Genomic DNA, 72,089 nt, shown 5'->3' on the forward strand with positions numbered 1-72,089 from the left:
TAACAAGAAGGAGAAGATTAGGATCATCAAGAAAAGGCAAAAGTTGTTTTTTATACGTAGATAAAAGTAAGAACTTTTAGAAATACTATTAATCTGAGAAGAAAGAAACATACTAGAATCAAAGATAAAGCCTAGACTACGAAACTTGTAAGAAACATCAATAGCTTTAGAATCAGGTAAGATAATAGGAGGAATAGTAATAGAGTGTTTAAAATTATTAAAACAAACAAATAAGTATATATATTTATATATATTTGTTCAACCTTAGATGACAAAAATTTAGCTCAAATCTGACTTTTTTTTATAAGTTTTTAATGATTTTTTTTCAAATTTTAACTTCATGGTCTTGGTCTCGTTTTTGTATCAAATTTCTTGTCTTGTTCTTGGATGTCTTGAGACATGCTCTTTGAAAGTCTCATCTTGGTTTTGTCTTGAGCTCTCAATGTCTTTGTCTTGTTCTGTTTCTATAAAACACTGTAGTCAGAGCCCTACTTAACACTTTAACCTCTTTTAGGCTAGACGCGTTTCGTTCTTTATGGGACTCATCAGTAGCTCAAGTTAAAAAATATGTATATACCAAAATATCTTATGTAGGTAAACATATATAGAATAATATATTCTCTTTCAGTCTTTCTATATGTATATATACAAATGTATATATCTATCTATATACGTTTCTATTATATATGCTTGTGTATCATTATTATATGTATTTTACATGGATAAATACATGGTATTATATGTGTATTTTATTCTACACACTTGTTTACATATAATTAGAATAAATGACGATGCGTATTTCAATCTTATGTAACATATATACATGGTCGCATGTATAGAATTGATGCACATATAAACACGTTAGATTAGACGCTGCAGACGTTCGTCGCCAAAAGGTTCCGTCACCAAGGTAATGCAATGCTCTTTTTTTCGTTCATTTTTCAAATTGCAAAATTTGAATGTTTTTTCCTGTACTTTTTTTTTACCTGTCCCATTTCGTTTTAAAAAAAGAACTTCAAAATGAGCAATCCGCCTGAACACGAACAGCCTGAAGCAGTAGAATTTGTGCCTAAAGAAGATTTGATATCAGTTTTGGCATCCTTGGGAATAAGCAGAAATGCGTCAATGAGGGTAATCAATTTTTTAAATTAATCACTTGTTATAGGTTATACCAAGCCTAATAATAATAAATATAATATATTTGTTTCAAAATTCAAATCAAATGAGTCCAAAATATCAGCTAATGAAATGAACTTTTTCGAAATCCTGACCTTGGATGAAAATTAGATAAATTTTTTTATGAATTTAGTGTCCGTCAAGAGATTGACACAACAACTTTTTAAGTAGTTTCCAATTTTTTATCATTATCTTATTAATAAAATTGTTGAATTGTGTGGGCATTTAATTTCACATAACACAGATCAAATATGAAGAAATATTGGTATCGATTGGAAATACTTTTGAAACTGAGTTTTGGTATCAATATTGACAATGCAATTTTTTGGTATTCTTAACAGCCCTGGCTTTGATTTGTTAATAAAATGAAACCTAGTTTCCTCATGTAATATTTATACATTATTAAAGCTATAATTTAACTATTTTCACTTAATTTTAATGACTAGTTTACATTATTTCAGGCGTTGTATCATACAGGCAACTACAGCGCTGATATGGCTGCAGCATGGGTTTTTGAAAATCAGGACAGAAATATCAACACACCTTTCAGTGTCTAGATTTTTTTTTAATTTGGCTTTGAAATACACCTGACTCATAATTTTGCTTTCTTATTTTTTAGATTAATGATCCTGAAAGTTTAAGTTCGGAAGAGAGCAGTGAGTTATCTGATGTTCCTTCTTATAAAATGGTTTTCGTGGTGAATCAAGATTTGAAAATGAGCATAGGCAAGACAGCTGGTCAAGTTGGTCATGCTGCTGTAGGGCTCTACAGAGAACTCATCGAGAACCAACAAAACTTTGGAGAAAGTTTATTGTTTTGGTCGCAGTATGGGTAGGTATATATATACAATTTTATTACTTATGTTGAAGAAATTAAAATTAAATTCTTAACAACTTAGTGGTCTTAATGTGATTTTTTATACATGATCTCACAAATTTGTCTACAGGCTATCTTATTTTAAAAATCTTCTTACTCATCATTTGTACTTGATTATAACTATTACTTCAATTTAAATGCTTTCTTTTAACGATGCTTCTAAATTTCAAGACGTATGTAATTAACCTTGACTTTGAAATCTTTTTTTGATCCTTCTATTGCTATAAAACTGCTTTTTGACCCCTCCTTTAATGAATTGTTTCATGTTCTCTAACGCTTAATTTTCTAACACTGACTGAGTTTCAAAATTAGATGGTGCTTAATTTGTTGTTTTTTATTGCGATTCTTTTTTGAAAATTTTTTAAGGTATTCATTTTGCCACTCACCAACGTATGCTGTATCTATGTTTCTCTCCTTTTGAAAGCACAATGATAATTTTTTACCACTACAAAACATTAGTAACAACACCACCAAATCTATTCATAATTTAAGCCATATCATCATTCATTGTTTTAATTTTCAGAGAGACTAAAATTGTTCTGAAAGGTTTAAATGCCGATCATTTGAAAGAATTAGCTAGCAAAGCAAAAACACTGGACCTTCCAATATTTGAAGTTTACGATGCTGGCATGACAGAAGTTTGTTAATGTTTTTATGAACTTAATGGTAAAAAAAGCGTGTCACTAAAAATGTGGAGACTGATGATTTGGTCGTCACTACATCCGGCTTGTCGCGTATTCTCAATCGGTAACAAATCAAAAGAAAAAATTAATATTAAATTTTTATTACAGGTACGGTCAGGTTCTTTCACGGTTTTGGCAATAATGGGAAAAACAGAAGCAGTAAACGTGGTCACCGGCTCTTTAACGCTATTATAGTTCAAAACAATGTCATTTTTCTTGTTACGTTTTAACTGCAATGCATCTTAAGTCGAACACTATTTCAAGAAGCATACATGCATACACGGATTAGTACACAAGCGTCATTTCTGTAACAGTCACATGTATATTTTTAATTTTATGACGATATACATGTTATAAATAATTGTAAAACAATAAATTTATTATCAAACTTTGTGTAAAACAAATATAAATAATTCTTGCCCTCTCGTTCATTCTCCGTTTTGTATAAAACACACTGAAAATATATATTATAAAAAAATATTAAAAAGTCAAAGGGTGGTGTTATCGTTTTTCAGGATACGGTGGAAGCAACAAATAAATTTAAGATGCTCTGGTATCAAATCGCCATGGCATTTTCATCACTTTCAAAATAGTTTGATTCTTTGTCTAACGCTGTTCTCTGCGTGAGTGAAATTCAAAATTTGACGTTTGAATACAGATTGTAAGTTTTTAACTAAAAAAGTAAATTAAATTTTTTTAGTTTTGTGGAACATTTCCATCGACTGAAATGTTTTACTACAAAAAATTAAAACCGGTAATTGTTAACAGGAAGAACTGAAAAAGAGTTTAGAAAATGAATTATGGGTAGAAGTCCCAAACCCGATATGACCATCTATGTCACACTAATTTTGCCCTTTTCTAGCCAAGATTTAAGTTTCAAAAAATTGACTCCCTAGAAACTCAAAATGTGTTTTTGTTCACACTCTATATACTATTTCAGTATACAATTTTTACGAAGCATAATGAAAATATTTTATAAAATAAAAAATGTAATTATACAGCTATGGAGTTATTCTTCAATTTCCTATCCAAGCAATTGTTGTCGTTTAAGAATTTGGAAAGATTTTTGGACACATACGGCCACAAATTGTGAGTAAATCCTAAGTTATCTTCCTGCACACGAAATTGAACGAATAAATTCATATAAGGTTTAATGTCTGATTAAAATGAGCACAATCAAATCTCAGATCATTACTTTTTTTGCAATAAAGTTTTGTTTTGAGTTAAGACCTGATATGAGCTCTGTGTGTGTGGAAACAAATTTTAAAGAAAACCAGTTAGTTTTGAGCATTTTTTTTGTTATTATGCAACTCTGACATACGCAGAACCGCTTACATATAATCCCTGTATTTAAACCTTCGTGTCACAAAGACTACTATCTACACCACACGACGTACATACACATAATGTATGCATGCGCAAGCACCGCAACATACGCGCATGGCGTATGATGGTTTTTGAGTTTTCGACCGACAGTATTCGAACTAGGCCATCGCGTAATTGCATGAGACACGGTACTTCTACTGACCTAGCTAACTCGCCGACCGCATTAGCGTTTGATTTGAATTTTAAAAGCAAGAAATTTTAATTGATGTACTACATGTACTCAAACGGTTATAAAGGTTATTGAAAAGAATGAAAAATATATGTAAATATTTGAATAACGCTCTAGAGGCATATTAATTTCATTCCTAAAATATATTTTACACAAGCTAAAGCAAGTCTAGAGGTTGAACAAAGTCGATTCATTTTGCAGAAAAATTTCATGTAATAATATTTGAAAAAACTAAAGATTTGCATTCACAATTGTCGTAAGTTGTTTTTATATTCTTTTCACAAAAATTAGTTGCGTGAGGTGCATTAAATTGGTTTTGATTGGTTGCTTTAGTTCTACAGAACTTTCTCAAAATAAATTATTAAATTCCAATAAAATATAATAACAAACTGAAATCCAAGGAAAATTAAGTATTTCGCTTGCTGTATATCTTTTATCGACATCTCTTTGAAATGTACATTCTAAGAGGCTCTGCCAATTTAAATGGATGAAAAGTTATTGTTAAAAAAGAATCGAAAGTAGCATGACAAACATCACATATTTTAATGAAGTAACGAAAAACATAAACAAGGTTGTAGAAAACTTCATGTCGTCACGAACTATCTTTTTTAAATCTTAGTTCACCCTGTTTACCGTCAAATTGTCTTTGATTTTTTATTTAATCCCGAACTAAGTAATTTATTCAACATTTTGTAAACGGGCTGAACCATTTAGCTCAACAAACAATGAATGCGATCCAATACATATTGCTGGGAGCTGATAAATTTTGATTTGAGATAATCTTTTGCTTAAAACTCTTGCTGCAGCTGCACTACACATTCTTACCATTATTCACGTTTGTTGTGCTGACAACAATCATTACAATCGATTCTCGTTTTTGTTTTTATGCCATGCATGTTGCACCACTCTGTGCCGGACAGAAAATAAATTTCTACTCAACTCCTCCAGCTTATTTTGCAGTCCTTATATTCATTTTTGTAAATTACGGTTTGATTCAATGCTTTCTGTACGTTTTCTCAGGATGTTGGATGAAAAATATCCGACTCTGACCCATCAAAAAATTCCGACTCCTGGTAAAAATTTTCGACTAGAGAACAAAATTTTTATTTCATTTTTTGCATTATAATTTTACTTAAATGTCACTATTAAATGAAAAATATTAAAAAAAACACTTAAAATCAATCAATCAAATTGTTTTACTTAGTAAAATAACTATACTTAACGTCTTAAAAAGTACTGATAGAAAATTATGTGACTTTGTTGTTATAGCATTTATTTTCAGTGTCAAAGATGAATACATATCGCTACACATATTTATCTTTTTATAAATATGATTCTAAAAAATATCTTTTCGTAAATTCTTAGTCCTTTTCGGAGTCAAATGAAAAATGTCTGACTCCAGCAAAAGTATCTGACTGACAATCTGCGTCTTCCGTCAAAGTGTTAACTCCACTTCTCAAAATGAAAAGTACTCTCCAAATGTTTTTTTTACTCGCTAGTTGTTTTGTATATTACTGACCGATTTGGTGTTAGAATATCAATGTCCTATAGAAATAATTGATGACAAACACATGCTGCTTTCTAAGATTTGGGTCTATTAAAAGGTGTCCTGCAATATCTGTTTTGTTATATCTGATTTTCGCTGACGCGACATCGTCATATTTATGTGACTGGCCTGATATTAGGCGTGGCTCAGGTACATCACTAAACTACGCAAGCAGCGCAGAATACGGCACATGGTCCTACAATAATAAACAATCACATTTACCTGCATTTACCTTACTTTATAAAACGTTACCCATAAAGATTACTGTTGTGGTTTTAAACGATTAAGCGGTAAAAAATGAAAAAAAGTTCTTACAAAGGAGACTCACACTCGAGATTTACACTTAGTGTTTTGTAAAAACATTTATCAAACACTGTACATTTGATATTACGGAAAGATTTTAAATAACATTAATAATTGTAAACATTATTGTTTAACTGAAAATTTTTTCTAAAATATTTTTTCACTATCTGTTCAGATTTTTCATTCGATCTATAATAATATTAGTTAAAATAGCATTGACAAAAAGCCTCTAACTATTTGAACCAACTTATTGATCATAATTCAAAATTGTGTTACTTTGCTATGAACGTTTATGTAGATTAAATAATTATAATAATAAAACTCTTAAAACATGAATTGAAAGAAAAAATATATAATAACTATGGCTTCCGGAGATACGTGCGACCAATTTTCCGATGGTGTGGCAATTTCATTTTTCATTATTCTTTCAAAAATGTCATTGAAGTCATTACTTGAACTAAATACAAATAAAAATTAGCTTGTAACGAAACAGTAATAAATTTGTAAAGAAAGAGCCATATTCAAGAAATTTTATCCATTGTACTTTATTTTAATTAAAGAGGCGATCAGTTGTATACATTTCATTTAAATTTAGAGCTTTCATGTCTTGCTTGATTGTTTGCGACCAGGACTTCTTTGGACGGCCTTTGGGACGTGTGCCAGGTGCTTCAACATCTGCAAGAAAAGTTATGGCACTGTTTCCACATCGTTTGACATGACCAAACCACCGCAGACGGTGTTGCCGGCATTCGTCCTTTATATCATCTAAACCAGCACGACGCATGATTTTGGTTGATTTGATGTGGTCCTTCAGACTAATTTGTTGCATCCATCGGAGCATTTTCATATCGGTTCGGTGAAGTTGTTGTTCCAGTTTGGTTGTCATTGGCCATGTTTCTGAACCATATAACAATACCGTATCACAGATTTATAAAGTCTTGATCGTTGTGGTAGTGGGATGTCACGCCGCGTCAAAATAGAAGCAAGGAGATGCCATTTATTCCAGCATATATTAGATTCCAAATGTCACCAGTGCGTATCGGCTTTGTGATTTCTTCCATCAAAGTTATAAATAACAGTAGACTGAGAATCGAGTCTTGGTGATCTCCAACGCCGATGTCAAATGTATTCGTATACATTTCCATCACAAAGTGAACAAGGTATTCTGGAATGAGTTGTCGACGTAGACTCCACCTGATTGCTTCCCGGGGAACTCACATTATCATTCACACAACAAGTTTTTATTTATCGATCACCTCACTAATTCACTAAGCCATCATCTAGTCTATTAATTTGCCTTTTTATGCCATTACTTCATTTTATTGTCCATTTATTTTATTTTCTTTTATTTATTTTTTGTATTATTATTTATTATATTTTATTTTACTTTTCATGTTTAAACATTTTTCTTTCTCCGTTGATTTATTTATTTAATTATTCGTTTAATTTTATAATACTGCCTTGCATGCTGTAACAGTTTTTACGTCTGTCAGATCCTGATTTTTAAAGAATAATAAAAAAAAATTACATAAAAGATTCGCAGTTGGCCGTTGTAGGATGATAAACAGACAAATTTTTCCAATAAGAAAAGCTGAAAAAAAAACTCCGTTATCATAACATAAGATTTGACAGGTTGACATAGTTGAATTGCTTGATTAGGGTCGAAAATATTGATTACAATGTTGTCGAGAATGTAGGAAATTAAGAGATATGGCGGTTGGGGTATCTTCGGCGTCTCATCAGTGATTACGGAAAGTAATTGGTTGATAAGCGGGCAACCTATGAAGTTTGATTCATAGATATGGAAAGTCGACTTTTTATATTATGGTTTTATTTTTAATGCTTTTGCAATGACTTTTTGTTATTATTTTTCTTAAAATTATTTCTTATATATATATATATATATATATTACAGTTATGAAAAAATCAATAAAAAGAAACATCACGTTTGGATAATAAATTTACCAAGAAAATGGTGCCATGCCAAACAGAAGTATATAAAACATAACTCCAAGAGACCAGATGTCAACTTTGCAGTCATATCTGTTTGAATTGGAAAAGCACTTCATTTCGAAAACATATTGAAAACATTATTTCATTGCAAACCGAATATTAAAATTCTGTAAAATAGGTTGATTGACAAAAAATTGACTAATTCTCTATGTATCTGATAGAAAATATATCACGATAAAAGTATGGGAACATTTTTCCAATGTTAACATTATTTTTCAGGTGATAACGACCAACAAATTTTAGCTCAAAACAAAAATTAGAAAAGATTGGTAGAAATTTGTGTTTGGTGTGAAAAGTGTATATGTATAACATATAATTATAATACAAAGCTGTAATATACTAAAATTAGGGCGGTCTTAATCTGTCTGAAAACACGCCTATCTATACATATATGTTAGAGCTTCAAGAAACAAAAAGGGAAGATTTTAATAAAGACGTAGGCAAAAAATTAAAGAATTTGAAAATTGAAGCTGGACGGCAAGAGGTGATAAACAATAATGGGTTTTTCACAATAAAGCTAATTAAACATCCTTATAAAAGAGCAGCATTTAGCAGATTACATCAATATTTTCTGGTTTTCTAACATCAAAACTTTTTGAACAACATACTATAGAGTTGTGACATTGGGATGGTAACTAATATTGTTAATAGAAGACAAACATTATAAGCCAAGAATAAATTTTAAAAGATTCAATACAATGTACAGGCGTATGCCGATAAAAGATCGAGAATAGGCGGCGCGATGGTGTAATGGCTAAGATGCCTGGCATTGTTGATGGCATTGTTGTGTCCGGGTTCGAATGCAAAACAATTCTTCGCCTATTACATGCAAAAGTGTGTGATGCGTTGATTCACGTGCATTTATGCACCGTTTGTTTGTTGTAAGAATAATAATGTGCCTCAGCCGCTTGCCATGGCACTGTATAAAATTACATTACTATCATTATTAAGAAACATAAGCATATATATAAAATGAAATGAAAAATTATTTCGTGATTATTAGATTATATTTGACAATCAAGAAATTTTTAAAAAAACTTTTTTTATGTAAAACCATGTTTGTCATAAGATGATATATATAAATAACTGCGTTATCGCTACATTACAATTTGAAAACGTATTCGCAATTAAAATGAAAGTAAATGACATTACGGCCCACCCATGTTGCGAAAGCATCTCAGGAGCAATAAAATGTGGTGTACCACAGATTACAGTCAGCCTATCAGAAAATTCACAAGCCAACCCAAAGTCACATATTTTCAATTTACTTCCGGAGGAATCTTCGTGGATCTAAATGTTACAAACGATGGCATTATTATTACCTTCATACTAGAAAATGTTTTTCATAAAATAAAATAACATTTCGTTTGATAACTAACCAGAACATTTTCAAATTTGATATCTCTATGAATAATTTTATTAGAATGTATGTAATGGAGACCAGTTGCAATGTTGTGAAGCATCCCACTGATATCTTGTTCATTGTAATATTCTGTATTAACTAAAAACTCTCCCAAATTTCCAACCTGTTATAAAAAATTAAACATTATTTAAGAACGAATAACATTTATTTAATAGCTAGATGATTGTGAACTTTTTATCACTTAAAATTTACTTGATGTCAAGTAAATTTTAAGCGATAAAAAGTTCTGACAAATGTGTTATAAATGTGTTCTGACATCGGCGTTGGAGTTTCCCAATGATCGATTCTCAGTCCACTGTTATTTATAACTGTGATGGAAAAAAAATCACAAAGCCAATACGCACTGGTAACATTTTTTTTTATCCTTTTGACACTTTTAACAGCCACGTCTGAGCAGAATGCAGGACAGATGTTTGAAGATTGGAACACCAGACTCGCCGATCATGGATTCAAAGTCAATATCAGCAAAACCAAAGCAATGAACACTGGTGAACCCATTCAATCCACAGCTACTGGACGATGGCTCTGTTCAGTTTGTTGTTCAGTGGTGTCACAAACGTTGTTCCAAAATAATTGGTAATTTTTCTAAAGTGTCCAATTTTGTTTGTCCTGCTTGCATCAATCCACAACAACAAATTCGAAGCCATTAAGGTAGAGAAAGTCACATCGTTTCAATATCTAGGGGATGTTCTGGATTGTACTGGAACAGCTGAAGCTGCTGTTCGAGCACGCATACGTGCAGCCTGGAATAAATGGCATCTTCTTGCCTCTATATAGATACGGTGTGACATCCCACTACCACTACGAAAAAGACTTTATAAATCTGTGATACGTCCGGTGTTGTTATATGGTGCAGAAACATGGCCAATGACAACCAAACTGGAACAACAACTTCAACGAACCGACATGAAAATGCTTCGATGAATGCAACGAATTAGTCTGAAGGACCACATCAAATCTACCGAAATCCTGCGTCGTCCTGGTTTAGATGATATAAAGGACGAATGCCGGCAACACCGTCTGTAGTAATGTTCTCTTTTCATAACCGGACTGTTTAAATACATCCTCATTCGAAGTATGAGAGGTCTAACTAATTCTCATAATTATTCTAAAAACCATATCTCAGCAGCGTAAATCTTTTTCCATTTCTTTAGAAATTGTCCAGGACTCAGAGTCGTAAGTTAGCACATGAAAATTGTAACCCCCAAACATTTTTTATTTTGTTAATATTATGATTTTACTGTTGGTGAGGATGTTTTTCATTTTAGAATAAGCATCCTTCTTTTGATATCCACATCACATTTACAACCTGAGGTAATCAGACTTCCGAGATAATTGAAGCTTTTGATTTGTTTCACCTGTTTACCATTAAGGGTTATGGAGCAGATCGGGGCGGTTTTGCTTTTACTGATAACCATGCACTCTGTTTTGTTGATGTTAATTCGCAAGCCTTTCTTTTCACTTTCAAAAACCAGTTTGGAAACAATTGTTTGCAGTTTTTCCATTGAATCTGCTATAAGAGCTGTATCACCAACACATTGTTAATATTCACACTTTCAATGGATATTCCAAGTAGATCTCTCTTTTTCATGAGGATCTCACAATAGAGATTGTATAGGCCTGGAGAGAATAAACAGCCTTGCCTAACACCTTTCTTTATTTCGACATATCTTGTTACTAACTTTCATCGCTGCTCTTTGATCATAATAGAAGTTTTTGATAACTCTCGTGTCTTTTTCATCAATGTCCAAATTTTTCAATGTTTCCATAAGCTCCACGTGTTTTACGCTATCAAAAGCTTTGGAGTAATCGACAAAACATAAAAACAAGTTTTCATCTCAATCGCTCGTTCACGTTCACTGATCATTCGTAGCATAAAGATAGCGTTTCTTTTGCCACAATCCTCAACAAAACCACATTGGACATTTGAAATTTCAGATCTGATTTTGCTTCGTGCTCTCATCATCAGAATTCTCGAGAGAAGTTTTGTAAGATGGCTCATCAAGCTGATTGTTCGATGTAGTTCACATTCCGTTGACCGTTGCATTAGGTTTTTTAGGCAATGCAATAAATATTGACTTCGATAGATCTTTACAAATATGGTAAACAATGCTGAAAGTGATTATTAAATGATAATTGAATACTGTAAAAAAATTATCGTGGAAAAAAAATGCGATTCAAATAAATATTTGAAATTTCAGATCTCATAAAATAAATAGGTACTACTGGATATTTTTAACTGATTTGCCGTTACTTATCTTTCTGTTAAGCTTCGTTATAATGAATTCTGGCAGATCAACAAAAATATCCCATTTTTTTACCTAAAGAAATTAAAATATAAACTTTATTTAAACCTATTTCCACAAAAGTTATGACCAACCTGCATGTAACGGTTATCACAAGTCTTAAATTGTTTTTACAATTTTCTCAATCAGGTTTTTTTTCGTTAAAACGCGGCAATCTCAATGTTTACTATTGTCATTTTATATCACTGGACACATAAAATTAAAAAAAATGTCTGGTAATAACAAAACGATCATGACATTGTTTCAATTTATCGTTAGGTAAATATATCATCATCAAGTTTGTTTCCAAGTTGTTAGCTAAATGGTCTTGATTAAACATTCTAAAATGTTTAGTTGTCTTCAACAAGAAAATTGTGTAAATTTCTTCGGACTAATGTCGAGTAATGGTTTACTGCATTACAGTGTTCTATTTATACCACTTCAGATACGCATTTTTTAATCGTTGTTAAATCAAGATTATAAGCTTTTATGAAATAAAACTACATTTATGAATAATTTTATGCGTCAATTTATTTAGGCCAATAAATAATATAAATTTTTTAAAATTATTTTTTAAATTGAAAAATTGACGTCGCTATTCATGATTAACCTATAGTGATTATTATTATTTTAAACTATTTTCGAAACAATTTTGCTTCAAACCTTGTTCTCAAACATTTTAGTATTTAATATAGTTGTCCTATATTTTTATCTTTCAAGCAATTTTGTGAGTGCAACATGCTGTTTTCATGGTAACTAACTTGGCTGTATTCCAGCACGAGATATATATGCTCCTGAGTTTCAAACTTGTTGATAAGACGCAAGATATTTTCATGTTTCAGTCTTTTCATGATATTAATTTCTTTCATGAGCCTCTCATGATTTCTTTCAATTTTGTTTTGATCAATTATTTTTAATGCCATAACAATACCTCTTTTCCTAAAATTTAATTTTCAAATAAAATATTAATCTGAGAGCATTTTATTTTAACTGAATAATAATAATAATAATGTGAAACTAATACAATGAAAATTTCATAAAAATTTACTTGTCTTTGCACTCTTTGACAATAGAGAAATTTCCAATTCCAATCTCATTGCCAATTAAATATTTGTCTGTCAACTTTTCGAAACCATTTGACTCTCGATAAAAATTATGGATATTTTTATAAATAATTTCCTTCTATTGTTATTACCAATATAGATAATATACTAAGATTTTACTAGTTCAAAATAGTTGAAAGACTTCTAACAAAAAACCAACATATTTTTAAGCGGCAGCATCTCAAAATCACGTCAGAATCCTCAGTTTCATTCTTACTCTACTAAAGCCTCATTCTAAGCTTGGTAAGGCATTAAAAAACTGCTCCACTTGCATGACTTTTCCTAAAAATCTCGTTTAAGTAGCTCACAATTCATTTTAGAAGCCCATTTCAATTTTATTACAGGTGTCGTATTTTGTTTTAAATGAAAATCTTTTTCAACCATTTTTACAGTTTATTAGTATCAATTTAGACAGTTTCTGCAATACTTGTACGTGTTAGGTTAATATTCTGATAAATATTTTTATTTAAATACTATTGGATAACATAACATAACATAACATAACATAACATAACATAACATAACATAACATAACATAACATAACATAACATAACATAACAATGTTTAAAAAGGTTTACTAGACTAGCATCTGTGTAAGAACCACTACAAAATAAATGTTCTAGTATCCTAGCTTGATTTTAAAATTGTTGATTAAATCCACTAAAATAATTTCATCGCTCAGCTCGTTCCAGGCGTTTACCACCCTGATGCTGAAGAATCTTTGCTTGATTGGATTTTCTGCCTTTCCTTTTTTCTAGTTGAAAGAACCTGGTGAACGGTGTTTCTTCTTTTCCAATTATCAACTTATATGTCTAGTGTTGTTAATCCGCATTCTTTCAGTCTATTCATATATTCTAGTTTTCCAACTCCTGTTGCTCTACGCTGTATCCGTTCAAAATTGTCTTTATACTTTTGCAGATCTGGACTCCAAACCTGTGAACAGTAATCGAGATGAGGGCGAACTAATGTTTTATGCAAGCTTATAATGATCGACTTTTCTCTGCTCCCCACAATTCTTCTGAAACATCCAAATATTTGATTTGCTTTGGCTACTGCCAAAGCACATTGTCTTGATGTTTTCGTGCTTTTATGAATAGTAATTTCGGGTCCTTTTCTTCTTCTGTAGATCGAAGGTCCTTACTGCCAAGTTGATACTGAAAGCCTTTGTTCTTTCTTCCCATATGCATAACTTTACATTTGTCTCTTTTAAATAGCATTTGCCAATCTTCAAACCATTTGTATGGTCTTGTCAAATCTTGTCTTAGTACATCCGCATCTTCCTCGTTATTGATCCTTGCACGCAACTTCGTGTCGTCCGCAAATTTTGAATTTTTGACATTATGCCAGAGTCGATATCATTAATGTAGATAACAAATAGTAGAGGGCCCAGCACCAAATCTTGAGGAACTCCACTTGTAACGCTAATCCAATATGAATTTTTGCCTTTGATCCGTACTTTTCGTCTTCTGTTCTTCAGCCAGTTAGTAATCCATTGTAGCAAATTTCCAGATATTCCACATGCCTGTAGTTTTTTGACGAGTCGTTTATATGGCACTTTATCAAATGCTTTTGCGAAGTCTAAGTAAATTATGTCTACGGAGTTTTCACTGCCCACATTGCCGTATACTTCCTCAAAAAAATTCAAAAGATTAAACAAACAAGCAAGTCCCTTCATGAATCCGTGTTGGCTGTTTCCTATTATTTTGTAGTTCGCCAGATAATTGACTTAGTTGCTCTTCACTATTTTTTCTAATACTTTGCATAATATACATGTTAAACTGACTGGTCTGTAGCTGCTGGTGTCGCACCTGCTCCCTTTCTTGAATATTGGTGTGATAATGGCATCTCTCCAGTTTCTTGGTATTTCACCTGTTTTGATTGATTCCATAAATATTTCAGTTAGCGTTGCTTCTATTTCATTTTTTACTTCTTTTAAGAATTTGGAGTGTAGTTCGTCTATTCCAGAAGTTTTGTCTTCCTTCAGAGATTCGAGCACCTTTACCACTATCTCTTCTGTAATATCCAGAGTATCTGTCCTTGGTTTTCCTTCAACAGTTTATCGGGTCTGGGATACATTCGTTGTTTTCTTCTTCCAGTACAGATCCAAAGTATTTATCAAGTATTTCCGCAGTTTCTATGTAATCTGTGACAATATCACCTTGGTCGTTCTTTAGCGGTCCAACCATCGTGTTCCTTTTTCGCTTGCTCTTCATGCAGCTGTAAAAGCTTTTGTTATCTCTTTTTATGTTCTGAATAAGTTTAACTTCGTATTCTTTAATACCCTCCTTGTTTGTTTGACTTGCAACGTTTATTTTTTTCCACATATTTTTTCTTATCTTCGTATATTAGACTTTCAATAACAACAATAATAACAATATGCTGTAATGCATGTGTGTGCATTGAGTCAGGTTACAGTAGTAACGAGACTGTAACAGCTTTAAATTATTCATCTAATAATTGAATCTATACAGTTTTTAAAAATATTCAAGTCTTTTGCATCAATTGTTTCCTGAGATAAGTTATTCCAATTGTTGACTATACGATTTGTAAAAAAACTTTTTTCGGCAGTTTTTAATTTTTCCATTCGTAATCTTTTATTATGTCCTCTTGTTCTTTGGTCAAACACGAATATCGGTTCATTATGCCAGTTTAGTATATCTGTGCAACTTACAAATTTGTACATCTGAATTAGATCACATCCGGTTCTTCTTTTTTCTAACGTTGTTTGACCAATCATATTTAATCTGTCATGGTATGGTAAGTTTTTTAGTTTACACATTCTGGTTGCTCTTTTCTGAACTTGCTCTAACTTTGTTATGTCTCCTGTTAGATATGGATTCCAGACTGTAGCCGCACACTCCAGGTGCGTTCTTAACAGAGATGTATAAAGCCGTTTTAGTGATTTTTCGTCTAAAAACTGAAAAGACTTTCTAATCATGCTTATTTTTCTGTTTGCTTTCCAAACTGCATAATAGACATGTTCTTTCCATTTCAGATCATTTGACACATAAATACCAATGTCTTTTTCAAGTTCAGTTTCATTTAATTTTATTTTTTCTTTCCTATCATTATACATATAGTAATCAAATCTAGGGTTATTCCTACCAATATGCATTATTCAACATTTTTCAGTATCGAATTTCACCTGCCACTTGTCTGACCAATTAAACATTTCATACAAATCATTTTGTAAATTAGTATTAATTTTATTATCTTATATTAATTTAATAATCTTTGTGTCATCTGCATATAATTTAAAATTATTTCTGACGTTGATAGTAAGGTCACCACAAATAGTAATGCTCCAAGTACCGACACTTGAGGAACCCCACTCAGGACATCTATCCAGCTTGACACATACTCCCCCATTACCACTCTTTGCTTTCTTTTACTTAATAATGCTTTGCACTAACCTAACAATTTATCTTTAACACTAAGATTTTCTAATTTTATACATAATCAATCATGTGGTACAGAATCAAAAGCTTTAGCAAAATCAAGAAATCTTTTCCAGGCTTTATTTTTAGCACTTCTGGCTTTCTTTACTTCTTTATTTACCAAAGAACACTTCTCGTTATTTATTCTGTGGATTGGCATTTCTTTTTCCATAACCTTTTTCATATGACAAAAACCGCATCCATTTTCCCTGTACACTAAGGCCTGCCAGTCTATCTTTTAAGTTTATATCTTTGATTTGCCTTCTGATTTTGTCGTAGTCTGCTTTGCAATAGTTGTATCGTCCTTTTGTGATACTGTTTCGGTTTCATGTTCAACAACTGCTTCAAACTTTATTGTCTGATGATCACTGGATGTTATTGTAATTTTGCTTTTGTTCTACTTCTATGATTGAGCCATTTGGCATGCATATAAACAGCATACTAAACTGTTTGGTAAGCATATAAATGATATTCTGTTTAATTTAGAATATATGTTGGGTTTAGACTATCATAAATACAATTATTTATAAAGATCAATGCGTTTTCGGCTTTATTCAACTTGTAGTTGAGTTTCTCAATTTTTCTAACGAGACTTTTATCATCTTGATGAAGTTTATTAAGGTTAAATAAAAAACTTTTAATATTTGACATTTTTGACAAAACATTATTAATAACGTTAAAGAGCTTTTCTGTAGTAATTATGTTATTAATAATGTCTTGTCAAAAATGACAAATATTAAAAGTTTTTTTCTTTAACCTTGTAAACTTCATCAAGATGATAAGGGTCTCGTTAAAAAAATTGAGAAACTCAACTACAAGTTGAATAATGCCGAAAACGTAGTGATCTTTATAAATAATTGTATTTAGAATATATATAGAGAGAGTTTTGTGATATTGTCATATGTAGTTCATCTGGTATTTATAGTATTTTTAACAAAAGAACTCCATTGTTCTATTGTTTCTTTGTGTAATTTCTTTGTATGCACGTGTATGGGTATAGGCCTGCACTTACTTTCCGAAAAACACATCTCAGTCTCTGGCCCTCAGAAAAAAATTTGTGTTTTGTACCCAATTGGTTGAATTAGTTAAACAAATAACATATTAAAATAATGCCACTTTATATCACAATTGAAATTCTGATTACAACTTTTACAAAGTTGAACATTTACCATCAGTTTCAATTCTATAATCCACTGATTTTGCACCAGATCTTTTAGGTTTTTCCAACGAGTTTATTTCTAATACAAAAGAATTTTTCAAAAATTAATTAATTTGAAAAGTTAATTTAAAATTATTAAAATTTAAAAACTATTGACTTTACAATCATTCGAAAGAAGGAAGTTAGTTGAAATGTTTTTTTAGAATATTCAACTGACTACGGGACAAATTTATTAACTAAAAACCTGACGGAGTTGATACAAATGAAAATTAATTGTTACCCTGATTGCTAAGAATTAAATCATTTTTGTCAATCAAATCAGTTCCAAATGCGATGTACAAATTATCTCCAGAAAACAACTGATCAACCATTGTTATCTGCATGATTAATTTGTGAGAATTTCAATTTCATATTTTTGTTATTTATAGTCATAATAAAACACAAATTTGATATAATGTTGCCTTTTTGAAAATATATTTTTCAAATTAATGACATGAAAACAGAAATCATGTCATTAAATTCTATTTGTTAACATAGTGACTGTCCAATTCTTGACTGATCTAAAACTAGACCTCAATGTCAACTTTTCCAGCAAAATAGACCTATGAAAAAACTAAAAAGAAATCATTCTAATAATCTAAGAGTCAGCCAATTGTAGTAACAGCAAGAAAACAGAGAAAAATGTTAACTTTATTGTGGCATCTAGAAAGCAGACTTAGTGAAGCTGTGCTGTGCAATTCAAGAAAACTTGTTTTAACTATGTACTATTTTTTATTTCAACTAAAAACATTCAAAACATTACCGTTTGCAATTAAAAAAATTCTGCTAGAATTATATTAACATTAAATTATATTAACATTATAATTATATTATAATTATATTTCAAGCAAGATTTGTATTACACGCAATTGTATTATTAAGTATAATAGAAGTTATAACTATTTGGTTATCTATATAAAAGAGCCATAGTTTTACATGTTCCTGTATGTATACTTAATAAAATTACTTCAAATGAGGCAAATTTGCAAGCCATAAACTTTGTGATGATAAAGCTGTTTAATCACCAAAATAATACCTCTTTCCCTTCAGATGAGAATAAATGTTTTACACAGCCAGAGTCCAATTTGATAAAAGAACTTAAATCATCTAAAACTTTTCCAAAAGTTGGAGCAGTCTTTGAACTGAGAAGCCATTGAAATATTTGTCTTGGTCTACCTGTTGCATTTCGCACTATATTTATTATTTTTGCATAATTTTTAGTTGGTTGCTGAGCAATTTGTTGATTATTATGGTGAAGAGATTGTGAAATGTTCTTTTTAGGTTGAGTAGGCCACTGATGTTGATTTGACATTTTAATGCCAGACACTGAAGGATTATTCATAGTTGATAAATTTGTCTTTTGTAACTTTGAATTTTTAATAGATAACGGAGTTACAGGGACAATTTCATTAACAAACAGCTTTGTAGTTTTCCACTTAGGATTACAAGTTTGATTTATATAATCCATTGGGACAAATAAGTTAGAGCTACTGCACACATAAGATTCACCTTCCTAATGAAATGATAAAATTTGTTTATTATGCTAATCTGCCAAAACCATGATGTTGATAATCAACTATTATTATAAATTATTAAAACTGAAAAAAATAGATGCACCTCCATTTGATTTACACTTGTTATTTTTATCCCAGAGAGAGTAAATATGGTCCTAACCCCAAATGGCATAATCCTTTTATCACAAAAGTTTGAGGAGCTCAAATCTTTAAGAAGAGTTTCAAAGTCTTTGTATCTACTGAAATTTAAAGGATACAGCAAGCCAGTGAAATATTTATCCCCATTGCGATAAAATTTCACACGGACAGCCCGTTGAGAGCATGAAAAAGAACTATTTGATCTCTTGATGGTATGGTTTGGGTTCCTACTATTTTCTTTGTTGCTAGTTGTAAGAGAATTCATGATCAACGATGTGCAAATTTTTAGACAAAAGTGATTATTATAAATTCGATACTTTTTAAAACAAGTCTGTATCAGTGCATTTGTATAAAATAAATAACTATAAAAATAAATAACTGTAAACTTTTCGAATCGTCATTTAAAATGTAAAACGTGGGGAAATAAATTTCAAAATGTCATCAGCGGAGAAATACGTTTTACGTCAACAAAACACAAAGAACAAATTTTTTCTGAAGCAAATAAAGTTGTATAATATCTAATATTATCACATATATGAATATAATTATGACTTAGAATATTACAGACATGTCTGTTAAAATTAAAACTTACTGAAAATTTTGCTTTATACAACGAATGAGAAAGTTTCAAATTAACTAATCCCTAACAATTTGTGATTTAATTTAACAAGCCCTCGTGTTCCACAAAAAAATGCATTAATGAACAACTTACACTGGTTGGACTTATATTTAATATTACTCATAATTTTACTTTTTTCAATTTTTTTTATCACAAATTTGTCGTCTTATTCGAAAGAAAAAGATGGAAATATTAAAAAGATTGGTGAAATATTTTTGCTTCCGTTTCTCTGCGATAAGCAATGCTAATTAAAAACAAACACTTTTTAAAATCTTAAATAACAATTATATACTGTAATATTATTTAATTATAATTATAAAATAACTAGTAATAAGTAAAATTTCACTTTGTTGACTCAATCTGATCATGACTTTGCTATTCAAATAAAAAAACAGGAGCTCAAGGCCGGCGTTAGCATTAGTTAGTAGGGTCTGGGATTTTATAATTAAAAAGTGTACCTTTAAAATTAAATTATACTACATATAAAATAAGCGTTACTAATCCTTCGTGCTTATTGATAGCAATGTGTCAAGAAAGTGTTATTTTGCCCATGTTTATATCTATTTTAAAATTTATTTTATATTATAATTATAATTATCTCCAAACGAATCATTATTAAATTTATTAAAATGGATGGATTATAAATTCAATTTTCCAAAATAACATCTTCCTTAGTTATACAAGTGGGTATGATCTTTGTATATTATTATCATAACTTATATAAAATTATTATAAATGCTATATTATATTTAATTTAATATATGTCATATTTTATAGACACTCACAAAAGTTAACACAATTGTCAATGTTATGAATGCTGAGAAAGATTATCCAGTTGTAATCAAAACTTCAAGCACTGGCAATGGTAAAATATTACAGAATAACCTCGATCTAGCCAAACAAAAGGCATCATCTTATGCTACAAAACCATCATACATTAAACCCAAGAAGTTTGTTAAAAAAGAAAGATACTCCAGCTGGTGGCTTCTTTGTCCTTTCAGACCCTTTTCAAAGTTATTGATTACGTAATAATAATAATAATAAAAAAGTTGAATATTATACTATATAGTATTTAGTACTGATATTTTTTGTCCAGTAATTTCTATTTTTATGTTTCATAACTTTTTAAGTTAAAAGGATTCCTTTAGTTTTTGTGTTAATATAGTTAACACATCTTTGTTGCTTACCCATTATATTTTGCTGTACTTTCAACATTTAACAAAATTTATCATATTGTGCTTACAAAAGCAAAATGATACCTCATACGCTTGATAATTTGAAAGTAGTTTATGAATTTGCATTCAGTGCAACTGTTTGTTCTCACAGTGGTGGTTATTAGGCATTTTATTGATTAAATGTCTATAATTTTTGTATTTCTAGTAAAAGTAACACAAGTTTTTAAATTATTCACTATTAATTTATAATAAATATGATTGGTGACTTTAAAATGGACCATTATTATAAAATTATGCTGAAGACTTTTTGAGAAATACTTAATTTATTTATAAGGTAAATAGAACTAGTTTTGGAAACATCATAACTGAGATATTTTTATGAATATTGAATGCTTTGCTTTTACAACAGTGTAAACTGGCCAAAAACAGAAATTATTAACAGCTGTTTATTTAGAATGGGCGAATATATATTATATGTCCATATGAAATTATACATGCCTAAAAATTATTTCATAGCATAATATAATGCAGATGTCTCTAACATAATATCTGTTTTTCAACATAATATCAGTAAATCTATTGAACTTGCAAAATATTTCAAATGCTTCAACAAAATTTCTATAATTTTGGTTCAGATTTCATTATTTTTAATGGCTTAATTTCTATTGTTTAAAATTTACAAGTGCCGTAATCTAAGATCAATGTTACCAGGAATTTTAAATTAGCAGCATTTTTCAATAAATTATGTACCTTATAAGGCTTGACGAATACAATTTTTATTTTCTTTTTTCTCCATTAATCATTAATATATAAAAAAGGTGGTTGATTTTCAGTAATTAGCTGGATCACGAATCTATAGAATAATGATATTAATTTTTTATTGTTTCACTAAACATTAGTTTTATTATATATTATGTTATATATTAAGTCAAAAATTTAAAGCAAAATTTTATTTGTACAACTTTTGTCTTTTTAATTCTTTCATTAAAGTGTTTCATTATGGCTTTTTTGTTTTTTAATTTGTTTTGTTCTTTGCAGTTTGAAAATATAATAAATTGTGTCAGTTCAGCTCAAATATATTTTTTTTTCTAAAGGCAGAAAAATGAAAATGAATTTCCATTAAGATACTTAGGACTGTATAATATGATGACATTTCATTGGATGACTAAAAAGATCTATAGAATATATAAGTATGGGTTTTCAGACACTGAAAAATGTTGGAACGTTCCCCATAGTGAACAAGCTCGTACAAATTATAAAAAGTTTTGAATTTTTTTCATTGTTTTTTAATCATTTTACAAAAACTTGGTCTACAATTTAATTTCCAGGATAAAAAAAATTTGGCTTTATGAAGCTAATGAAAAAAAGAAACTAAAAAATTACCAAATGTTGCCTGAAAAACAATCAGAGAGAAATAGTGGTAATCCTAAATTGTTGAATGTACTAATAGATTTCAGCCTTCCATTATTCCTAGCCAGTGTTTTTGTCAACTTTCTTAGCAATTTTGTGGGCTTTCTTGGACCAGTAAGAAGTCACTTTACATTTATATATAATAATTTGTTCAATATTTTACATGGTAGTCTACTTAAGGCCTGTTTTCCACGGCATTTATTTGTAAACGTTTTGATAAGTCTCTATCTGTGGTTTATACCATTTGTGCAAAGTGAATTAACACAATTTTTAGCATTTTTATTTCTTAAGCACAGTTTTTTTTATTTCACATCATTATTCTAAATAAGAGTTAATGTATACAAATTATTTTAAAAACATGTCAATCAGTGTCACAAGAAAATTATCAATTATTTTTCTTATTTTTATTCTAATTACAAAAAAAACAATATAATAAGTTTTTTCATGCCATAATAAGTGTTTTCATATAAACATCCAGACGAACTGAGACATGATCGGAAAACGACGGTCATTTCGCAGACTCATTCTCAGATTGTGTGACAATAGATTGCGAAAAGATTTGTTAAAGTTGTTAACATTTCAATTCCAAAAACTAATTAATCTATAGCATCAAAAAATAAGCTAATAAGGAAATGATCAACTCTAGAGGTGCATTCAGAATTAGATTTACAAACACGCAATTTAAAGCAAAAAGAACAAAGAGCATATACAATTACACTCTGTTTTCAAGTTTAGACAAGTACAGAAATACATATTTACATTTCTACAAGTTTGAAAATTATAAAATTTACTGCTATGAAGTAAATCAAACTTTCTAAGCAATTTCCCTACTGTTGAACTTGAATTTTTAATAGAAAAACAAAGTATTAATTTTGAGATGCATTGATTTTATTTAAATTAAAATTTGTGGTTTAATTATAATAGCTATTTATTTAGTTAATTCTTTTGATTACATGTCTTATACATGTTAAAATTAAATTTGAATATTGATTAATTGATAATGACCGTAATTTCTTATAACAGGCTGTTTTATTCAGATTCCTGCTTGAATATGTTCAAGATAATAAAATGGACAGCAAGTTATACGGTCTCGGTCTTGTTGGGTTGCTTTTTGTAACAAACATGATGAAAAGCCTATTGTTTACCGCCAGTATGCATTTGGCTTGTCTTTGGGGTTAGTGGATATATGACTTTGTGATAGGTAGACGCCTATTTCCTCAATTGCTACCTCAATAACGAATGAGGTAATAGGTGTCTATTATCTAATAATATCTAATATCTATTGGCCAAGTTAATATGAGCGATGTTTTTGTACTTTTTTATTTTCCTAGAACCATATTTATGGTTTTTTGTTCTATTATTCTAGTAATTTTGTCTGAAATCGGACCTTCGATGAGTGGAGCGTCAAAGTTAACATTCATGGGATTTGTTTCGTTTAACAAACGGCTGAAGTATTCTCTTCACTGTAGCTTGATCTCATCTTGTTCAAGAACCATCTCGTTTTTGTCGTTTTTGATACACGAGGCACCAACTATGTCTTTTTTCGTACGCTTTGCTTGTTTTGCTATACGATACAGAGATTTCATTTGTTCACCTTTGCTTTTAGTGAGGCACTCTCTGCACTGATCTGTCCGAGCCAGTGCGACTTGACGTCTTGCATAGTTGTTCTTCTCACGGAAAATTTTATGGTCATCAACAGACTTTGATTTTTGCCATTGATTGTATGCAACTTTCATTTCAGCTATTGCATTTTGTACTGTCATTCCACCATCAATTGTCCCGTTCATGCTGACGTTTTGTACCAGTTTTCCCACAAACTGTAGTTGCAGCGTTTATCAAAACGGTTTTGTATGTACTCCAATCTGTACTGGCTTGCGATTGGCGATCTAACTGTGTGGCGACAATCTGTTGAAATTTTTCTCGATAAATGTTACTTTTCAGCTTCCACGTTTTGATTCTCCGAGGCATTTTTTTAGACTTATGTTTTGACAGTTCGACAACCAGGTCTGCCACAAGGAGTATAACTTTGACATTTTTGAATAGCCTTCGGTGTTGTTGCTTGACAGCGAAGAAATCAATTTGCGTGGCTGATGGTCCACTTTTGTATGTTATGAGATGTTCCAACCTCTTTCTAAAATATGTATTCAGTAAACAAAACCCGTGACTTTCAGCAAACTCAAAAATGCGGTTGCCATCTTCATTCCGTTCTCCATAGCCAAAACCGCCATGTACGTTGTCAATACTATCTGTTTTCTCTCTAACGTGGCTATTGAGATTGCCTCCAATCAGGATTGTTTCAGATTTTGGTATTGTTGAGGTGGTGTCAGAAAATGCAGCCCAGAAGTCATTTTTCATCTCTTCTGATTCGCCTGTCTGTGGTGCGTATGCAGAAAAAATAATCATTGTTTGCTTTTCTATGCAAAGCTTGATCAACATGAGACGTGAATTAATCCTTTTAATATCCAGTACTTCTTGGGCTAGCGGTTCTCTGACAAAAATTCCAACACCATTTTTGGCCGTCTTTTGACCATTCCAGAATAGTTTATATTATAGTTTATAGCTCATAAAATTGTACTTTTGATTATTTGAGGAAATGAAGAACATTTCAGAAAAAGAGCCTAAGAGCGAATTAGATTAACATTTCGGTAAAACGGGATTTGTTTGATGCACATTATCGTGCTACACATGAATTTGAAATTATCACGAATCAGATTTGAACTATTTAAACTATTTAATTTGAAATTTACTAGACAATTGGACAGCTCATTGTCGGTTGTATAAAATTTATGGTGAAGATTGACAAACTTGAACTTCTAGCAGGATTGAAATTTATTTTTGAAATTCTACAAGCACTGCATCACACATTTTTTGCGCAAACAGTTTGGTTGAAGTTACCGCACAATTTTCCCAGTAATCTACTTCAGATGTTACACTATTACTGACTGAGCTAATTTTTTTTATGTTATTGTAGAATGGTATTACACTTATGTTTATTTTACATACTATATTTGATATTTTTTTTAATTTAATACCTACCATTATAATTATTTATACCAAACCACTTTAACATTTACCATTACAATTGTACCTACAAACTTTTATAGTTCATTATAATATTTATACATTATTTATCTTAATATTTTTATAAAATTATGGATTGGCTTAATTTGCTTTCGTGTACATTCATCGTGTATTAACTTCGTCATACGATGTAATTTAGTTCACACCAGGTTGGGCTGTGAATACCATAATTTGTATTTTCGTTACGTGCTTATTAACTGGTAACGTTGACTGTTTGGTACAGCTTGCAGGTTAAAAGCTGGAATACTTTTCTTCATGTATAAAAAGATTACCAAGGCCCAAGGTTTACAAGGCAGACGACCAGGAGAGGTAAAACTTTTCTAAGTTGACTAATCACAGTTTAAAAATTTATCAATTTCTAATGAATGAATTTATTGATTTCTAATAAAAATTCATCACTTTTTATTGGATTTTCTGACTATCAAACAGATTATAAACTTTTTTGCTAACGATGGTCAACGTTTTTATGATCTGTGTCTGTACTTTCCTAATTTTATAGTTGGGCCCTTTCTGGTAGTTTCTGCTCTTGGATTTTGTGGTTTGTATATGGGATTGTTTTGCTTGGCAGGAGCAGCAAGTTTGTTAGCATACTATTTCTATCAGGTACCTGTTTTTGATGTTTTTATTCACGTTATCATTTTTATGATGTATAAAAATTAAGTAACGAAAAATGTTAGTCTAAGTATTTTCATATTATTTCCATGACTTTGCATTTCCCTATTTCTACATTGAAGAAGTATTTTACGGGCAAGAGTTTCTTTAAAATCTTCATAGTGATTTTGAATTTTTCGTTTCATTTAAACTATCGAAAACTTTTTTGTTCTTTTGCTAAGAACTCCCACAGTTACTTTTTACAAAAATACAACTGTTCGTTGTTTCTACATTTTTTGAAATTATACATCCTTATTATTCTTTATTTTTAAACAAAGACTTTGTTATTGTAATAAATATAGAAAATTTTACTTCGGATATTTAAAGAAAAAATAAATTTATTAGTTACCATTTATGTCCATTAGCTCTGCTGTCCTCTTTCTTTTTTGTGCAACCTAAAATGTTCTTATTATTCAACTTATTAAAAAGTTAAAACTAAAAATAAAATATTTTAAAACTGAAATCAATAATTTAATCTAATAATTTAAATTTAATCAGCAGTCATGCGAAGAAAGACTAAACACTGCAGCACACGCATGTTCAAACACATTTAAGCCACAAACACATATATATTTATAACAAAACATAAGCTACGTTGTCTCTTTTGAATCTCCCAAAATTCATTCATGGTCCTAATACAGATACATACATTTATGCATTCATGTAACTTGTCAGTTAGTTAACAGTAGAATTTTACTTCCTCAGCTGATAGTTGCCAAGATGAACAATAAAATTAGGATGAAAGCATTGACAGCTACTGAAAATAGGGTAATGATTCACAAATTTATTTCTTTTATTTATTATTGGTTTATTATATATATATGTATATTGTATATATATATATAAGTATATATATATATACGTTTTCAAACGTATATATATGTATACGTTTTCAAAATTATAGAACGTTCCGTTGAGTTAGTTTTGAATAATCATATAAATAGAAATGGTATTTGGCCTTCGCATCAATCAGAAAGTTTAATTCGACCGAAAGCTCTATCAAATATATTCTTTCATTTTCATTCAGCAGTTAATGTACAAAAAGTAACTTTGTTGACATTCCTGGACATGAGTTCGGCGTTCGATACTGTGAATCATAAAATCCTGTTGGACAGACTGAAATATTGTTATAGTTTGAATAAGATTGCGTAAACGTGGTTCGAATCATTTCTTACTGGTCGGACTCAGCAGATTTCTTACTCAGATGGTCTCTCGGAACAAATGAAACTTACGTCAGGGGTGCCTCAAGGATCTGTTCTTGGACCGATTCTCTTTAATTTGTACGTTGCAGAGATATTGGCTGGTACATGGCAACGGTTGAACCTTCATCGATTAACATCAGTTTGACTGATATAAGTTTCAGTAAAACGGTCATCAATTTGGGAATTGAGATGGACTCCCGTATGACAATGGGTCCACAAGTCAGTCTATTGGTTAAAAATATATGTTCCAACTACTTCAGTTACGTCAAGTCACAAAATCGGTAGATAGAGATACAATGACTTTATTAGTACATGTTTTCGTCAACTCTAGATTGGATTGTTGTAACAGTCTTCTAAATGGTATAACTGATAAACTGTTGTCTAAACTTCAGATGCTTCAGAATCAGGCTGCTAGAATGATATACCGCAAATTAAAATTTGATTATGCATCACCAATTCTAAAGGAGTTGAATTGGCTTCGTCTTAAACAAAGAATCATGTTCAAGTTGGGTGTAATGGTATTTAAAAGTTTGAATGGTCTGGCTTCGAAATATTTAGAAGAAAAATGTATTAGAGTTTCATCTATGTCATCATATGGGCGCCTAAGGTCTGCTGATTCAAACACGCTGTATGTTAGAGATCGGAATCTGAAAACAGCAGATAAAAATTTTGCAGTTGCTGGGCCTATTTTTTGGAACAGCCTATCTATTGAATTACGTATATCTGGGTTATCATTAGCTGGGTTTAGAAAACGTCTAAAGACATACCTATTTGGTAACTCCTAGTGATCTCCACCGATGATGGCTTCGCTTTCAACATGCTTTATACGAGGAGAGCGCTGGTGGGAAGCAATTATAATTGGCGCTATATAAATACAATATTTTATTTGATAATATATATATATATAATTTATGAAATCTACAGAATTTCTAGCGTTGGATTGTTTTTGATTACTTTTCTCAATATTTCGAACCAAATTCTTGTCGTCATTATTTATTTTATTAACGTTAGAATAATATACAGTTTTCTAATTCATACTCGAGTGTATAGGACCTATTTCGATTTTTCAATCATCTTCAGCACTTGTTGCAGTTTATCTAGAGAATTTGTATAACCCAGTGCTTGTTGCAGTTTATATAGGGAGTTTGTATAAGCCCTTTCATTACATCAGCAACTGACGTCATCGGACATCAAAAGTGCCAATGCAAACTTTGCCGATATGGTAGCAAAGGATTGTGGTCATATTATAAAAATCAAGAAGTGGCGGTTCGGCAACAGCGGTGACGGCAACAATGCCAAATGATCTTGCGCCATTATTTTTCCGTGAGAAGAATGACGGCGTCATGAAATTGTTTTGGGACAGTTAATTCTCTGGACGTTTTTTAATTAAAAAAACATCTAACGTTTTCTCTCAATTAGTATAAAGGACAATTGTTTTGTAATATATTTTAGCGTTGTTTTTTTTTCAATTGAGAAATATTAGTATCTGGCGATTCGTAAATATATTTTTTGCGGATTTTGCAGATTCTAGCAATTTTCCCCCTTTTATTCCTGTTTCCTAGACCATAGCTTTCAATATCATTTTCGGTCAAACAATCATTTTTACAAATTTTAACATTTCAATCTTCGACATTTTATTTTGAGTAAAATAAATAGTGCTCCTGCATGCCACGCAGTAAACGCAGGTTCAGCATATTTACTGTTCAGCGTTCGTTTTTTATTATAAGCTCATTTCTATATAAAATTGTTTAGGTTCATCTCAGTACAGAAGTATTCACATTAATAAAGACAATAAAATATTACGCTTGGGAAACAAGCTTTTTTAAAAGAATAATAGGTTTGTTTATTTATTTATAACTTCTTAAAACAAACATTTATACTTTCTTAATAAAAGAACAGTTTATTCACATTTACTTCAGAAGAACGTAATATGAGTGCAATTTAATCAGTATTGTAATTTTCGACATTTGACTTATCTTTTTTGACCTTCGTAACGTTATACAACAAGGAAAAGTCGATGGCGGATCAATGATTTTTTGGTGAAACGGGGGAATACTTAGAAAAGATGGATAAGGTTGGGAGGCTATAACGATATTTAATTTGTTTTAAGGAGGATTATAATATATAGTTGATGATAGCAGAAGGAATCATACAAATTCAGTCTCGAAAATTTTCTCATTCAAAATGTCTAAGAAAGAATCACATGCAAAAATCTATGAAACAACCTCTGATGTAAAAAAACTGCTAGAATGAAGTTTTATGCAGGCTGTCTTCTCACAGTTGGAGGTTTTTACGGGAGTTGGAGTTGTAATTTCTTGTGTGATCGAGAGAAGATATTTTTTATCCAACTCCGGAAAGTGTTACAAATATGAAAGTATTATTTATTTACATTTAAAAGAATAGTTTTTCAGGCTCGTAATCTTCATAAGGTGTATAATGGTTTGCAGTCATCTATTATAGTGATAAATGTTACTAAACGTGTCATGCGACTATCTTGTTATACTGAGTGATACGCAGTTTCAACTGCAAAGCAAGAAAACTGAGACTGAATTAATTGTTTTTTTACTACTTTAATACAAAAATTGTTTATACAAAGATCTATAAATTGATACCGTGAATATTTTTTGAATGTTATTCATTTTTCACTTCTTTAACATTCAGGTATTTAATAAAGAAGTGATGGTTTGATAGTTTACGCTTGAAACCTGTATTCAAATATTCAGTCAATTTAAAAATAATATTTTTATAATTCTTTTTAAAGTTTTAGTCGCAAACAGTAATTTAAAAAAACATGTTGTATAACGTAGCTGTACTTTGATGCCATTTTTCGGTTGGTTTGTTTGGGTAACGGTTTGTATCCTTAACTATTGTGATGTTCCATTCCTTTTTCATTTTTTACTGAAGCTTATTTAGCAGATTCCATTTTCTCTAATTTCACTCAATTATTTAATATTTTTTATTTTTCCGTCAAAGATACTGTTTGAATTAAAATAAAATCAAATAGATAATATATTTAATTCAGTCACTTTTTTAAGGCAGAAGCTGTGGGAATGTTTTTTTAGTTCTTTTATAAAATTTTTCAACTATAAAATTTGCGATTTAGCAGAAAAAACAATTTTTTTTCCGATTTTTATCTAAAATTCAGAATTGCCATTGCTGCTTAATCTAATAACTGATATCCAAATAAGTTAGTAACTAGTGACCGTTATGTTGTCCGTAATTTTAAAACAGAAACTTAAAAAACAAAATCATCGTCAGCTTTTATTTCATATTTAATTGTTTTGGGGCAAGTAGGCGTTTCTATGTTCTCCTTTCAATCGGCCACTATTAACAATGGTTCATATTTTTCATCTAATAAATTTCATTTACATAATTTATTTCAATCGTGTTTTTATATCAATCAAAAAATTATTAATTATTTGTTTTTGTGTAATCATACGGTATTTGTTAAGGTAATGAAAAACTTTATGATTGAAATTGCTTAGAATTAAGAAAAAAGGAGAGACATCATCTGCAGAAAGCTGCTCTATTACAGAATAGCAGCATTGCTATCATTCCACTTGTCACAATTATTTCATTGGTCTCCATGTTTGGTGGCTACATTGCCAGTGGCCGCCAACTCATCGTTTCACAGGTTATTTAAAGAAAAACATTTCCTAATTATATTTCATTAGAGTTACCTTCTGGAACTATTTGCCAAGGTTTATAAACGTTTCTCGAGATGTGTTTTAATGATATATATAAGTTTTTAATGTATAGTTTTAACGCTTTGTAGCCCATGCATTACTATTATCGGATGCTTAAAAGTCTGAGTACGTTGTAAAAAAATTGTAATTTTCAGTTGAATTATTAAAATTTTTAAGATTCAATAACTTTTACTTCGTGATTCCAGATAATTTCTGAAAATATTCTGTTTTGTTTGATTGTAGAGTTTAATAATTTGCAAAAACGCTATTATTAGAGACAATATGATAGAACCAACCATCTTGTAATGCTTAATCTTTTAATTTTATTCCTGTGGAGAGAAATAACTCTTTCAGATATTTCGAAAAATTGTTAAATTATTCGGTTACATAATCTTCTACCTAAACTAACTTGATAACCATTGTGTTTTAATTAGGCCTTTGTCATTATTTCTGTCTTCAATTTGACAAAATCCAAATTGGCTCTCATACCATACATTATTCGACTATGGTCTGACACCAAAATCAGTCTTGCTAGGGCCGAGGTTTATGTGAATATTATTTCTATAACTAAAACATGTTTTAGAAACTTTTATATATTACATGATCAGTCTTTTTTAGCCATGAAAGAAATGGAAAGAATGAAAATTTTGGAGACGAAAAATCCAAATAATGCTATCGAAATTGAAAACGCATCATTTGGGTGGCTGATAATCGATGCAGATTATTTTCGGGACAGCATTTTTGACATACTCGGTGAATTTATTTCAAAAATCATATTGATTTTCTTGAAGCTTATTGTCTTTTGTAATTATTTCATTTTAGCTCACAGGAAAAGTGTTAAGAATTCAGAATGGTCCAGAACGACGTTTTCATTATCTGCTCTTCCGGAAAATCGTACATACGAGTCGGAAAAGTATAACTGTGTTCTTCGGAATATCAACATTAACATATCCAAGGTTGGTACATACATAGATAAACACATATATTGATATATATATATATATATATATATATATATATATATATATATATATATATATATTTCATTGAATCGTATAAATCAACATTTACTGTCTTAATTGAGGGCATTTTGTCAATTTGATAATTTGAAGTAATTTTTTGATCGATAACAATGCTGAATTCTTAGAAGTTACAAATTTCTGTATTTTTTATTTTTTTGTATTTGTGTTTCAATTATTTCGATAATTTTGTTAATTTATCCAATTTTAAAATACAAAGATCTGTCATTATTCTACTTTAATTGTAACATTTCTAACAGGGAAAGCTTGTGGCAGTCATTGGAACGATAGGCAGCGGAAAAAGTTCCCTCCTCTATGCACTTATTGGACAGGTTTCCAATTTATTTCCTTTTTTAATTAATTTGATTTTAAATAATTTCCTCTAAACGTTAAAATAACTTTTTTTATTTTTAATAAAACTAATTTTCAAACAATCGAACCTATTTAGAAAACGGCATAGTTGTTATTGAGTGAAGAAAAGTGGTAGTTTCATTTGCAAAGGATCAACAAGTTTATATTCTGAAGAAATACATTTAATAATTTATTTACATATGTAAATCGGATGTATTAATTTGAAAAGAATTTTCCTATTACTATAGAGGTAATTGTAAGAAATGTATTAAAAAAATTGTGCCGCTGACCTTTTATGATCTGACCAATGAAGCTAACCTTCTATAACGATACAACCGACTAACATCAAATAAACTCCAGTGTAGCGTCTGCATGAAATGAAGTTTTTAATTAAGTTTTTAATTTTAAATTCAAAAGCATAAGATACTACTAAACAAAGCATTAATAAACGTTAAGACATTGAACGTTATACTGTAATTCCAAGAAAATGTTTAAAATCATCTGTTCTATCCACTATCCAAGAAACTTCAGCTTTCAATGCTTCTTTTAACCACAATAATACTCACAGCTAAAGTTACTTTCCGGAAGTATGGCGATTCATGGTACAATAGGCTATGTTGGACAAGAACCTTGGATTATTAATGACACTTTTAAAGAAAATATTCTCTTTGGAAATATATATAATGAGAAAAAGTCTGTAGAACCATGTTTATATTTATTTATTTATTTTTATTTCAAACAACAGTCTTAGTGGTTCATACTGCCGTACTATTTTTGTCAAAAATTTTAGCAAATTTCCCATTTGATAACCTAAAATTTATTATTGGATTGCTTATAATTAATATGAAATGTGTCAAAATAACAATAACATTAACATACATTACACGACCACAGATACAACGAAGTCATCGATCAATGCTGCCTTCAGATGGATTTATTAGCATTGCCCATGAAACAAGACACAGTTGTTTGTGCACATTTTTTCATTTTCAATGTTATTGTTATTTTGAAAACTCTGTTTTTTTTTTAGTTTTTGGCTTTTTTATTAATTTTGTGTCGTGATTGCCAGGGTGAATGGTTTCATTTTTCATTCTTTGTAAGCCAATGGATAATAATTAAATTTTTTGATAGATACTAGAGTTTATCTTTCCCAAGTTTGTCTGACCGATTCTGCTGTGTTGCATCTCACTGTTTATTTGCCACCAAACAAATGATTTCACCTTTATCGCCATGCTTCTTACTCTCTCCCCAATTATAAACCTAACTTTCACATAATGACATCATTAATGTTAACGTTTATTTTTCTGTTTTTAGATAGCTTTTAATTTTCTATTGTTTTTTTTCTAGTTAGGTGAACGAGGAGCAATTTTAAGCGGAGGGCAGCGTCAGAGAATTGGTTTGGCTCGAGCTGTTTATAGCAACCCCGACGTTCTCCTGCTTGACGATCCACTATCAGCTGTTGACTTGCTCGTCAGTCAGACATTATTCGATAACATTTTTAAGCAAGCTGTACTAAGAGGAAAAACGATAATTTTTAACACCAATCAACTTCAGGTTTGAGTCATTGGTTGATTTATTTATATTATTTAATTTTTTTTAACTCAGAACTGTGTTGTATATACATTTTTATAAGAGCGATATATTGAAAACACCACATTTATGTGTTGTTTGATTTGAATTAGCTAAAAAACATAACAGTGTAATAAGCCAAATCCATTCAAACGTTCTTCTATTTCTTGTTTTTAAAAATCTTATACCTGAAATAATTATTTGGATTTGGATAACTGTTGATAATACCTTAAGAACCTTACAGCAATTTATAATTTATAAAAGTTAGTGTCGAGATGTGATGAGATAATTTACATGAAGCACGGACGCATTGTTGAGATGGGCAATCATGAAGTTATGATGGAGTCCAATGGCGAATATGCACAGTTAATCAACACTTTCTATAGAATGGCTGAATTTTGTAAGAAAGTTATTTTTAATTTATCATTATTATTTTTAATTAACAGTCATTCATAGAGGATTTTGAATTTATATTTTCAAAATTTTCACCAACTTTGTATGAAAACAACTAATCAGCTGCCAGTTTGCCTGATTCAGAAGATTTTCAATCATCCTTAAATGAAGACCCTGACAGCAATGATATTCTGAAGAGGAGCTGGAGTTTTGACATCGAAGACGAGTACCAACATACTTGTACATACTACATTTATTTTAAACGACAACGTATTTATGTTACGTTTTTAAATATTATATCAAGGAGTTTTAAGTTGATTCTTTGAAAAAATCTTATTTCCAATTATTTGCATTTAAAATTTATAATTTCGTACTACAGTTTTGCAGGGAAAAGTTAATGATTATGAATACCTTAAAGTGGCAGTTAAAAGTTCAACTTATTGCGCCTACATCAAAGCCGCAGGAGGAGTTTGCGTGGCAATATTTATATTCATCAGTTTTTTAATTCCAAATGTTTCATTCTTCATTAATGATTATTGGCTCTCCCTCTACTTGACACCTGGCTGTATCACTGATGCAGTTGTAAGTATTATCATTTGTAAAGTTTGTTCCAACTGTTCTATAAACCAGCTAATTTAAAATGAAAGTTGATGCCAAATTTTATTTTTTATAAAAAAAATCACACACCGTGCAAATTTGTTTCAAGATTAATTTCAATTCATATAAAATAAGATCAGACAATTGCTGTTACACACAATAACTTATAAAAACGTCGCCTCTTATTAAAATAATATTCTGTTCTAAATGTTTTTTCCGTAATTTAACCTGATGCTGCAACTTATTTAAAATGATGTAGACACATCTCTGTCTCTATTTTTCGCTATTTCTAATAATTATAATAATAACAATAATAATAATATGTTGAAAACATCCCCTTAAGGCCTTAAGCAGTTTCCCATAAAAAATAACTTAAATATTTTTATTGTATGTTCGTAACTTTAATAATACTGACGTGAACCTAAGACTTCATATTTTACATCAGCGCACAGAAACTTAAAAACCGTAAATTAAACCACAGTCCTTTTTAAAACTCTTTGCCCATATAGTTTTTTCCTCAAGCTATCCGTCGTGTTGTTTTGTTTTGCTTCATAGCAAGGATGTACCAAAATGTATCCAACCAATACACGATCTATCAACTACGCATGTTCAACAACTGTGCCATTACTTGGCAGAAAGCCGAACCTGTAGAAAGCCAAACTTGAAGAGTTTATTTTAAAAAGCTTACAACTGCTTACTGCATATTCGCTACACGCACTCACCATGATCAACAAACATTTTTATCAAATTTTCCTTGTTGTTGTGAACTATTATTTAAGCTAGTGACATTATATTATCTCAATGTTTCAAAATAACTTCAAAATCATTTTTCCAATCAATCAATCATTCAATCAATCAAACAATCAATCAATTAGTTTATAAAGCACTATTTCCGCGATGTTCAACAGTGCTTCACAATGAATTTTGCAAACAGATAGATATTGAGATTCGCTCTCAACTTAGTAAGTAATGGATAAGTAATCAGAGAAGGAGGTAGAAAGTTCCAGAGAAAAGGGCCAGAAAAAGCAAACGCAGATTTAGCAAAAGAGTGTTTAACACGAATTAAGAAGAAGTGAGACAAGAAGACAATTAATATGTCTGATAAGTACTTAGGAAACAATTTAGAGTGAGACTTATACATAAACGTGCAAACTTTAAAAATTATTCTATATTTTATAGGAAGCTAGTGCAAGAAAACAAAATATGGAGATATATGAGAAAAGAAAGGGGCACGAGCAGCAGAGTTAAAAGCTTTACTTTAAGGATAGAGTGTAGAATCAGGAAGACCATAGTAGAGCGAATTACAATAATTAATCCTAGATAAAACTTAAAAAGTAACAAGAAGGAGAAATGTAGTAGGATTGTCAAGAAAAGGCAAAATTTGTTTTTATTCTGCGTAGATGAAAGTAAGAACTTCTAGCAACACTGTTAATCTGAGAAGAAAGAGACATGCTAGCATAAAAGATAAAGTCTAGAATACGAAACTTGTGAGAAACATCAAGAGTTTTAGAATCTGGTAAGATAATAGAAGGAATAATAATAGAGCGCTTAGATTTATCAAAACAAATTAATTCAAACTTAGAAGGATCAAGTTTAAGACACATAGAGTCAGACCAGGCGATAATTGAAGAAAGAAAAAGAGATAGATTATGAAGAGCACTATTGAGATTAGACGGAGGAAAGTAAGTATAAATATAAGAATCATCAGCATATAGTTGACTAGTAAAAGAAAAACTATTAATAATACGATGTAGTTCGGAAGTATAGAATATAAATAGAAGAGGGCCAAGGATAGAACCCTGAGGTACCCAAAAAGTAAGAGTAGAGGAATTAGAAGTAGAATTATTAAGAACAGAAGAAAAAACGATTACAAAAATAAGAAGAAAATCAAGATGGCCAAGAATCATTAATATTAAGATAATGATCTAGCAGCCTCAAGAGAATAATAGTATGATCAACAGTATCAAGAGCTGAAGAAAAGTCAAGAGCAAGAAGAAGGGTAAATTATTATTGTCACTAAAGAGAAGGATGTATTTTGCGTGAAGAAGTTTTAGTACTCTGAGCGGGTTTGAAACCAGATTGAGATACAGGTAGCTAAGAGCTAGAGTTTAAATAAAATGATAATTGATTATAAAATACTTTTTTTTATTTTTTTAGAGATGTAAATAGATAAAGAGGATGAATCTAAAGATGTGTTTTTAAGAATAGGAATAACAATAGAATTCTTTTAGAAAGTAGGAAATTTAGAGGTAGAAAGAGACAAATTAAGAGAATAATAGGATAAAATATTGAAGAAAATTTTTTAAGTAAATTATAAGGAGGTAGATTTAGAGAACAAGTTGTAGATGACATAGAATTATGATGAAAACACATAGCTGTTGGTATAGATTGACGTACACAGTCAGAAATATTAGATTGAATCGTTCAAAACACTTGACTCTGGTGATGACAGAAAAAAAATGCGAAGTTATAAAAAATGAAAGCTTAATGAAAACAAAGAAAAATTAGCTTCATGTTAGTTTTGTAGAGTCATCATCAAAAAGTTCTAGGTCACCGACAGAGTAGGTTAAAAAATATTACTATCCAAGTCTGCAAATAAGTATCGGATTGCCGTTAAAGATTCAGCTGGTCTATGACGCGTGTCTAAAGCGATAACGATGGTCATTTGATTCATTTATAATATTGCAAATGCACAACTATTTTGAAAGCATATGTTAAATATTTTTCAGCAATTAAATTTTTTTTTAAATATTTTATCAAACAGGATCATAATAAAAGCGAAACAGGTGCGAATAGCACTGTGCCTTTCACAACCCATTTCAGTTTTACGGGTACGTATCTCTCACATCAAGTGACATTGAAAAAATATCAGGTAATATTTACTAACCACAATAAATAAACACACAGTTATTTCTATTAAATTATGTTGTTGTATTTCAATTTAACCTTTTTTAAGATTAGGATAAACTTGTAACTGTTTTTGCCTTAGTCACTTATCATGGCGATGCTTTATGCTGTTATTATCATCACTGTTATCTGTATGGATATATTTTGTATGCCTTCCTCAGTTTACTTTTTCACGAAAATGTGATTTTATTTATATTTTTATGTGGCAATTGTTATTGCTAGGCTATTTAAAATATTTCTAGACTGTTATAAAACTAAATATTTAAGTAACGTCATGTATTTTCTATTGTCGTTTTCAGTTAACATTCCTGAAAATTAGTTATAATTTACCAAACCAAATACTTTTTACCATAAAGGTAGAAGATGTCGATACAATCGATACGACAATAATTTTGAAAGACGATTCAACAACGACAAAAAATTTTGTTAATTACACGCCTTCTACTGAACTAACTACAGCTGGAACTCTTAATATTCTTTTTTCAGCAACATTGTCAGCAATAGTGAGTAGCACAAGTTCTTCATTCAGTGATAGCAGTTCCAACACAGGTGAGACAAGGGAGCCTACCACGGAAGGTGCCGGTCATTTTGAAGGGGACTCCAGCAACGATTTTATAAAATATTCTAATAGTTTTCAAGTCTATGCTTCAAATTCATCGAAGTCTAATTCGTACCGAAGCAAATTATGCGAGTATCTAGAGCCCACAAAATTTATGTATATTTACATAGGTATTGCCATTTTCAGTGTCATTTCCCTCATTTTTCGCGGGTGGCTGTTTGTGAAGGTAAGCAGACATAAAGAAGTTTGTTTCATTTTGTTTTCATTCAATCTTTCCATTTTTTTAGTTTTGATTGTTTTTCATTATTATTTATTGTTTATCTTTTTCTCCCATTAAATTGTTGAACTATATTCATCAGTATTGAAGTATTTTTTTGTTAAATGACACGAACAAAAACACAGTCAATAAAATAAAGGTCATTATTCATTCATTATATAACAAACATGTAAACAAACGACTAATCCGCTTGTATTCAACTTAAGCCCTCCATTTCTCATCCTTCATGTTATAATGTATGGAATTAATGTACTTCGTGACATTAAATATTGCTATCTGTCATTTCATGGGAGTGTTTTCCTCCAAGGTAACACTGAGAGCGGCCACGAAACTTCATGACGGCGTGATGGATAAGCTGATGAGAGCACCAATGTCCTTCTTTGATGTCACTCCTGTTGGCAGACTCATAAGTAGCTTTTCTTCAGGCTTGGATGGAAGTAGGTTTTCTTTTTCAAGAATAAATTATTCACTTATGAATTTGAAATAAAAATAAAAACATCTGCATGAATATAAGAGCTATTGTGTTTAAAAGAAAACAAAATTTTCGCAGTTGATGTAAGGTTGCCCATGCAGTTGGAGGAAGTAATTCAGAATGCATGTTCTGTAATGATGTGCATCGCTTCAGTTGTCATAACATTTCCATCCTTCCTAGCAGTAGTAGCATTTCTCGTAATCGTTTTTTATTTTGTTCAAAAAATGTCTCGCCTGGTGACGCGACAGTTGAAACGGTTGGAAAGTTCGACGAAATCTCCCCTCTACATGCACGTCTTGTCGACTATACATGGTTTGGAAACCATTCAAGCATTTAAAAAAACTAAAATGTTTGATGAAAAGTAATTTTTTTTTAAATTACGCAAATTTTGTTTGTAAATTTTGTAAGATTTAAAATATTATGTTTATCTAGTTTTTCTATAACGTTGATATACACGCATATACACAAATATCACGCGCATACACACACACATATAAATATATATAATTTTGAATTTGATTATATATATATATATATATATATATATATATATATATATTCAATTGAAAATCACAGCATGTTTCGAGAATTAGCATTGTAAAGACACAGGATATATGACTTGAGCATTCGGCTACATACACAATGTATCAATTCGAACACAGAAGATGATATAGGAATACCGAAACAACTTTTCTGTTCTATCATACTTAAAATAAATGAAAACTTTGGCTTTGAACTCAAGAAACTTGACGATGATTTACGATTTACCCTTAGAAAAATCGAAAAATTATTTATGAATAGGAAGCTAACTAACGCAAACATGCTGTGATTTTCATCAATCTAATAGGCTTAATCCAAAATCAATCAATCAATCAATCAATCAATTAGCTTATAAAGCGCTATTTCCGCGATGTTCAACAGCGCTCTTCAATGAATTTTGAAAACAGATGGGTTTTGAGATCCGCTCTGAACTTTGCAAGTGATGGAGAAGTAGTCAGAGAAGTAGGTAGAGAGTTGCAGAGAAAAGGACCAGAAAAAGCAAAAGCAGATTTGGCAAAAGAGTGTTTAACACGAGTTAAGAAAAAGCGAGAAGAAGAAGACGATCGTAAACCGGGGCGTTTAGGTTCAATTAATATATCTGATAAATACTTAGGAAATAATTTAGATTGAGACCTATACATGAACGTGCAAATTTTAAAAATTATTCTATATTTTATAGGTAGCCAGTGCAAGAGAACAAGATATGGAGATATATGAGAAAAAGGGGCACGAGCAACTAGACGAGCAGCAGAGTTAAAAGCTTTACTTAAAGGATAGAGTATAGAGTCAGGAAGACCATAGTAGAGCGAGTTACAATAATCAATCCTAGATAAGACCAACGAAGTAACAAGAAGGAGAAGAGTAGGATCATCAAGAAAAGGCAAAAGTTTTTTTATTCTACGTAGATGAAAGTAAGAGCTTCTAGCAACACTATTAATCTGAGAAGAGAGAGACATAGTAGAATCAAAGAAACTTATGAGAGACATCATGAGTTTTAGAATCAGGTAAGATGATAGGAGAAATAGTAATAGAATGTTTAGATTTATTAAAACAAATTAATTCAAACTTAGAAGGATTAAGTTTAAGACACATAGAGTCAGACCAAGCGATAATTGAAGAAAGACATAGAGATAAATTATGAAGAACACTATTGAGATTAGATGGAGGAAAAGAAGTATAAATGTAAGAATCATCAGCATATAGTTGACTAGAGAAAGAAAAGTTATTAATAATACGAGGTAGTTCAGAAGTATAGAGTATAAATAGAAGAGGGCCAAGGATAGAACCCTGAGGTACCCCGAAAGTAAGAGTAGAGGAGTTAGAAGTGGAATTATTGAGAACAACAGAAGAAAAACGATTACAGAGATAAGAAGAAAACCAAGATAGACAAGAATCAGTAATATTAAAAGAAAGATGCAGCAGTCTCAAGAGAATAGTATGGTCAACAGTATCAAAAGCTGAGGAAAAGTCAAGAGCAAGAAGAAGAGTAAGATTACTATTGTCATAGAGAGAAGGATATCATTGAGTATAAAAATATATATGTGTGTTTATATATATATATATATATATATATATATATATATATATACGGTAGATAAAATCTACCGAATTTTTAGCTTTTGAAAGTTTACGATTGAGCTTTTCAATATTTCTAACAGTAATTTTATAATTATTATCCAATTTATTAAAATTAATAAGAAAATCGTTGGTGTTCATGTTGAAGCGTATAGGCCATATTTCGATTTTGCTCATCATCAGCGCTTTATATAGGGATATTTCAAGGTTTTGTATATATATTGATAACTACCCAATTTATATATATCGGTAAAATTCATACAATACTATATATATATATATTTAGCACACTTTGTTGAACTTGACCGAATTTACTTGATTGTTTCTTTTCTTTTTCAAGTTTTTCTATTTTTTAATTAGTTTCTTATTTTCATAATCAAAATCGTGAATTAAACTTTCAAGAGTCATTTTTTTATAAGTTTTTTCTTTTTCCTAAGTTTCAATCTTAGAAAAAATAAAAACATAAAAACTACTTTTGGAAATTTAAGTCACGGTTTTTTTTACGAAAATGAAATACTAAGAAAATTGGAAAACTTGAGAAACAAAAGAAAAAACCTGGTTAATTCTGTCGAGTTTAATAAAATATGCATTCAAGAAAACATTCTGCCTAAATACACAGATGTGAAATTTATATTTATATAAACATTTTAACTTGAAGCTCGTTATGAAATGTATGGCATAGTGAATGTGTGTTATGTATGCTATGTATTAGCATATATATTATACAGGACCATAGCTACTTTATAAAATATATAATATTAAAGACAAAACAAAAACAGGAATTAAACTTTAATGCTGATAATATTCAGATTTGAAAAACTGGTAAACAGTCACATATCTGCAGTTTTAATGAACTCGTCTTTCATCAGATGGATGACTCTGAGATTAGATATCTTAGCAACGTTTTCTACAAGCATGGTTGCTCTTTTAATAGTTCTGTCGAAGAACAACGTTTCTACAGCTATGGCAGGTCTCGCCATATCTTACTCGGCGCAGGTTTCTTCAACGTTTTTACAGTCATCTATCCCTTTATAATTAAGCATTTTTTGTGAATGTTAATATTGTTGATGCACCAAATCCTGCAACATTTAAAATCGAATCAGACGCTTTTTTTATATTGCTAACAAGTTTTATACATTTGAATTTATTTGATATTTTATTTATATTTCTAAATTTATGAACTTGTTAATATTTTATGTTAAATTGAGATACTTCTTTTATTCAATATAATTATGGTTTAATTTTTCACGTTCTAAGCCTTTCATGACGCTTTATTCTAGTCAGCTCGAGTCTTTTTTTCTTAATAATATTAATAGATACACTTACAAGTATATTTATAATTATAATCCCTGGTTAATGTTTGTTTTAATTTCCTCGCAAGAAGATTATAATTATACATAAGTCTATAAACGTACCTCAGTAATAAGAAAACAGATGTGCGTGCTAAACATTTATTGTGATTGAGCATGAAGGTTTTTGTACTATAATTGAAAATATCTTCCCTCACTCATTACAGTTTTCTACTTTTAGTCTACGTTTTCTAAACAATTTTTTGTATTCATAAGCAGTTGATCACTTTTTTATATATAAAACAGTAAACAGAATATATAACATTTTATTTTTAAAAACAGATGAGCACATTTTTCCAGCACACCGTACGGCTGATTACTGAGGCTGAAAGTAAATTCATATCAGTTGAAAGACTTCTTAGTTGGGCAAAAGTAATTATAAGCTTTATGAACATTGAAAAACTAAAATAAAAAAAGTTTCTACGTTTATTTAAACATAAATAACTTTGCAAGAATACTCCCCAAGAGGCGCCTCTCATAATAACATCTCGCAGACCTCCAGATGGTTGGCCGAGTGATGGAAGAATTGTCTTTTCCAATTATTATTTGAGTTATCAAAAAAACTCCACTCATGTTTTGAAGAACGTCAATTTTACTATTAATCCAAAGGAAAAAGTTGGCATTATCGGTAGAACAGGATCAGGTTTAGTCATACTTATCGATGCTACTTTGCATTTTGAATTTATTTTTTAACGTTTTTAAAGGGAAGTCTTCGATAGTGGCTTCCATTTTTCGAATATTTGAAAAAACAAGAGGATCTATATTGATTGACGACATAGATATTTCCGAGATAGGGTTATACGATCTGCGAAGTCGATTAGCCATAGTACCCCAAGAACCCGTGCTGTTCAGTGGAACTTTAAGGTTGCTTATGTATGGTCTTTTTCAGTTTTTTACGTGAAGAGTTTTATCTGATAAAATTAAAATCTTACAGTTTTTATATTGTAGGCACAAGTTCTTTTCCTTCAGGTAAATCAAATTATTGAGCATGTTAGATATTTAATCATGTGCCTTATTAATTGTCGTGGTTTTCTTTTCATCCCCCTTAAACCCGAATTAGTTTATTTTTTTTAATATAATTTTTAATGTTTACCCGCGTTAGGCTAGTTAATTTCTTTCTTCTGACATATCCCCATTTGAAATTTTTTAAAACAAATTATTGCTTTTTGAAGCCATTTTTCTATTACTTTTCAGATATAATCTTGATCCTTTTAAAAAGTATACAAATAATGAACTTTGGTCGGCACTTGAAAAATGTCGAATTAAACAAAAGGTTAAAATTTAATTGTTTAATATCTTATAACGCATTTGAAGTTAAACACTCAAAATGATGTAAATGGGAAATTTTAGATATTCAGTTGAATTTCAATAATTTCATTTGCGTAATAAAAGGCAAAAGTTGGGCTCCATTTTATAGGCAGCTCATTCACACGCGATAAATTTGTGATTAATTTTTGAAAATGTATGTTTGGGCTTTGACCCTTAATATAGTCCAAAGTTTTTTAAATTATTTATTTCCAATAATTTATTCCGGGCAAATATGGATTTTTGAAATATTAATTTTCGAAAATGTATGTTTGGGCTTTGACCCTTAATATAGTCCAAAGTTTTTTAAATTATTTATTTCCAATAATTTATTCCGGGCAAATATGGATTTTTTTGTTTCTAAAATATCAAAATTTGTTGGTATATTCTATATGGTAAGAAGTGTGTTCAATAAATCTACTTCAATACAATTACAACGTGCACTTATTAATTTAAATCCAAACTGGTATATTATTATTTGAGGAACTTGTTTTAAAACTTACTTAAACAAATTAAAATTAGTTTGGAAACGGTTTATAAAATTGTTTATAACCATTTCAGCGCACTTAATCTTTAGACGATATATAAATTATGTTTTTAACGTGGCTATTTTTATGTTATATATTTAAAAATTCAAATTTTTCTAGTTTACGCTATCTATTTATAAATTACTAAAACTTGCTGCGACTGCTAAGTTGCTAGATATTATAATCCTTTTGTTGTTCTTTTCTGTGAGATTAAAAATTATCCGCTCGAGTTTCATTTAACAAAAAATTAAGATGTAAGACCTGGAAAAATATCATAGTTCATCATTGAGTAGGAAATCTCCATTTATAACAGGTTTAACGGTGCAATACAAATACGTCAGTGCTTAGAATTTACAAAACTTTTGACTATTTAAATTTATGACTCGCTTATTATTATTTTTATTATTATTATTTTTATTAGAACATTTATAAAGCCCCAATTAAAAGGCGTTGTCACATAAGTTCACGACCACAAAAATAACAGCAATAAATTCACAGAAACAAAAAATCAACAACAATAATCAAACCTGATGAATGGATTGCAGTTACACTAGCGACACCTTCCAATAGACTATTCTCTAAATAAACGCATTCATACTAATAATCAATCACCAAATAATAGAACCCATTAAAAACATTCACCAAAATATTTATATATAAATAAGCATTATCAACTGATCTCGGCGCGTAATCCTGACCGACCAGTCAATGTTGTTCATTAATATTGAATACATTTGATGTGTACATCAAGAACAACAGCGGTTCAAACATTATGACTTAGGAACACATATAGGATTAATATTTATTTGTATGGTTTACTCGCTTAAACACTACCTACATTTTATCTTTACACCAGATTTCTCATCTGAATGGTCAGCTAGACACAAAAATCATTGAACATGGAGCTTACTTTTCTCTGGGTGAAAAACAGTTAATATGCCTAGCAAGAACCCTACTTCTACAAAGCAATGTCAATAAAATATTTTTAAATTTGTTTAAACAAATTGTTAAAATATGAGTTGGCTTCCAAATATAAATTTTACACACAAACACACGCACACACATAATTTTATGTTGTTTATTAGTATTGGTAGGAATATGAAATAATTTTTTGTTGAAGATTTTAATTATGGACGAGGCAACGTCAGCTATTGATCCTGAAACTGAAGATCTAATTGACACCGTAACACAACTGTATTTTTCCTCGAAAACAGTTCTGACAATCGCTCACAAAACTAAAACTGTCATGAAATGTGATCGGATAATGGTAATCGACAATGGACAGGTTTTTATTGAGTTACATGTAACTAAATTTTTTAACGAATTTACTTTATTTGTTCATTTTAAGTATTTTCATTCTAATTTGTGTAATTCCATTTGTCCGCTTGAAGCTTAGTTTGGTTACATAAATAGGGGTGTATTCAGGTAATTTCACGCATAGAATTCAAATATAGCAATCAAAAGTTTAGAGATATGTACAAAAGCGTGAATTTGCTGGTAATTGTAGGACTTGCTTGTCTCTGCTGATTGATCCAGGACTTGCTCGCCATGCTAAATTTTTATAGGACTTGTTTGTCTCTGTTGATAAGATATTAAAATTTCAATTGAACGAATACAAAGAACATCTAATATCTAATGTGATTTCAGTTTTGTTAAATTCTTCCAACTGTCAGTGATGTAAGAGTTAAATAAATTATCTCTCTCAAAAGAGTCTGCAAATTTTGACACGGCAATTGACAGTTACAAAACATAACGAAAAAATATTAAGACGTTAGTTATTTTAGTATTTTTAGTTGAAAATCCTGCGCTGCACGCTAAAAAAGATTCAACGTTAAAGGTAGTTACTTCAACAATCTGCTTAAATTTGTCTTATTCGTTTACAACGCATTATAACCAAACATTTGTTGAAAAGTATTAAAAGTGAAACCATGTAGTATCGCGTTTAAACTGAATAATAAGCGAATGCTTGGCTAATCACTTATATGCTAGTGTACAAATGTCTGACTTCAAGTTAAAATTTAGTTTTCCAGGAAGTTTTATTTTTTTAAATATTTTTTTCTAGATTGTCGAATATGATTCGCCGAAAAAACTGTTACGCAATAAAAACTCCAGACTGAGTCGTTATTTTCAAATAACTCGGCAATCAATCCTCATGTAATCCGTTTAATATTTTTTACCAATTTATGTTTTAGAATAATGTATTATTCTTTTTGTGTGTAAAGCGAAAACAAATTATAATGCTATAGTTATTGTGTTTCTTGTTGCGTTTAAAATGCAACTTAAAAAAAACAAATTTAACTTATATATATAAGTTTATTATTTGTACATTTTTTGCATTCAATTATTTACCTTTTTTATACATTGTTATTTGTGATATGTATAGCGTTAAGTTTTCAAAAAGTATCATTGACTGATTGATTGAATCTGGAACTGATGAAAGATATATAATATGCGTATGCTTGGTCTTTTAATTGTATGTTAATTGTTTCATTTGTTCATGCATTTTATAAATTTGTTTTCCTTCACTCTTTAATAAGATGACTACAAATTATTTTTATTTGATGTTATTGGTGATCATTATGAAGACATACACTTAGGTTGCAAGTACAACAAAAACTTCTTTCAAAAGTCAAATTATAGAGATAAGATATTCTAAGCATATCCTGAAAAATCATCAACTCATAGAAGGGTATCATTCTGATCATTCTAGGATTGTGAGAGGAACGAAGCAGCTGGGAACACAACGAACGAAAAAATGGATAAATAAAATAAAAGGCTGGACTAGCACAATAATGAATGAAATACGAAAAGCGAAACGTTTTTTACAAAATGTGTTCACGATGCAGCCAACTTTCAATGGTAACGAAAAAGAAATGCGAGGATCTTGAATTACGTCAAACTGGACTGGACATTTATACCACGCCATCTATTTCAACAATTCTTGTATTTATAACATTTTAAAAACTTGACTTATATTTGGTTCAGTCTACAATTTCTTGAATTTGATGTGATTTATAATAATTTTTTGTTCGTATTGCCAAAACGTGGGTTTATCCATTTTTAATATGGAATCTGGTTTTCTTTTTGATTCAAATTTAATTTTCTAGTCTAAAAACAAAAAATGTTGCAACAAATTAAAATTAAAAAACAGCCTCTTTTTTCTAAATTAATAGACGTAAAGCAAAAATGTTCATATTTCCTAAAATGATCAAAAGCGATTAAAAATTTAGTGAGATGTAACATTTCATTAAAATAAATGCACTATCGTATCTGAAAATGTTATAAATGAATAAAACACTCGCACATTTTTTAATCATTCCCTCCCTTCTAGCAGGTTATATAAATTTTAAGATTATTTATTTTAACTTGTTTTTGAGACTAGCCTACTATATGACGAATAATAGTTGTATCAATAAAGTAGATAGATAAATTAATAAATAAATAATAATCGGCTTTAGAGGCATTTATGTTTAACTTATAAATATAATGTCCCAAAAAAATGTAATACATACAAACTTTTTATACTTGTTGGACTTGGTGTTTATTGCAAGAAAAGAATGGTGACTTTAGTGTTATCATTTTTTATTTTATATACCTATTCCGGACACAGACACTCGTCCTTTTTCTATGAACGACTGAGCTCGGAAAATACGAAATAAGATTAGATAATATTGGGATCGCCATATTGTGGTTTATTGTAGTTTTGTGGTTTTAAAAAAGGTGGAAGCATTTGCAACTCATTCTATTGTTTTTTGTGTATATTGTTGAAAATCGTTCAGCTATATAAAATTTTATTCAATAAATTGAAAAGTTTGTAAGGCATGTATCGTTGAAAATTGTATCGCCGTTTTAATCGTTAAACAATTATATAAAATGCTTTGAAATGTATGTAAACGTTACGGGAGCACCTGAACAACAAAGTGAACGATAGTTGCTGAATTGAGGCAAGCCGTTGAACAGAACGCACCAAAAATCTGAAAAATTGGTGCGGTTCCATAGCTTTATATCGCCATATTCATATTTCATAGATTATTATTTGATTATATAAAAATACACACCAGTATCATTTTATGTTTGGGTACATTGTCGAATACCGTGTAGCAATGTGAACTGATGGGCAATGTATTGCAATGAATTTTAATTTGACTTTGCATTGTTAGCAGGATCTGGATCAAAATGGACGTCAGCTTGAAAACAGGCAGTGAAAAAACAATTAAATGTCACTGGTTACTTTACATTTTTGAAATAATAAAATTAGGATAAACTCCAAGTGTTGTTGGAAACGATGTAAACATTTATTTGGGACTATATGTATATATATATATACACACATATATATATATATACATATATGTATAAATATATTATACAAGTATGTATAATAAACATTATGTAGGTCTAAATGTTCGATAAAAATAACATTATTTTCTGGTGACTTAATTGCGCTTTTGAAATGTTGATTCTATATTTTCAACAAAATTGATTCTCAACAGCCGGAAACTGTTAAGAAATATTTAAAAATTCATCTAACAATTTTAACATTTATAAATTATACAATGCATGTCAGAACACACTCTGGTTTTTTATTTCTATGTGAGTTTGTTTTAGTTTCTTTGTGTGCTTTATAAATAATGCATATTAATTTCTACGTAGGGATATATGTACGTTTGCTTAACATTAAACATACATTCTACTGCAAGTTTATTAAAAATAACTTACTAAGACGTAGTACATATATATTACAATAAACACATTCAGTGATGCACAATTACATGAATGGCAAGCGTTTTTAATCTACGTGTTTATAATTTCAACTACTACCAGTAAACCGTAATCGAGGCTGCTTATCTTACAAGCATCTAAGTTACTGTATGAAATGAATAGAATGATTCTAACAAATGATCAATCACCCTAGGAGAAGGCAATAAGTTGTTACAAGAACGTTCGTTAAATGTTCACAAAAATTAAATGTAAAATTTAGTGGGAACCTGTTAGCGTTCAAAGTCATACAAGGTATTACTGCAGGTTATTTGTAATGTTAATTAAGGTGTTATTTTCAAGATTTAACAGGTTCACATATAAAGGAATATATATACATACACACGCGCATACATATAGAACCTGTGACCAAATTCAATGTCAAACTAATTTTCGCGTGTGTTTTATATACATATAAGTATTTATGAAGTTATACATTCAGATCATATGTGTCTTCATTCGTTGTGCTACTGAACGTACGCAACATGATGAACGGGAAATGCAGACGACGCAGCAGAATCTGATTCAAAGGGCTCGCATTTCGTAAATTAAACCGCATTCAAAATCAAGATTGATTGTTTGCATCGCCTGATTCGGCTTTGTTTATGTTTTTTTCGTGACATTGTTTTTGATTAAATTGTGGAGGTTGTTGTTGTTTTTGTTGATTGCCAATGGCAACGATCGTAGTTCCAGTTTGTAAACATTCATTTCTCCGTAAAAAATACTCGACGAAAACGTAAGATACAATGGCAAGAACCAGAAGGCATATTAAAACGTACAGTTTGCTGGTCACGCACGTCACTCCACTCAGTAAGAACGCCGTTGTTGCTCCAATGCTTTGTAACATACGAAAAACCTGAAAGGCAATGTCGTGGTCGTTTGGACAGCTTAGATTAACCAGACCTGTACAAATGATGATGGTATTACAACAACGGTTTAAATGTTTAAAATAAAATTGTCGCTAATTTTTTCAACGTTAACCATTGTTTCAATATTTTTTCTGTATTGAAATAACGGTTTTGATGATAGAAATTATTTACTTAAGCAACATTTAGTTATAAGTTATCAAAACTATCATACATAATTAAACGTTAATGAATGAATTTAGAATATTCTCACAATTGCATTGAGTTTGCCAAATAGCATCGCACAAACCCCACAATGCGGAAATGACAAAAAATACAGGAACCAAATTTGACCCCGGTATCCAGACCAACAAAAAAACTAAGAGACCCAGGTGCAACACACATCCAATTCCTACGATGGCTTCTCGAGCGATGTGTCGAGCCACCACTCCAATGCCGATGCTGAATATTGAGTTGGTCATGCCCAACGTGATCATGTTGTATCCGATGTACTGGACGCCAACTGTGCAGCATATGAAGGACTGTTGTAATTGTGGAATGTTTTGAAACATTCAACAATCTATTCACGCGTATTTTTTGAGAAAAATGTTGGCACACAGTGGCGGATCTAGACAACTTTGCCGGGGTTCACAAAAGTTTTTCAAAAAATATTTGAGACTGGGGGAAAATTTAAAAAAAAATGTTTATGACCAGGGGGTGAAAATGATTTTCGACAAAAAGTTGATGACTGGGGGGATTTTTTTATACAACTTCTTCCGCAAATTTTCCAATTGTTCAGTTGTTCAGCGGGGAACAACATTTCTACGGGAGGGGCAACTTTTTTGGTAATGTCAATTTTTTCTTCAAAAACACTACTTTTTTTCTTTAAAACAACCACTTTTACCAATTTTTTACATAAATAACGCTCACAACGCCAGTGTCCCCGCCCTCCCCACCTTAGACCCGCCACTGTCGGCACATCATTAATGCATAAATATATCACTATATTTGTTTTATTTTGTCTTAACTAAATCTAAATCTGGAAACATTAACCACCCCTCTGATATTCAAAACAATTAGCTACCGTTCCACGATATTATTTTTTATGATATTAATATAAACTCTGTCGTAGTTGCAGCTTGTTGCAAAACTTACACCGAATAAAAGTAACGTAAGAAAGCAAAAAAGTTGGATATAAATGAAGAAAAATTTATCTTAATTTATAGTTTCAAAACTATATTTAAATTAACTACCTGTCAATCTACATAAAATATTAATGTCCCATAGGAATATATTTGAAAAAACAAAACAAAATTATGCAGACACAGAAATGTGCGGCGCGAAGGCCTAGCGGTAAAAAGCGCCTGGGGCTGTTTTATGGTGCATGCAGTGTCCGAGTTCGGATACCCCAAGAGGATCCCTGCCTGTCTACCACATGCTTTGTGTCTAATACGTCGTTTAACACGTATTCATATGGGCTGTTTGTGCGTTGGGCATTCCTCTAAACTTTGAAAAAGTTCATAGGGTTTCCCTTTTAATGAGGGATAAAAAGTTCAAGTTAAAACTATAATGTAATATTTACATTTATATATACATTTATAATGCATAAATAAATGAATGAATAAATAAATGAAATCTTACTTTTGTATAATCTGAATAGACAAATCCCTGTTCGAATCCATTGAAAACCAAGAGAGGAATCAAAAAGCGATATGTTTTGTGACCGACGAGTCTACGCAATCCCTGGACAACCCCCTGTTGCAAGATAAATTGTTTCAAAATTTGTAAACATCAAATGTCGTTTTTTTTCCTGTCAGGTTAATTTTTGTGAGTGTCTAAACGTGTTGTGATCGCACGTGTGGTAGAATTTTTATCGGGCGTGAAACTATTTGTAGGTACGTTATTTTAAATGGCCGACGAATTGATTGCATAACATAAGACAGCATTGGCAACCAGCGTCAAAGTTTACAATACTGATGACGTCATAGTATTTTACATTTTTTTTAATTTTCAAAAAGTTCCTTTTCTTCTTGGTTGCCAATTCTTAGTTCTTAGTTAGTTGTCAACAAAATCTTGCTAAAACTTACGTTGATGTAAGCTAAAATGATTTGAGAGTAGTGTCCAAAAATGGAAAAAATACTTAACCATATTATGGTAGTACAAATTTACAACATTTTTATCGTGTAACTTAATAATTTAATTAAATAATTTATTTGAATGATACAATTCAATAATTTTATTAAACTATTTAATTAAATTGAAAAATGAAAATATTTGTTGTCTTTATTTTGTTTGGTCGATGAACGACTAGGTTTATAACATTTTGTAAAATTTTTTATTAATACAGAACGACGCTCTGTATTTAACTGGGCAACGTGTTAAATAACATAATAATATTTAATGTTTATCAATATTTTATTTATATTTAATACTATTTTTATTTATATTATTAATAATATTAACATAACATTAAATGCTTGTATAGAATTCAATATGCTTTTTAATTTTTTCTTCAAATTTATTGCTATCTTTTCGTTTTTTTCGGTATTTCATAGGATTCTTTAATGAAGTCATCCAGTTAATCTTATTTAATTCTTGCAAAAATTCAAGCGTGTAGATAAGATGAAACAATATAAAAAGTAAAATAATCATCATCTATCTTAGTTGTTGTCAATTTTTATGTCGTTAATACTAATATTTTAAATGTAAAATAAAATGACTATGCAAATTTTGCCGAACGATGACTATCAAATGAAAAAACAGACCAGACGAGTAGTTTGTTCCGCTGTCGAAGGATTGTCCAGCTTCTCTAGAAAGAGAAATATCACCGAGAAACCAACGGATGCAAACACCAAGTAAGCTATCATCAGCTTGAAAATATTTCTCGAGGCCATTCTGACTGTTGTGTTTTGAATCAGTCGATTTTAATGATTAACAAAAAAATTCAAAAATGCAAAAAACTTAAAAAATTCAAATCAGTTTAAACTATAATAATTATTCATAGTAAAAAATTACTTATATAATAAAAAAATAACGCGACAATTCACGAAAACATTATAATGGCTCTATATAATAGTTTAACAGTTGTTGGAAATGTTACATTAAATTTAATTTTATCCAGACGTGAGGATAAACTAGTTTTCCATATATTTACAGACAAATTTTTCCCACGTTCAGCATAACCTTCAAGCATGCTCCAAGGTTACAAACCAAAAAATATATTTTGAAGCCAGTCAAAATTTTATTAAATGTTTACTGCAATTAGACTCCGTTGCAGTTGTGTTATAAAATCTTTTGAGCTTGCTAGTCTATAACGATGAATTTACAGGAATCGTTGCACAAAAGTTTAATTGAAACTAAGTAAGAAACGGTAAGTGAGCAGCTCTGCACTTGTCACAATCAAAAAATGAGAAGACGTCGAGTTTTTAAATTTAAGTCAGGTTCATGTAACAAAATTGTAACCTTGCATCTCTAAACTATATAAATGTTTTGTTCCATTCTAGTCATTACAAATTAATATATAACTAATGAACATTTTACTATGATAATTAACATCTTATAAACATCTATAGGGCATTTTCGACTTATATCCAATTTTTCAAGTGATTTTATCAAACGTTCGCATGAAATTCAAAATAATAAATATAATGTTATAAACAGGGTTAATTTACAATCTATTAAAAAATTAAACAATTGTTTATCATTTGGTGAATAAACGTTTTAAAGTATCATCTGCATGTGCATATAATTATTAAATAACTATAATAATAAGTAAATCATAGAAAAATATTAACTAACAAAATGTTTGATTACCTGGCAGTTTGGACATTTCATGCAGAAATGTTATAGATTCATTGTTATCTTCGTCATGAGTGACTCTATCGTACACTCCACAAGGTTTCTGATCAATTTCATCGCCCATCGAATCAAATCCGTCTGCTGCGTATGCCTTGTTATTAATACTCAAATCATCTTCACCTGGTCCTACAGCATTGGATCTGCTCCCGTAAGGTAGATCTTCGTTCGTTAACAGCAGAGATGACACCAGGTTCCCCCATATATGTGACGATTGGAAACAAGCCAAAAAAATTCCGTTAAATTTGTATAACTCCTTTAGCATAAAATAATGAATTTGTCAAAATAAATTTTTATAACACCAAAATAAATTTCATTAGTTATTATATTTGTTTGATCATAAGTTATTCATAAACTTCATTTTAACCTGCTGGGTGAGTTCTTTGCTAAGATAAGAATAATCTACAGCAAGGCGTTCAATATATAAAACTTGGGCACCCCAAGCCAGGCTTTGTCCAAATCCTACTCCAATTGATGTTGGTACTAGCGTAGCAACATGCGGGAAAAAATTTGCTGTTATCCAGAATAAATAGAATAGCAATCCAAAAACAATAGCCCATTTTGAAGAACATTTCTTCACTAAAGCAGGAGCAAAAAGGCACGAAATGAATGTGGTGGCATGAACGAGAGACATTGCCAAAACGCCTAAACGACCGACAGAATTTATACTCGATTGCAAATTTTGAACTGACCTGAAAGCTGTGAATACAAGTATGAAACCTATAGAAAGAACAACCAAATTTTTGGTGTAGCGCCATTTTGATCGCCTATTTTGTTTTTCTGAACTCAACGAAGTGTTTGCAACCATGGATAAAGATTGTCTAGAATGTTGTTGGGAGTTTGGCTGTTTTTCATTATGAAAACTGTTTTGTCTTTCCACAGTCGAATATTTTTTTTTAATTTTTGCTTCTTCAAAACTGTTCTGGTTTTTTAAGCTTGGTTGGTCAGGATTATAACTTTTAACCGAGCTTGAACCCGTATTCGAATGTGTTATTCTGTTCACAAGAGACGACGATCGTCCAAAGCCACTAACGGCTCTGGTTGCTATCATTGGCATGTTAGTCGATGTGTTTGTAAAACTTGAATTCGAATCTGGCGTAGCTGCTCGTTCTTGGTACAATGTCAGTTGTTGCATCTGATGCTGTTGAACTGGTTGCTGTTGTTGCTGCTGAGGTACCTGTTGTTGCATCTGGTAATGCAACAGTGGACTGAAACATTTGCTTCCTGAATATGGTATTTTGGAATCGCTTAGAGATGACTTTGAATGTTGAAGTGTTGAATTTATTGCTTCTTGTACAAAAACATTTTTATCTTCATTACTTGGCAGCATTTTAGCAATTGAATTATTTAAATTTATCTTGTCGATCGTTCCACTACTTTTCATTTGAACTGTTCGATTAGCTTCTTTTTGATGCTTTTGTAGTGGCGGATCAGTTTTGTTAAAAGCTTGATTCGATAACTGAGGTTGCGACACGAAGTATTTTTTTTCTTTTGAATTCGTCAGCTGATGCATCTGTTTTTGATCGTACTGGTGTAAGGACTGTTGCTGATGGACGGATAAAGATCTTTGTTTTTGTTTTCTTCTCACGAAATTATCAATGAAATCAGATTCCGTTGCTGTAACCAATTCATCCTCTTCCTCTTCTACACTTCCCGTAGCATGTTGATAACTGCCGCTACGTTGACGAGTTGTTTGTGTGGCAAAAACATAGCTAGGTCGGCGCGGTCTGTAGAACTGCGCTATACTGAAATTCAAGTTGGCCGTCAAATCCCACGGTGATAGAGACATTTTAAGTTGGAACAAAAGAAAAGAGATTGTGAAAACACAATTTAAATTAAACTTTTAAATATTTAAAAGCATACTGGTTTAAATCAAATTGAACGATTCTTTTTTTTTAATTGTTGTCGTAATATTATTATCAATAATTTTTATGAATATTGTTATTGATTTGACAAAGAACGCATTTTATGTTTCTCCTGTTAACAAGATTCCTTTTCTGTTTCACGTGACTGACCTGTAAATGATATGTAAAACTTTAAAAACAAACCGTAAATTTTAACCACTAAATAATATATTTTTATCAATGTAGTCGTTTTTTCAATGGATGCTAAGTATGTACGTAATATCGTATCATTGCAGTGAAGACAGGCGACCTGTTGCTTTTGGGTACGCAACGTTGTTTTGCACATGCTGGCTGTGTATGCTTAAATGCACAGCCCCATCAACAGCCTCTATGCTTTCCAAATAACATTTATATTTTTAACTCGTGTTTTTAATTACTTTAACTCTTAATTATCATTTCACGACATTTAAATTTATCGAATTTGGAATAGGTTTTCAAAAATGTGTTTAACACGAAAAAAACTGAATACATAATTTACGCGTTTACAAAACATCAACTGCTCTCAAAATAGCTAACTTGATTATGTCTCACGTTCAAATTGCTTGAATCTTTTGAAAATTATTAACAACAAATAAACATAATCAGAATAGTATCACGAAAATCCATCGATTCCTTAGCAAATTATCGTTTCAGTGTCCTCATAGGCATTAAATGTCTAACTTTAGCAGATAGGAGGTGAATAAGTTGTTTGCTGCGTTTGTTGCCTGACAAAATGGGGCGATAGTCTTTTTTCCTAAACACTTAACACAATATTGCTTCTATTAATTTTGCAGATAATATTTTTTTATCAGTGTCTGAAGATAAGAATATTTTATTTCACGGTAAATTAAAGTTCATAAGAGCGTGAAAGTTTATAAAAAAAACAAACAATTATTATAAATAAATTAAAAATAGTTTGGTAGGCGAGATGACAAAATCAGTATAATCACAAAATGAATGTGGACATAGAAGCAAATAAAATATTTGCCTATTTTTTTAATTTTATATATGAACTGGTCACTTTGTTTATATCTAGGTTAAAAAAAATGTCAATAAGCGTTAATGAATTCACCCTGCAAGTTATGGCGTTAAAATATGGTGATGGCAGAATGACAAATTTTCATTCAAACCAAATATGCATTAGATTTGGGTTGGCATTTAATGTGATTTGATATTGATAATTCAAAACATGCGTTCATTGGAGTATGGTATGTTAATTGACATTAGGTTGTGGTAATGTGATGTGTTTGTTGGTGGTGCATACACAGTTGAAGAAATGTAAATATATTTGTAAACATTTTATTGGCTATCGTATTGAGTATTTATTTGTTTGTGTTCGTTATATTGCTATGTAATGTAATGTAATGTTATGTTATGTAATGTTATGTATTGTTGTGTAAATTATTTTATCTGTTTTATCGGTTTAAAAATAATTTAATTAAACTGATAAAGTATTAAAATTCCCTTTAAAATTTACAAACTTCAAAGAAGACAGAGGCAGGTTTCAAGTAAAAGTGAATAAAGTTTTTTTGTTTGGGTGGCGTGATGGCCCCGTGGTTAAAGTCACCTTGTCCTGTTGTGCAGTCACAGGGTTCGAATATGACAAAGTATCCCCACTTATCACATGCATTGTGTGTGATACGTCGTTTAGCACGTATCCATATACGCTGTTTATATGGTGTTGGTTCTTCTGAACTTTTTGAAAAACGTAAAAGACTTTGAACATGTTTTTTACTTGCACGTCAAGTGGTAACATTTTGTTCCTCGATGAGCTGCTTTCAAATAATTCAACATTTTATTTGAAAAATCTCAAAAAAACTTAATTAGCCTTGTTAAAATTCAGTTGCCAAGTGAAAAGAACACAAAGAGAAAAATTTTTCGACGAAAGAATGAAATTGATGGATGAATGGTATTCTCGAGAAGAAATGAAAACACTTTCTTGATTGCTGTTCGATGAATTTTCAAGAATTGGAACAATTTAATTTAATTTAATTATTGATGTTGTGTCAAAAATTTTATTTTTCAAGCGCTTTATAAATTGTACCAAATATATAAGTTATACATAAAAAGATATTTATTAAAAAAATTTCCAGCATTTGCAACATTTGAGTTTAGATATAAAAATTCGATGCATACAAAAACAAATACAAACAACGTGCAGGAGAGAAAGGAAAGAAGCAACAGGGTGCTGGTGACATGAAATTGTACGACACACACACGCACACACACACACGCACACACAAGCAGGCACACACAAACACACACACGCTCGTTGAAACACCGTTAAGTGTATTGGGTTGTATTTGATGTTGTACGCAAGCGGGCAGGAAGAGATCCTCGTGGCCGAGCGCGTATGCATTCGTAGCATAGAATTTATTTTTAGCTTCTCATTTATGTACGCTCATCTGTACAACTGGCTACATATGTTTCTGTAAAGAAATTTATTCAAGTTATGAGCATAAAACCCGTGTGTGTGTGTGTATATATATATACATATATATATATATATATATATATATATATATATATATATATATATATATATTCGTAGCATTCGTAGCATAGAATTTATTTTTAGCTTCTCATTTATGTACGCTCATCTGTACAACTGGCTACATATGTTTCTGTAAAGAAATTTATTCAAGTTATGAGCATAAAACCCGTGTGTGTGTATATATATATATATACATATATATATATATATATATATATATATATATATATAACAAATTTTATATGAATATATATAAAGGAGCCTAAAAATACACATTTGAAGCAATGGTACAAAGTAGACAGGATAATTATCATTCAATGTTTTTCTAATGAGATAACTTTTGTTGTTTTTTTAATAGACCTCTGCTATCAATGAAATCATCAGCATCCCAATATTGCAATATCCCACAAAACACCAATTGCATAAAATGTTGAAAGGAAATTTTTTTTTTTGAACGATGAGATAACAAACACTATCATGTGAAACGAATGCTTAAAAACCTGAACAACTGTAAATTTTAAAATAATGACAAAATAATATTGTTATGCTTATTAATTATAGAAAAATTTGAGTTTGTTGTGTGTGTGTAGATATATATATATATATATATATATATATATATATATATATATATATAAGGTAGTATAAGGCCATTATAGAACATTGTATGTTTTTATAGAACCTTCCCTTTTGTGCATGGTCAGGCATCCCTAACTAGACGTCTGACCATGCACAAAATGGAAGATATTATAAAAAACACACTTAAAACACGCACATAATATTGAAACTACAAGAGAAATCCTGGACAACAACACCAATATAATATGCTGTAATTCCATCCATTCCAATCTGAAATTAGCAGAAGTCATTCTCATCGACATAAAACAACCCCTGATAAACCAACAACAAAAGATTTCAACAATACTCCAAACAAGAAGGGCAATAATAAAATATAACAACAATAATGGTACCGATGAAGATACTGAAGAAAGCAACATCAACCAAAGAGCTACCAAAGCAATAAAACACAACACCAAAGCAATAAAACATAGTACCAAAGTAATTAGCCCGAACAAAAAAATCATATCAACTAATAAAGAAGATAGTAAAATTAACAAAGTCAGTAATAACAATAAAAAAGATATAGTAAAATTAACAAAGTAAATAATAATGATAAATGCAAATCACAGAAACAAAGCCCTGGGTTAGACAAATTCTCTAGATAAACTGCCTACTGAAGATGATTGAAAAACCGAAATAGGTCCTATACACTCGAGTATGAATTAGAAAACGTATATTATTTTAACGTTAATAAAATAAATAATGACGACAAGAATTTGGTTCGAAATATTGAGAAAAGTAATAAAAAACTATCCAACACTAGAAATTCTGTAGATTTCATAAATTACTGCATATATATATATATATATATATATATATATATATATATATATATACAATTATTTATAAAGATCACTGCGTTTTCAAAAACGAAAACGCAGTGATCTTTATAAATAATTGTATTTATGATATTCTAAACCCAAAATATATATATGTGTGGCACACCAGATGCGGTCGACGTTTTTAATTTCAGTTTATTTGATAAATATTTTGGAGCCAGACCATTTAGTGATTTAAAAACTGTGACAGAAATTTTAAAAACAATTCTTTTATTTATGGGCAACCAATGCAGATCATTCAGGATCGGTGTGGCATGATCATACCATCGACATCCAGCCATAATCCAGGCAGTACGGTTTTGAAACGATTGCAGAATTTTGATAGATCTGGCCGGGAGTCCATAAAATAAACTATTGCAATAATCGACGCGTGAGTGCACCAACGCATGCGCCAGAGTCTGCATTGCTGCATTGCGTCTTTATCAAGTGATTCTCGAATTTGTTTTATTTTTCTAATCTGTGCCAAGCATGATATAGAGATCATTTTAAAATAAGATTTCATTGTTAGGTTTGAATCAATTATAAAACCTGTTTTATCATTTATAACAACTGAATTTATACCCAAGTCTGCCAACTGCTGCCAGGTACCAATAGGAAGACATTTTGTTTTACCCTGGTTAAGCTTCAATTCATTTCTCGACATCCACAGATTAACCTCCGCCATACATTCAATGAATCTCGTAATCTCGTATTGAAACAACTTCGGTTTACCTGATAACATAATTTGAATGTCATCTGCATATGCATGGCTTTTAAAATCATAAGAATCAATTATCTTCAACACGCCAGATGTATAAAGCAGAAACAATAAAGGACCCAAAGAGATCCCTGCGACACACCAGAGTGAACCACGCTGACGTAAGACAAACTCCCGTTGAACGAAACCTGCTGTGTTCTGCCAATCAGGTAGCTTCTGAGCCAATTTATTATCTCCCCAGATATTCCAAAACTTTGATGCAGCCTGAGCAGTAACATTTCATGATTGACACAGTCGAAAGCCAAGCTCATGTTCAAAAATGCCCACAAGGAAATGTTTTGAGTATCCATCTCAGCATAAACTTTTGAGAGAATATGTAGCAGCGCAGTTTCAGTGGAGTGAAATCGTCTAATAATAATAATAATATAAACATTTATGAAGCGCCCATTCGCACAGCTGCTTCAGAGGCGCCCGGAGCCGTGTTAAAAAGATGAGTCTTTAATCCCTTTTTGAAAAGACTCAACGAGGAACATTGTCTTAACTCAGGAGGTAACGCATTCCAGACATACGGAGCAGCGTGACGAAAACCGCGGCCAGCCAGGCGGGATCCGGCAACTGGAATGTTTAGGAAACCTGTTGAGCTGCTGTGGAGTGATCTAGTATGTTCATTTTAGTATGTCTAAAACCGGATTGATGTGCATGCATGAGATTATTATCATTCAAATGAGCAAGCAATTGTCTTGACACCATTCTTTCAATAAGTTTTGATATAAATGACATATTACTGATTGGTCGATAATTATTGACATCAGTTAAATTTAAATTTAAAAGAATATTGTTAAATTTAAAAGAATATTAAAGACATACCTTTTTTATTATAGTTAAATTGTTGCTATTTTGATATGAATATTAGTTATAATTTAATAGCATTTGTGAAAACTGCTATAACGAACGCTATATTAAGTTTTCTCTTAATAATATATATATATATATATATATATATATATATATATATATATATATATCGGATTAAGAATGTCAGAAATGCAATTGTTGAATAAAATCACAGCATGTTCCGCGTTATTTAGCTTCTTGTTTTTATCAGCTCTTTCTTGGTTTTAAGTTCGTGTTCCAGTCGATCATCGCGATCATCTACGATGTTGCTTTCAGTATATATATATATATTTCCAATACATATATATATATATATATATATATATATATATATATATTTTGGAAAAAGACCATATTTTATTATTGTATACAAAATTGTTGATTGTATGAATTCTACCGAATTGTTGACATTAATCATATTAAAATTTGTCTATTCAATTTTCCATACTAGAATTTTTTGGAAATTGTTAAATTTTTTGAAATAACCCGCCAAATTTTAGACAACAACAATATAAAACAGTACATTTAAAAACTGCAGAAGCTGTCCTAATAGATATCAATAAACCCCAAATAAACATCCAACAAAGAATTACCAACTCGACGTCCTAATACTAACTTCAATAACAATGAAGAACAAAGAAATGACAATAAGAAAGATGAAAAATACGACACCAACTAACTTCGCTAAACTAAATTTGTTCTGTTTTAAGAAACTATCAAACCTTCACTGAAGACGGTTTATGAAAAATCGAAATAAGTTCTTATCTGCATGATGAATTGGGATTAAATTTTCAAGATGAACATGAATAAATAATTCTATTTTCAACAAATTAAACAATTTTCAGAAAATTCTAGTAAGGAAAATTGAAAAGACCAACTTTAAATTTATATTTATATATATATATATATATATATATATATATATATATATATCTGTGTGTGTGTGTGTGTATGTATAAGTGAGTGAGAGAGAGAGAGAGAGAGAGAAAGTGTATTTGCACGTGTGGACGTAAAAGGCTATTTGTTTAAAAGAAAGAAACATAGGAAACATATACGGTAGACAAAACTATCCGAAAAACAAGTGGCCGCTGACATGTGCGCTTTTGCGTGTGTGCACGATACCTTTAATGGCATGTTTAGCACAGGAACGAATAAATAATGCAATTTCATATGTGTATGTACACTTTTACATTATATGCTATGCGTTAATGTATTGTATATTAATATATTTGAATGCCGTTTTATGTTTTGTGGACGTTAGTTGAATATTTCATTATGAATGACTAGTGAATTGAATTATAGTTCAACTCTACACGATGAAGGACGTCAGGGTGAGATGTGCAATACGCAAAATGTTCATTCCCACATTAGATGTTTCATCCGCATTCACTCTTGTCATGTTATCGTAAACAGATCAACAAAATAGAGAGTAGATTTGCATGAGGCATGTAGATTGTGTTGGAACGAGGTTGTATGATTAAGGCTGCACGTGATTCTACGCCAATTAACTTCTACGTGTCAGTTTGAAAATGAAACAGGGTAGGTAGGCTGGGAAAATAACATTCGATCTGTAATCTAAACATTTTATTGACGAGTATGATTTTATTTTAATCAATCATTACGGCAAAACGTTGAAACTATTTTTAAATAAATATCGGAAAAATTAGCAAATTAGTACAAAAATAATAATTGAGTGGTGGAGTTTACATCCCAATGGAACGATATTGGAGAAATATCACAGGATATAAAATAAAGACATAAAATATTTCTACATAATTTTTTTAGATGTTTTTAAAACATTTCAATTTGATGTTATTTGATTTTTTAGTTTTTTTATTATTTTAATATGTAAAGACAAAAACCTTTTGTATGTGTGTGTCTGTGTGTGTGTGTGCTTCATGCTTGTACATCATACAAAGAATGGCAATGTAGAAAGTTTGTGCGACGAAATATTTCAACAGAAATTTAGAAATGATAATGGCAATGGCCGGATGAAAAGAGTCAATAAATTTCAATTCCTCCTAAACTTAATAATTAAGAAATGATTAGAGTTTTGCCTAAACCATAGTGTTCGTCAAATAATAATTAACTTTTATTTAATGTTAGTATAATACATACATTAAACAGTTTAAAAATAACAAAATGGTTTTTGAACAATAATGATTAAACAATTTTTGTCTACTAAAAATTATAATTATGTTGTATATTTATTGGTTAAAAAAATAAGGACTCATCCCACATGCGACATTTTATTATGCCATGCAACAAACGTGAACCGGGTTAATTTTATTAATTTGCAATAAATTATCACTGTTAACAACAAAATTTAATCATCAACAATTAATTTCAGCAAAAATTTCATCAGTCACCGTTATGTATGATGAATTCAGATCGATCAGAAAATTAATTTTATTTTTCGAGTAATTATCAACTGGAAATAAATTTTTTGTATCTTACTGACCTTTTTTAGTCGCCGATGGTGTTGCCTCGTGCGTCTGAGACGATGATGTTTTGCTGTATGTTTAAAACAAAATAATAATGCCAACAAAACCAAAGATTAATTTTGGAAGTTATAAACTAGGAAAGTATTGAATACAGTTATAACATGTCTGACCGAACATACATGCCCAATATTTCACCGTTGTATATTTAATATGATCATGTAGTTCTTGTGACTTCTAATGTTTTGGCGTCGTTCTTCTTGATGTAGTGCTCTTCTCTAATGACCTTGTACAACAACGACAACATACAAACGAAATCAAATTTACGCCAAAATTATGCAAATATATACATACAAGCGAACATTTATATGTGCATCTGGAAGATATAATTAGAATGGAGGCAGAGAGAAGAGAAAGAGAGAGAAGGGGAAAAAGAGAGAAAAGGAGAGACAGGGAAGAAGAACGAGAGAGAAAGGTTTGTACAAACGCATATTCATGCACGAGACTGGATGGACCACGTTCATACAGATGAGCGTAGCGAAACCAACCACTTCGCGCTTACTGTTGGTTGGCGTCGCATGCAACTACACTGTTTAGTCACAACAATCCTTATTTCCAGCAGTCACATATTTTATGTAAATTTAGTATATCCATCCTTTTATAAATGATTATTTTGTTTTTATATCCTTACACAGTATAAAATTTTAAATTCTAGATGAAAAGAGCTGCGGCTTCTCAAATTACATTAGCGCTTTGATATATAATAATATATGGTAGAGACACACCAAATGTATGGCCTGGATGAATATTCGACTAAAATTTCACATTCAGCTTTGGCCATTCTTAGGCCGATTATTGGATTTCAAAACAAAAGTTGTTGATTATTATTAGCCGAAAATATATTTTGGCCATCATAGCTGTTAAAACAACTGAATTTTAACAAGGTCATAAACATTATCTCAAAAAAGAATTGTTGGATAGTTGAGCCTACCACTTTTTTCAATATCTCGTTTTCATTCTAAATGAGAATTTTTTCAATTTATTGTTTTTTCGGCATTCCACCTTTGGCTTCGATAGAACAGTGGATCAAATATTTGGTTATTCGGCCAAATCCGAAGAATTTTCATTATTTGAATAATTTTCATTATGTTAAGTTAGGAAATGAAGTTAAGTAATGCCTAAAATAAAAAATTAACATAAAAGCTTTTTCGATAAATGTTAACAATTTCTACAAAAGCTTTCATCTGAGAAAACAACCAATAAGTAATCAGATACAAGCAGCACACAAACTTGATTTTGGTGAAATAAATTTCATGCAATGACAAAAATTTAATTCTTCTTTCATTGAATCCCTTCCTAAAGCCATCATCCCCTTAACAATACCTAAGCAACCAGTTCCTATGCAATATTCACTTGATCAATTGTGCATTACTTCTCTTTTTTCAATTCAAATAGTTCATCTATTTTGTAATTGTTTGGTTTTATGGATAGAACAAATTGTCTTATTAGCAGATAATATTTTTACGACCAAAGATATAGTACTCTTGAAAAGATTGTTTTGATTTGCAATCATTAATAGTATAATACTCAATAATAAAAATGTTTCAATATAAACCTTCATCTGCCCTTCTGATTTGAATCTAAACAAAAAATAAACTCTACTGGTTAGTACAACTGGACGAAATAGACGAGCTTAGAAATCCGGTCCTGTACTTATTTGACATGTACGCACGCAGCAGCTTAAAATAAAATCACATCGTCATCACGTATGAATAATTTGACATGCATGATGTATACACGAGCTGGCTGGTGCAAACCGTGGCTTATGTTTTCCAGATCTCATCCACATTTTCCATCAGATTTTTTATAAAATTAATGCTGAAAAATTTATCGAAACATTCATCAAATAATTTGATTTGAACAAAGGTGAAATATGTTAACCACTATTAATTTGCAAATATGGTTGAATATTAGTGTAAAACAGTTGTAATCTATAAAATTATCAGGTAATGAACATTTTAAAGAGGTATATTTCGTTGATCTTGGTCGTTAAACTTATAAAAATTCTCTGTTTGTGATGTACCAGAGCCATTTTTACAAATAAAATAATGATGTTGTTGTATAAATAGTTATATATGTTCGCTACTGAGACCACCGTAAAGTTTTGCTCTTGATTCAGTTTTTATTTTATGTACACTTGAACACGCAGGAGGGACAGCTTAGCTTTAAAGAAGATGCATACCCATGCATTCCTGTGAGTACGCAGACACGTACGCACACGCCGGCACAAAAAACTGCTGTTGAAAATGCAAAATACAAACATATTTTGCGCTTTTATTTAACTTTTGATAAAATGATAACAAGGACTATTTATCGAAAGTTGACCGGGTTTAAAATTGTAAAAACACAAATTAATTCTTTTCAATTATTTATTTCAAAATACATTCTTAGATTGCACTTTGTTTCAAATGCAAAACAATGTATCTAAATAATGCTTTAATTAAATGCTTCCACTCAATAACATCCCGTTTGTCACTCTCTGCATTAAACACATTTATCCTTTGACAACATATTTGTCATAATGGCTGTGACAACGAACAACAGAAAACCATCCATCCACATGATAAATTTGTTTCAGATTTTTATTTAATTCAAATATGCCCTCACATAAATATGAAATATGTGAACTGTCACACTTGAAAACCAAAATTCGAATTTGTGTGGTTTAACTTAATAAATATTATTTCAAAGTGTGCGTTTCATATTTTATATTGACGTTGATAGCAAGCACGTATCTTCGTGCTACAGACCCTTAACTTACGTAACAATTTGTTCCCACTTTTGAAAATTTTGGTTACAAATAGCCGTACAATTTATTTTAGAGCTGGATTTTGTTCATTGTTAAAAGACGCGTAGAATAATTGTATGGCACGTCGAAACCACCACACTGCCTGGAAAAAAAGGTATTCGTATCACGGTGATTTGGTAATAGTTACGTAAAAATTGCGAATCAATGCTATAAAATGAATTGGCATTTATTAAAACAATTTAGAATGCAAGATCCGGATTTGGAGTTGTTCTGGACTCAGTCAGGTCTTTCTGCTACTGGTGATTAAGTAAAACGCCTCTGTCGGAGATGATTTCATAAACAACGCAAGATAAGACATTATTTTACAGAAAAATTGACAAAACCGCGGTAAAGAGATTTATTTGCATAAAAATTAGTTTTGGCAACTATCCTCTGTAATGTTTGAACAAATATCACCTATTACTTCGCCTCTAAACTTCGTTGTAAAATTAGTTGCTTGAATCTCAAAATTTGGAAGCATTTTTCATTAATTAAAGAATTAGTTCTAGCGGTCAGATTAAGATTTAAAATGGTGCCTATGGTAGTAAATTTTTCAACTACAAAAGTGGCAGCTTATTTGGAAAGGTTGCCTCCTGATATGGTAGTAAATAACAAATAACAATAACATAAGAATGTCCAAAACTTTGAAATCTTCACAAATGGAGGATAACAAAAAACATTGTTGATTTTATTAAACGTTTTTTACATAAAAAAAGCCTACGAAGCCCTAGAATAAAAGAAAACAAGTCTTCATGAATGCACATTTCAAATAAAACTTTAAATAACAAAATAATTCCCAAAACCTATCAGTCAAAAAAAAATTCATTTCAAATCAACAATAAAAATAATTGATTGCTGGTTGGCGTTCATACATAAATCAATTTCAGATGCAATAGTAGTTTAAAATGTTCGAAAATTTTTAAAACATTCTCAAACTGGTTTTGGCATTTTAATGAGTTTGCAGCTACATCCCGTGTCCAAGTTTTGTTTTCCAGAGGTTAAAAAGAAGTTTGTCTTTCTTTCGTTAGTTACTTTGGCTCTACCGAATGAGAAAATAATTTTTCGTGAAATAATAGTATTTTTTATTTTCTATGTACCTATTTTTATATTATATTATATTTAATCCTGCAATTAGCAAAATTCTTTTGTGTAATTGTGATTATAAATAATTTTTATTTTATCTTCTAAACGTTCGTATTTTAGTAAATTTTCATTGCTTTACTTCGCATATAATGGCTCTGTTTATTTTATCTTGTCTTTTAGGTAATCGATCACACATTGAATAAGCCTAACACTAACAATTAAATTTAAAAATTATATAATTCATAATTAAACTATAAAATAAAAGGGCTGGCGTTTTGGGTTGGAATTAATTTATATTGGCTTTTATAAATTCTGAAAACACCAACAACGTGATATTTTTTCACATTCTAACAATTCATTTTCATCGTTTAAATTTATTGACGCATTCTTATGCTGCTGTTAAATCTCGATAAATTTTTCTAATTTTCCACCCAGTTCATCCTATTCGTTTAATAACTTGGTTCGTTCTTTCAAAAACGTTGTCAATATAAAACAGACATCTTGTAGAAGAACATTAACAATGTAGAACATGTTTTATAAACAACGGCGATGTGTTAAAGATATTTGAATAATTTATTCTTTCGTTTTACAAGATTTGTTTAAACATTACCAAAAGATTTAACATTCACCATAATTACAACTGTTAGTCTTAAATTTGATAAGCTTCATGAGGTAGAAGATGGATAGAGCAGACGCAATCAAATGAGAACCATCAAACCCCATGTAAAAGTGTTTGATCGTCAAAGTAAAAATTCTGGCAGAATATCTCGCCTGAAACGTCTTACAAATAGAATACGATAATAAGCTTATTTGTGGCGCTCAATTAATTATCAACCCAAGATAAAGGCAAGATAAAGGCAATTCAAATTGTTAACACTTCGTGTTAACAATTTGAAAAATTGTTGGTAAAATCTTTATGACATTTTTACAACCCCATTTCTAACGTTTTGAAAGAATTGTTGCTTATACACAACTTATTTTTTTTTCGATCTAAATTATAAAAAACTCCAAATTTTATGATTGAATTAATTAAATTATAATTTGGTTCTCTATAGAGTAATGAATGCATATACAAAAACATGAATAAACTTATTTGTTATAATAAACGATAGCTCCATACCGCTAGTAAGTTGTTTTCCATTCAGTGATACTTGAAAATACATTTCTCTCTCTCTCCGTCTCCTTTCTCCCTCCTTCCCTACCTCCCTCTCTCTCTCACTCTCTCTATCTCTATCTATCATTATAAATTATCTATATGTATATACGCTTATTCTCATTTTGATTATTTATTTATTTATTTGCCTAAATCTTTGTTTTATAAAATCTCAGCCAAAATTTGTTAATAGCGTTTTTAATTTTGTGTGATTTGAATGAATTTCAATATTTTTTAAAAATAAACTTGGCATTTTCAATTTAATTGATATAAAAACCATTTAAAAGTTAGTGGGAATGGAAGGGAAATTTATTTTTTTGTTTGATCAATTCGATATAAATGAAAATGTTGAAGCAGTAGTAAATACAAGAATAACAACTAGATGTTGGCATGGTTATTAATTCTTCTGTCAGTAAATTTTGTCCCAATAAATTTTGTTAACTAAAATATTGTAAGTTAGCAAAAAAAGAACTTAATGAAACAGCTATGGTGAAGATTGCAATGAAGAATTTTTATATATTGTATGTATGCAGCTTAAACAACTTTAGCTTGGGGGCTTGTTTTTACTTTTGCATATCTGTTCTTTTGTGTTTGTGTTTTTGTACTTTACTCATAATGTGATTAGGAATATTCTACTACTTCATCATTTCTATTCTCATCATCAACATCAATTCTTCTTCATCTTCATCATGAACATCAACATAGCATCAACAACTTTCATATTCTGCTGCTTTGCTATGCTATGAAGCAAGGCTTGCGTGCAATGAAAAACTTAAACATCATTATTATCTACAAACCTGAGTATATAAATATATATATGTGTGTGTGTGTATATATATATATATATATATATATATGCATGTGTGTATGTATGTATGCATGTATGTATGAACCCGTTTTGCATGTATGTATGTATGTATGATGTATGTATGAATATTTTTTTATGCGTTTATTGTTGGATGTATGCAAGCTTTTATGATGATAAAAAACTTGTATGTAAATTACTTCAAACTGATCGCATATGTTGAAAATTTATACTGTTTAAAACGAAGTCAAATCATAGAATTTTTTTCAACGTTTTGACTGAATTTAATTTGTAGGTGTTGATATAGTTATCCAACTATATATATGTACACATATATATACATATACCTATATATATATATGATGAATGCAAACATACATATAAAACTTGCATCTTCAGTACAAGTATATATATATAAACACAAAGTAAACACAAGCATATCATAAAACATCACACACATATGTGCATATATTTATATATAAATATAAATAAATATATGTATTCACTAGTATATATATATATATATATGTATATATATATTAATACAGAAAATTTATTATGTGTGCTATACGTGCAAGTATCCTATGACAAACAATATCGGCATATATGTACGTATTCAATATGTTACCTATATATATATATATATATATATATATATATATATATATAAGTATATATTTATATGATTATGGGTATAGTAACGTAAGTCATTATGTATATGGCGAATGAGTGCAGCCGCAAAAATAAGTTGAGTTGTATTAATAGTGCCATATAAGCAAGTGTAAGAATTTGTTGGTGAAATAGGTTGAACGTCATCGGAGCCCAACCAGTTCAACATTTATTCTCGTATCGTTAGCAACCTTTCTTCTTTTACCAACCTCGTTGCCAAAATACGAGCAATAAAAATTGAGACCAGTTAGGTTGGTCGCATCTACGTTTCGTTTGATAATATTTTATTTAATTTTTTTTTCCAAATTTATTAGTTTCGTAAGTTTGAAATTATTGCTCACTATTTATTAAAAAGTTTAACGCTAATTTTGCATCATTTCAGAAACTGTTGAACCAACGACTTTAATTGAATTTTGATTTCAGATCCACTAAACACATTCGAAATGGTTAGTCAATTTAAAAATTAAAATTTAATCGTTTTCAATAATATCTTCTTAACTAGGTGTGCAATGTTTTCGTAAGTGCATGTTGTTATTCCATTCTTATTCTAACGTGAGACAAAGCTCAAATGATTCGATATCGCGTTATGAATTTCAAAGTTTCTGGTAAAAAAAATAAGAATAATGTAAAATATACAACATAGCATACCAGAGCAAATGATTGAATATATGAATGTAAATAATTTCTTGTTGTGTAGAGGTACGGACGAATATTATTTAAAACATTGAAGATAGGTTAATAAGAAACTCATTTCCATTCTAGTAATTTTATTCAGATAAATTTTACGCTGGGTTGAATTTAAACTTTCTTAAATTCCTAAAATTGTTTTTTACAGTACAACACACTTAATTATCTGAAAAAACTTTTAAATTAGAGGATCCATTATTTATTAATTACCTTAATTGCATTGATTTTTAAAACTGAGTTCTTATCTGCATGGGCATTAGTTCAATAAATTTATTTCATACATTCCATGATTCAATTTTATATAAAAACAACATTTGAATAAAATAAATTTGTTCAAATTTAAATTTTATTGCAAATGATTATATTAAAAAAGGAAATAATAAAGGACATAATTTGTAATTATTTATTCACATAGGCTGATCTCAGTGCAACAGAAATTGAAGGTTTCTATTCTCTTACGTTACTATTCATTTCAATAACATTTTATTTCACATTTAGCATCCGATAATCTATATTGTCGAAAGAAAGGATGGTAAGATTGTGAGATGCACCAGATATTTTGCTTACATATTTGAAATCGCTTTTAAACCAGTTTCAAAACAAGTTTGATGCAACTCGGGTGGAAAAATTAATATTTATTCGATTAATTCGATTGCACGATATTTTTTTATATTTTCTTATGTGGAATTATTTGGTCTTTACTACAAAAATTAAAAAATAGATAAACTAGATAAAAAATAAAAAACTTTTTGCAAATTTTGAATGAAAACAATGCAAAATGAACAGGCGAAGGATAAGGCAGCAACTGCAGATGTTGTATAATTTTCAAGAACGTTATAAGGGCAACATCATGGACATTGATAACAAATCAAAATTAGGATGAAACGGATAAGAAACTTTGAAATATATTAGATTTTAATAAAAATGAATGACAGTCTAATGTAATAAATGTATTAAAATTAAACCATTTAAATTGTCTGCAAGCATTCAATAATTTTAAAA

The 72,089-nt window shown here is 30.3% G+C and overlaps 5 protein-coding genes across 5 annotated transcripts; 2 read left to right on the forward strand and 3 right to left on the reverse strand.

The window, feature by feature from the left end:
• Positions 1-1,020: 1,020 nt before the first annotated feature.
• HELRODRAFT_76253 (hypothetical protein) lies at positions 1,021-2,930 on the forward strand (the record flags this gene model as incomplete). The annotated part of the gene is made up of 5 exons (XM_009015904.1): positions 1,021-1,131; positions 1,638-1,727; positions 1,829-2,007; positions 2,576-2,690; positions 2,844-2,930. The coding sequence occupies 5 exons, from the start codon at positions 1,021-1,023 to the stop codon at positions 2,928-2,930; spliced, it is 582 nt and encodes a 193-aa protein (XP_009014152.1).
• Positions 2,931-4,638: 1,708 nt separating this feature from the next.
• On the reverse strand, positions 4,639-12,982 carry HELRODRAFT_76232 (hypothetical protein; the record flags this gene model as incomplete). The annotated part of the gene is made up of 7 exons (XM_009015905.1): positions 4,639-4,761; positions 6,500-6,596; positions 8,105-8,182; positions 9,312-9,442; positions 9,532-9,678; positions 12,622-12,799; positions 12,909-12,982. Coding segments are annotated over 7 exons (828 nt in total), but the record flags the coding sequence as incomplete, so codon positions are not given.
• A 6,049-nt stretch (positions 12,983-19,031) lies between these two features.
• Positions 19,032-19,444, reverse strand: HELRODRAFT_137730 (hypothetical protein; the record flags this gene model as incomplete). Its single annotated transcript, XM_009015906.1, has 2 exons — positions 19,032-19,112; positions 19,217-19,444. Coding segments are annotated over 2 exons (309 nt in total), but the record flags the coding sequence as incomplete, so codon positions are not given.
• A 5,270-nt stretch (positions 19,445-24,714) lies between these two features.
• HELRODRAFT_152695 (hypothetical protein) lies at positions 24,715-25,002 on the reverse strand (the record flags this gene model as incomplete). Its single annotated transcript, XM_009015907.1, has 1 exon — positions 24,715-25,002. A coding segment is annotated over one exon (288 nt), but the record flags the coding sequence as incomplete, so codon positions are not given.
• Positions 25,003-31,161: 6,159 nt separating this feature from the next.
• On the forward strand, positions 31,162-51,305 carry HELRODRAFT_110482 (hypothetical protein). Its single transcript, XM_009015908.1, has 21 exons — positions 31,162-31,828; positions 31,898-32,031; positions 32,355-32,426; positions 33,014-33,138; positions 33,340-33,412; positions 33,793-33,999; positions 34,279-34,414; positions 34,531-34,647; positions 34,832-34,972; positions 38,551-38,696; positions 39,055-39,184; positions 39,298-39,580; positions 42,144-42,330; positions 42,966-43,055; positions 43,137-43,326; positions 43,388-43,547; positions 43,878-43,956; positions 45,372-45,485; positions 45,636-45,800; positions 50,459-50,688; positions 50,711-51,305. Exons 1-20 carry the CDS (start codon positions 31,696-31,698, stop codon positions 50,582-50,584), a joined length of 2,808 nt encoding a protein of 935 aa, XP_009014156.1. The 5' UTR covers positions 31,162-31,695; the 3' UTR covers positions 50,585-50,688; positions 50,711-51,305.
• The last annotated feature ends 20,784 nt before the right edge of the window (positions 51,306-72,089 follow it).

The sequence above is a fragment of the Helobdella robusta genome (genome assembly GCF_000326865.2).
Source record: "Helobdella robusta unplaced genomic scaffold HELROscaffold_17, whole genome shotgun sequence".
Lineage (NCBI taxonomy): Eukaryota > Metazoa > Annelida > Clitellata > Rhynchobdellida > Glossiphoniidae > Helobdella > Helobdella robusta.

Bases quoted from the DNA above. Each gene is read 5' to 3' on its own strand.
- HELRODRAFT_110482 (XM_009015908.1), top strand. From the start codon at position 31,696: ATGAAAGAAATGGAAAGAATGAAAATTTTGGAGACGAAAAATCCAAAT. The intron at 34,648-34,831 runs GTACATACTACA...TTAAAGTGGCAG, and splicing joins AGACGAGTACCAACATACTT to TTAAAAGTTCAACTTATTGC. The intron at 34,973-38,550 runs GTATCACTGATG...ATAGTTTTCAAG, and splicing joins CCTCTACTTGACACCTGGCT to TCTATGCTTCAAATTCATCG.